The sequence below is a fragment of the Pyrus communis genome, chromosome 5, assembly GCF_041283825.1.
Source record: "Pyrus communis isolate YQ-2024b chromosome 5, ASM4128382v1, whole genome shotgun sequence".
Classification (NCBI taxonomy): domain Eukaryota; kingdom Viridiplantae; phylum Streptophyta; class Magnoliopsida; order Rosales; family Rosaceae; genus Pyrus; species Pyrus communis.
In genome coordinates, this window is record NC_142569.1 from 18,881,174 (window position 1) to 18,942,121 (window position 60,948).

Genomic DNA, 60,948 nt, shown 5'->3' on the forward strand with positions numbered 1-60,948 from the left:
TCACAAAATCTGAAGGGGCGAGTGGACAGTCTGCTGCTCAAGGCCATATGCCTATTACTTTCAGTTTGTAGCCCTTTTCTAGGACAAAAAGGCAAATGCCGAATTCTAACTAATATGAGGTTTGTTTCTCCTTATGCGTGATGTCTCTTTCGCGGGCCGACTATGGAGCTCAGGGTTTGAATCGCACATACTGAACTTCTTTGCCCGTTAACTTGGCTATTACAAAGCTTATCCATTTCCGTTGGTCACCCCACGTAATAGTCTTGGTCGTTCCAGGTAAAGCCCGATAGCAGCCACGAATTTTCTAAAGACAAACAAATCTCAAGGACTAATGTTCAAGGGCTTGAGCTTTGGCCATGCTCCCACCATGTAGGTAATGTTCATCTTTTCACAGAATGGTGGACACAATACCTTGGTGATCTATTCGAAGCTCCTGTTGAAGAAATATCAACTAACAATCTACAAGAATGGTCATTCCAAAAGTCTAGAGATGGTATGTTTGACCAACCTTTATTCTTTTGGTCACTATTCCTGCTATTAACCCCACTCATTAAACTATGATAGGTAATTCACAAAAAAATGCCCAAGCGTCATTCTCCCTTGGCAAGTCAAAGTACTTTGTGTCGAAAAAGGCCCACTAATCCCTCATGTCCTCGCCTCCCCTTGAATGCGTAGACCAAGGAAACAAAAGCAACCTCGTCATTCAGACATCATGAACCAGTACCGGAACGACAAAGGCCATCGGCTCGGCCGGATCAAAACTTGACACTAAATATTTTCGATAAACAAGGCATCTGGCCAAATCGAACTGATCAATAAATTGGCCCGCTATCTAACCCCTTCTCATTCCAAGTAGAGACCATAACTATACCCCATATGATTTCTCAGAGAGATAAACTTTTGTCAAATGAAGCCTTACTAGAGGGTGCCTCGTCGCCAGGGAATAGAGGACACCAATCTCCTTTGTTTGCGCTTTCTGCAATTTACTCTTTCCTTTGGATGTTTGTACTTCTTGCTCGTTCATCTTGGATGGCTAGCACTGCTAAAACGTCACAAGATCCTAATGCTCTAATCATCTTCAAAGAGATAGTAAGCTGCTTAGATAAAGATGCCATCGATGGTGCATATCTCGACCTGGTTGGAAATGCTTGCATGACCTACCAATAAAAAAAGTCTATAAATTAGAAGACATGAAACATCTTCTAGCCTTGCTAGAGAAAACTCAGTTTTTTTCTGAAGCTTCAAAGCTCTGCAGGCTGAAAATGAACATGAACAAGCTTTGAATCAGCATAATGTTGTTTTGTCACTCTTGAGATGACCTCTTTAGGTGAAAAAGTTAGAAACTCTTCACCAACCGAGACTTGAATAGATAACCAAGTAGTGTTGTTCACTTGTCAACGCAGTTCATTTATCCAAACTGAAGGTGTCACTGGTTGCCAATGCAGTGATGTTCACTTATCAAAATTGAAGATGTGTTGAAGGGAAAGTTAGGATAGTTTTTTTCTCTAAGGTGTGAGAAGGGTTTCACGTAGAGCAAGAGTTTTTGCATAGTGTGTTTTGAGTTTTTTGTTGAGTTGAAAGGGGCTTCAATGTTGCAGAGCCAACCTATACTTAATCTCTTCACATTCCTATCTTCACAAGGACTCAGTCGAACTGATCATATTCATAGACTACAAGCCAATTAGCCTAAAGGATACTCATTGGACCGAGAACCGTTGTCCTCATGTCAACCCATCCCAGCCCAAGCTGTTATTTTTAGCCCAAACAACAATGTAGGAGGTAGATTTTCGATATAGAATATGATAGTTTGTAATTTGTAGAAGATAAGTCAGTAAAAATATAGTCTTCAATTTCTAGCCGTCTCGGCAATTCTCATTATTTGTTTTTTGATTACTTAAATAATATTCGTAATTTATATTTGTTCATCCGTTTGATACTCTGATTTTTAACTATCAATTATGAAAATAATTCAAAACACTAGAGCGTAAAATATAGTTAAACCTAAAATACAATAGAATAGAAGTTAGAGCAAGAACCAAATTTAATAAATTTGTAATTGAAAAAACTATAATCATATTTGAGCATTTTGTATAACAAATAACAAATGAAACATATTCAAAGCTAATAAGTACCTAATTAAGTGTATGTGAGGCAGTTAAACAAGTCACGAATTTTTTAGATCGGATTCGAAATGTGCAAATTCATTACAATTCTATCAAATTCTTTTATGAGTATTTTGAATTTCAATATTTTGATTTCGAATTTGAATCGGATGAAATATTTTAAAACTTTTCAGCTCATAGTCGGTTGGAAATCGTATTTTCTAATCCAAATTGCACCCCTTATCCGAGGTTATAAAACTGACAGTTTCAGTTTGTCCTTTGTGGGAGAAGGGCTAGGAGTCCAAATTAGCAAAAGAGGCAATTGGGTGTTAATGGTGGCCGTCACATGATCACATCCTCATGTGCTGGAACTTTAACGTGGGATGTCGTTGACCCGAATAGTCAAACTAAGTCCAACGTCTGCTTCCCAGATGACTCCTATCCTCCCATTAGAAGCTTTGTGCGCACAGTGGCTAGCATGTGGGTGATCTCGAGCCGTAGGATACGACGGGCACAGTTGGTGCATTTGCTTAAATAATAGAGTTCGAAAGAGGAATGATAGGATCAGTCGCGTATGATCGCTTAAGTTAATCACAACCGTTTTTACTTGATCTCACAAACATGAATAACTAAGATCAACTCGTGCGCGTGACATATAATGATGGCATTGGCGAAATAATGAATAAACGAGCAAAATAAGAGGCACGTAGAGAGGGTAGAAAGAATTACCACAAACTACTTGATTAAGTGTAATCAGCAGAACATTACATATATACACACATACATTTCCTTTTGGCCTAAAGGAAAGAAAAGAGTGCTTGTGTACAGCTAATTAGTGAGAGGGAACAGCCCTTTTCTGTATTCTTCAGATACAACGGCACATGAGACGAGATACTTGACGCAGAAGACCACAAACAGGTTCCAAAAATGCCAAATGCCAATGTCGGAAGCCAAAACTAGCTACTTGATCGATCCTTATTACCTCTGCTGCCTCCACCCGGTGGAAAAGGAAAGGTTCGTGTAATATGTTAGCATTAGGAGTGAGTAGTCAAATAAGATCAGCTCTACACACGTGTTGTCAGGCTTCGGATAGTTGGTACACGTTGCAATTGTATTATATGCGTTCTCAAGCTACAATCCTTGACCTGTTACATTGGATAAGAAAGCAATTCAAAAACCGGGAGGATAAATGTCAGAGATTGGAAGGAGAACGAAGATGAAAACGATGGGCAGATTACCTGCATGGCGGATAATGTGGACAAAAAATCTTTGCATTGTTCAAGCACAACCCGTTCTGTTGCAGTAACCTTCATAAGTTCACACAACAAGGAATTCATTTCCTCCACCTGCAAAAGGGAAAGTGCTTCAGAAACTTCCTTAAAACAGTTTCGACTTCTTTGCAGATTGTTAAGCTATTCATAAAGAGGTTACGTAGACACATCTATCTACCAGGAATCAATAGATAACATGCATAGAGGCTAGGTGACATGCCAGAATCAAACCTCACATGCTGTCAAAAAACAAGAGTGATCCGGCTGGGGGTGTGGATTACTATCAGAACAGGAAGCGACTGTTGTAGCTCAATCCAATTGCCTACGTTTTGTAATCTAAAAAACAACATAAATGACCTAGGTGTTGCAATGGAGAAGAGAGACTTTTAATGGCTTTATTTAATAAGAAATTTGGTTTAGGTCAATAATAATTTCATATCTTGGCATAGGTCAATGGTCATTTCATTTTCTAGCATATGTCAACTGCAACAATTTTCCTCTTCAATTAATATTTCGGCATAGGCCTGGTCATTTCATTTTCTAGCATAGGTCAACTGAAACAATTTTCCTCTTCAACTAAGGTACTAAAAAAAAAATTCGCCTCCAACAAAAGGCAATACCACTTGCTAAACTTTTTCATTGACCTAAAAAGCACAAAATGTTGATCGACTCAATCCTAATGCTGAGAAAATTTAGTGACCTCAATCAAATTACCCCTTTATCTAAAAGGATATACCTCAATACCATTTTGTTTCACCAAAATGAAAAACTTGGTTATAACCTGGGCTAATGTTCAGAAACAGTGACTTATTTATTACCATTTTACTTCTAAACTTAGAACTTATAAGCAAATGGTAGGAACAGGATGTTAATGTAATGTTTTTGTGAAATGTTTTAAATGAACAGTGACATCAACCAAGGAAAGTAAGATTCAAGAGAGACAAAAATAGCTTACCTTTGATGAAAGATAGCATATCGAGGATACCATTGTCTGCATCACATCAGCTGCCGAACCCACAGCTTCTTTCAGCTTTTGAAAGTCAACCTAGCACAAAATTAGCATTGTCAGTCTTTTGAACAGTAATGGCTCCTTTAGTCCTTTGATGTGCCCTTGATTAAATTAAGGGTAAAAAGAAGCCACATACCATTGCTTTTCCCACAACTGGAAGACGGAGAGTACTGGCCTGCAAAGCTTCAGTTGCTCCTAGCAAAGAACTAGAGTGATCTTTTTCCAGAAGACCCCATTCTTCCAAACAACTAATCTACATTCACCAACCACAACAAAACTTCAGTCATTATCAAGGACAGGATAAATAACAAAACAAACAGTAGATGCCTAAAAAAAAAGAGGCTGTACGTATTTAATAAAACACTCGCAAAATCATGGTGTGACTATATTATATAGCTATCATAGGTTTACCGAGTGTATTCAGTTGTAATCTTAACAAGAAAATAATTTGGTACGAAAGAAATAGTATTTCATGATAACATACAAACTCAGTAGATAAGCTTTATTTGGAAAGACAATAACTATTATACATGCAGATACGCGCCCACAGGGAACATCCCTGAGGACCTTCGGATGCTCCTTCATCAGCACCTACATTGACAGTAGTGGGTTGACTTATTTTTGTCCATCTTCTGCATTCGATGGACCAGATTTGAGATTGACATTTCAAACTCTGTAGCTCTGGCAAGAACACAAGGTCTAGAGCATATAAGCATCATTTAATGGCAATCAATTGAGGCTAACAGGACCTCAACCAAGGTTAATATTAGTAATTATGCAAGCCCTTGTTATGCCAAAACAGTCTAGTCTCCCTTTCTGATATTTCACATTGCCTTTGCAGACGATATTTGCATGTCTTCCTACAGAAGATTTGAAGATGTAGCACTGTCTTGACAGAAAACATATTATTTCACTAATAACTTTCCCTCTCCTATAGTATGCCCCAACTCCTAAACACCTCTGTTTTTACCGGAAATAAGCTCCTCTTATATGAGAGACCTAATTGACCCTAAGCCCTAAGCTAGCCAGAAGTAAAGTTTATCAACAGGTGTTTTACAATAAAAGGTTTTGAGTAACAAAAAGAATAAGATAACACCCTCTACCATCACCAATGTCAATAAAGAATAACCCATTCCCATTACAATGAGCATACATCCTTAGGAATACTATTATGATTATAAATTTAAAAAAACAAGAGCATTTTTAAGAAATTTTGATCCTCCTTCTTGGTTATCAGAAATCTGGAAGCTAACACATACAAAAAGGTTCCATATAAACACCAAGTTAGCTCTAACCAAACAGCTACTTCATGTAGTAGGACAAAGAAACTTGGACTTGGCGAAAGATTCTTTTCAAAATTATTCCTTTTATTGGATGACTAAATACAAAGCATTGAACTTGAACTAATCAAGGTACAAGTTAGTAAGGATTTATTAGAGGCAATCATATCAACACTGTCTTGGTAGTGCTTTTTGGACATCCGCACAGATTAACGAAAGAAAGAGAGTGGCACTAATCCAGAAGGGGGTAAAGGTAGCAACACTGATGGTATCAGTTCTTCTTTGAATATAGACAGTCAAAAGTTCTAACAAGGAGACAACAAAGTGGACGAAAGGTTTTGGTTGATTGAAAGCCAGCACAAAACTTAGTTACATCTCAGAAACATGAATCTATTAAAGAAATGAGTTTAGCATTAGAAAAAAAATTTGCTACCACCACCATATTATGTACTATTACATTGCGGATGCCAGTCAATGGCATATGTTAGAATGGAGCAGAAAGTAAGTGCTATGAAGATAATTAATCTCTGAAACTTACTTGTCCTCTGAGGATAGAAGTTAACTTCAATTTTTGCCTCAACAAGAGTAACTTGATCTTTTTGAGTGTGACAGAATGTCGGAGCTCTGAAGTTGTTACCCATGCATTCCACATGTTTTTCTGGCACCGAAGAAAATGCAAATTTAGATATAAGATAATTTATGTAAACAGTAACCAACCTGACCATTTTGCAACTAACTTATTTCATCAAAAGACACATGCAAACTGTCAAAAAAAATCAAAACCAGACACAATGTAAATATATGGATGGTTCATATAGAAACAAAGAAATCACCAAATGTAAGTGAAAAAGCATACCGGCTTGTAGAATCTTACATTCAGCCAAGTTCAAACTTTCAGACAAGTTGAAGTAAAAAAAAAGTTACAGAAAAGAAAAATACTTCAACATGTAAGGGTATGAGCAGCATTTTCAAACAAATGTACAAGAAATCATAAAATTGGCAGACAGATAATTAGACGAGGGACCTAATCCAAAAGAGAACCAAAAACAAAATAAAAAATGAAAACGGTAGAAGTTATTCTAATAAATATAATGGGATGAGGGCAAAGGACAGAGATCTAAATTTCCAAAATCAAACCATTTCAAAAATAGATCGCACTTTATTAGTTTCTAAATTGAGTTGAGATGCAATATGACAGATGCTCATTAATTTGATACATTAACTTCACTTTTCTCACATGAATCATACAGTTCTTATCACCCCTCTTTAAATGTATCTGCTTTTTCTACATACATAAACCAACATCAATCACTTCCGAACAAGTTCTCAGCATCAACAAGAACTGATGCATAGGAAACTATTAAAAATAACCCCACAACCTTATTCTTCACTCCTAATATTGAGTCTGTTCAATTCCACAGTGACTTTTACAAGAATGAAGTAATCAAGTGAGACATTCTCCGACAGCAAAATCATTAACGAGACATTGGTTCTGGATTGGTTTGCATGACCACGCCAAGAAGTAAATCTTATAATGTCTTGCATAACAAATCGTCAGGTAAGTGCTTCATTTGACTTCATCCGACAGAATTTTTTTCAAGTTTCACTGTATAAGAAAGCACTTGGGAAACTGATGCCATGAGTTCAGATATTTATTTGATGTGAGTTTAGAATATGAATCAATCTCGTAAAAAGTACTAAAAACACCGATGAAGCCCTAAAACATGACAATACTCCAATTCATGGAGTCTATGAAACTGAAAGAGAAAATAATTCTTCAATGCATGCAAGGCAAAGCCATCCATAGTTTTTATCTCCATTCTAGACAAATTGGTCAATAAAAATCACTTCAAAGACTTGACAGATCACCTTTCGATTTTCACTTTCCTAAACTATTCACTCCACAAGTTCCCAATTGCAGCCGCACAGTTTTTTTTTCTTTTAAGTAATAACCAATGACAGTGACACCCTTCATTTAAGATTTGACCTCCATTCCTTGTATTTCCCAGACTCCATCTGTATTAATATTACATATCCTTTTATTTGTATCTCCCATGCTTAATTAAAGTTCAGAAATGAACTAATATAATGGCATGCTCAAGCTGAACAAAGAGACATCCTCTTCAAGAAGAAAAAGAAAAAATAAAAACCAAAAGGCACCAAAAGGAACCTGCCACAAAATAATTAAGCTGAAAGAGAAGTTAGCCTTCTCATTGTAATTATTAGGGAAACGAAACACTAGTCAGAAGTATATACAATGTTGAGAGTGCAAATACCACATTGGGGAATCAAACCCTTGCCTAACAGTTTAAATGATCTGGGCATTTCCCTCCTAATGCCAATTGGCTTTGGGTTAAATGCTCACATTCTAATCTGGTACCAAACCAGGGTACCATACGTTGAGCCAAACAGCCCACGTCACCTAATATGTGTTGTCCACATCCTAGACTTGAAGACCCCACACTTGCGGGTGTGTGCTTGAGAGTGTGAATTTCACATGGGGGAATTAAAGCCTTGCCTAAAGTTTATTGACTTAAGCCTCTCCCTCCTATTGCCAGTTGGTTTGGGTTGGATGCTTTCACATTCTAATATGGAATACATAGACCACAAACATCAACATACTAAGTAGATAGTTGCCAATTGGTTTTCAATTGGATGCTCACATTCTAATATGGAATACATAGACCACAAACATCAACCGTGCTACTTAGATAGAAATGGATATAAGTTTAGTACATAACGAGGTGAAGTATACATGGATAACAATATATAGGAGTCTTATGACCATCCAAAAAAAAAAAAAACAAATTCATGGACAAACACTACTGAAATAAAAAGATAGAAAGCAATGCAATTTATAGCACTGAGATCATACCTCGGCATTTCGTCTCTGCACCATGAAGGTAGCATCTGATCTTGCATTTACAAACCGCCATTGCAGATAACGGTTATACAGAAGCCTGAGCATGTGTGCATCGACAATCCTATCTTCCCCCATCTTCCCTCTCCGAGTGTCAACAGAAAAACTGAGGATTGAAGGGGCAGGACCAGAATAACTCCTATTCAAGGTACTTTCAACACTACTTCTCCGAGAAGGACTATAACCCCTTGATGGTGACATTGATGAAGAAGTCCAAAGCTTACCCGGCGAAGCAGGCCTAGTTGGTCCCCTAGTGGGGGAAGCCATTGTCCGGGGAGACGATGATAATGGGACATCACCATTAAGCCTTTTCGATTGAGATTGAACGAATTTTGCCCCTGCTCTAGACACAGGGGTTGTTGATAAAGGCGAACCAGGATCCTGCAACCGCCTCAACCGGCTATTAGTCTCCTGCCAAAACCTTGCTGACACTGCAATGCCACGGGGTAAGGTTCGACCCTTTTCGGCACCACCAGCATCCTGCACACCTGAAGTGCTACCAGAAGAAACACTGTCTGTATCAGAAGCAGTGAGATCAGACGGCACGGAGGATTCATGGGCAGAATTAGCATCTGGGTTTTGCCTAGCATCCTTCAGAAGCTCAGCATTCCCCAAATCCAAGCACAATCTACCATCGAAAGACGCTCTTCTGCTCTCATCAATCATGGATTGCTGCAGTGTTCGACCCACAATCCCAGATCCAATCCCACTGAGCTTCCTGTTGTCCGAACTGCAGTCCATGCTCCTGGACAAGTTATTAGTCCCACCCAAGCTCAATTGTCTAGTCCTGGCCGGCCACCGGTGCTGATCAGATGGCTTAGAATTCTCAGCTTGATCTCCTCTCACAGGGGTCGACCGGCGTCTCTCAGGCGTGGCCTTCCTCGCGGCAGTCCCACTAGGCGAGGCTGGAGTCTTAGTCTTGCTAATCGGAAGCGAAAAGGCCTCACCTTGGAACGAAACCGACAAGCTCCGAGTGGAAGTGACCAAAAGCCGAGTTGCAGCAGAGACTTCGGAACCGGCATTGCTCACCCGAGCCTCGGGGAGGCCAGCGGAGGTCCGAGGAGTAATGGGTCGCCGCCGGTCCGCCGATTGAGCCCGTTTCTGAGCCGGAACAGGGGTCGAGTTCGAAGCCAAGTTTATGGACCTTGAGAGCAACGGAGATGGGCATCTTCTGGAAGACGCAGAGGACGAGACCGTAGAAGTCGAGGTCGAGGTCGAAGAAGAAGGCGAAGGAGACATGTATTTCGACGAGACTTGGCGGCCTCTGGGTCGCCTCTGAACGAAGCCATTGTCTTTCTCGGAAGGTAAGAGAGGAGGCCTTGATGGGTTTTGGAGATGGGGCCGTGAGCGGTGGCCCGATGAGGTTTTCGGGTTAGACGGCGGGTCGGTCGGAGCTGCTTCGGAAATGGCAGCCACCATCATAGGGACAGTTCAAATCCTCCTCACATTGCCTCTCAGAGATTGAATTTTTGCGAACCCACCATGCAGCAATGCAGATTTATAAAGTTGCAGGAGAAGGGTAAATTCTGAGAGGAAAAGCAGTGCGCTTTGCTATCTCTGAGTTGTGGGTTGAAAGAGAGAGAGAGAGAGAGAGAGAGAGAGAGAGAGAGAGTAGGTAAAGGGGAGAGGTGAGATTTGGGACTGTACGAGAGAGTATGGTGGAGTGAGTGTGCGTCCGGGAGAAAAAAATGAGAGAGTTGAGGAGGTGGGGCTTTTTCTTTTCCGGGTTTGGGAAATTTTTTACTGAGAAACTTTGGAGGGACGCTAACGCTACGTGCTTATGTTGATTTAATTACGTTTTAGACTTTTTATTTTTTTTATTGATTTTTATGAGTACAATTTCTCCACATGTGAGATTTATGGGATTTTGTTCAAGGCCAAAATTTTCGAAATTGGTATTTTTTTTTTTTATACAACAATATAGGTTGCTCGGAAATTTGTGTGTTATGTTTACTCATTGTTGCTTTAGAACTTGTGGTTTCAATTTTTGTTAGTTTTACTTACGGGGTTTACTTCTACTATTCTAAATCTTCTCTTTGAGAATAAAAATTCTTAATATTTTATTATTCTCTTCGATTGAATTGAAATTCTCGGTAAGATTTTTATTGAGACCCATTATATGCACCCTATCTTTAATAATGTACGTATTCTTTTCGTTTGCAATGAATATTGTACCTTTTTTCAAAAAAAGAAAAAACTCGCATACATGATAAATGGGTGTAAAAGATCCTTCATTTGCACCAGATGCCGGTTGGCTCTAATGTTTTTCTTCTCATCCTTGTATATTGGCCTTTAATTCTACTAAACAAAAGCTCCCATAATTATTCAGGCAACTGCACAAAATAATTAGTTAGTATCTAATTCTACTCTATTTGTGGAGCAAAATAAGTTTCATAATGGTCAATTAATAATAATGTATAATGATTATATAAGCTGCACAATCCTCTATATGAAGTAAATACATACAAATAGGAATGAGCTAGCTAACCTCCATGAAAACAGCATTCAAGCAAAAACCAAAGTGGTTGATGACATCAATTAATGATCCTTAAACAAAGCTAGAGGGTGACCAAATTGCAGTGTGTCATTTTTGCAAGCTAAGTCATTTAACCCATTCTATAGCATTAGTTTTGTACACAGAGAGAGAGAGAGAGAGAGAGAGAGATGCCACATCTTTTTCAGTCACTCTCAGTTTTTATAGTTATGCCTTTGCTTTCAACATATGCCCTCTCTTCTTATAAACCCTAGACTTTTCTGTGGGTAAATATTGATATCCCAAATCACCACTGCATTAGATCTCAGAAGAAATTGGATGGTCCGAAGGAAAATTAGTTAATCACTTGTGGTTAAATTATCCCATCTACCTAATAATTTCCCTTTCAAGTGAAAAAGCAACAAACAAAATATGAACAGTGTAACCAACTTTTCTCTCATCTTCAAGAATTGCTATTTCACATTCGCTTTCTTCTAATTCAGAAGAATTTAGCAATAGTTGATATAATCCTAAAATGATAAAGTGGAATGAAGTTACTCTACCTAAATGATAGAGATTGCAAGATGCAGCTCCACCTCAACCAATTCCAAAAAGAGAACCTAGCCATATAAATCAATACAAAGATGGAGACGTTGAAGCACAATTTTCTACGGATAGGATGGCTAGATTAAGCGTTGGTTTCTTGATTAAACGCTGATTCTTTAAACGCACCAAGACCCCTCTTTTCAAACAAATTCATTTAGAAGGCAAACAACAAGGTCAAACTCTTATGAGCAAGATCATGAGGGAGTTGTTCTTGAAGGTCTTAGGTAAACTCGTGCAGAAGTTCAAATCCCGTTATATAAGGTAGAATCCTTAGAAAGTATTGCTCCATTAAGAAACCCCCCTTAACCAGAACCATCATGGTCAGATGTTAAATCTAAAGTCTGTGCCGTACCTAAGTTTGAAATTGATAAAAAAAATTCATGAATTAGATTATAGTGTGAAGAACACTAAAAAGAGAAGGGTTTAAGAAAACTTATAGTTGTGGAAAACACGCATTCCTTCATAAAAGCTCATTTTCAATTTATGAAAGAAATGAAGTTTAATGCAAGGTTCTTTACTTGGCATGAGTGGTGTGCTAAGAAATGGAAGTTCCTTGAATATGCGTATGCGTTGTTGAAAATGCCTTAAAGACTTATATCACTAAGGAGGGAAAAGAAGAAGAGGCAATCCACCAACCAGAAAAGACTATTCAAGTGAATAAAAAAGGAACCACTCCATATAAAGAAGTACCTAATGTGCAACAGGATAGTCAAACAACTACCACTTCTTTAAATGATGGAGTTTCTGCTCTTATACAACAAAATAATTACACCAACAATTTTCTCCAATCCTTTGGAAGGCAAACATCTAGAATTTGATAATTCTGAAATGGGAGCCTAGGGAACCAAGGTGGATGGGTTCGACTTCTAGTTCCATTGATAACAAGAAGAAAAAAAAAGAAGATAAACCCAGCCAAGCCCTGTTTAAACCATCATATCTTCCTAACTTGAAAGATTCGGTCATCATTGAAAGTTTGAAACCCAACTCCAAATTTAGACGAGCAATCTACTGAGACAGTGCCTAAACCGGGACTATAGGATAATATTTGGTAGAAAAGTTCTTATCTAAGGCCATCACCAATATATTTATAATTTGAAGAAAATGACATGGATGATAAAGTCTAGTATGATGGAAAATCAATTGTTGAATGGAACATGATGGACAAACTGAATATCAAATAGTCAATACCATGAGGCATATGATGAAGCTCTCATATGCGAGTAAGTTGAACGGAAATTGTGATAAAGGAATTGCTCAGGCCATAGTTGTAGGATTTATAGGTCAACTTTGTGGACAGTGAGATTTCCATCTAGCGATCAAGCAAAAGAACAAATCTTTGCAGCTACAAGTGTAGTAGGAGACAGGAGACAGTAATGGTGAACCAATATACCACGTAATAACATTTCTAAAATTAAATAAAGCATGGCATGATAGGCATAAATCAATACGAAAGCACATGAGGAAACTATAAAACATTATATATATATATATATAAACAAATGCCCACTCACTGATGCATCGATGGGTCGTAGCCTCCTAGCTTTGTTAGTCCTCGTACCTCCTCAGGGTAAGTCTCACCTATATGTGAAATAACTTTACTAATTAATTAATTAGGACCTATACAAAAAGGCTAGGAAAATCCCCCATAGTTTGCTCAAATAAAGGGTTTAATGTACGAAAACGTTCTACACGAAGTCACGGACTCGTACACGTCAGTCGGAGGTCGGACACACCCTCACGTGCCGCCTAGCCCACGACCACACGCACGCCCACGCGTGGGCCACATGCTGACAGACCTAGAGAATATTCTGTCAGACTTGACGAAATATTCCGCTAACGGTAACGGCGTCAGTTAATGGCGTTACCTAACGGCGTCAGAATATTTCGTCAACTTTGACGGAATATTCTCCTTCTTCTCTGATGGTCCTCCACCATCCGCCGCCACCGGCGTCGCTTTCTGGTTCGCCAGTTTCTGGAAAAAAGTTCAAAATCTCATATTTTCTTCATTTCTTCAACCATTTTTTATGCACTTTATATGGAAATGAAGCTCATGAGGAGTAGAACAAGTCTATACCTTTCAAAGGTCCAAAAAGTGGATGGAAATTATCTGGAAATTGTTTGAAGTTATGGGGTCAAATTCCAACTCCTTGAAACCGTGTGTTTTGACGTCGACTTGACTTCAAGCTTGTACTAGGGGCCTCGAGGGGTTATGTGGGAGTTCCTAAGCTCCCCAAAACCTTGTAACTCAGTCAGATATTCGTCGGGTGAAAACTCACAGAGTTGGAGCTTCCAAGCTGAACGTTCAAAACTCAACCATTTTTTAATCAGCTTGTACGGATGAGTTCGTGAGGATGCAAATAATCTGATTGTGGTGGTTTGAAGTTCGATCTAAGAGCTTGGGTGTGTGTTCTTGGTGGTCGTAGAGAAGAGAGAGTTTCGGAGAGAGAGAGAGAGAGAGAGAGAGAGAAAGAAAGAGACAGTTTCTGATTGGGTGAGACAGGTGAGGAAAATGATTGATTGGTTAAGGGAAAAGAGGGAAAGTGAGTGATTGGTGGTGAGGGAGACATGGGACAGATTTAAAGAAAGAAAGAGGATAAGATTTCAGATTTTTGTGCAATATAAAATGTACATAAAATCTGGTTCACCTTATCAAAAACAGTAATTTCCCACATTGAAAAATTTACGCACACGTGTACAACTTTACCCGTTGTTAACGCACTTTAATTAAATGTAACTTTTCGTTACAAGTCCGTTTCGGGTTTAACTCGCGCTCACGTGTTCGTAACGAGTACTACTTAATTACAATAATGAGAAAAGTAATTTAAAGCCGAATAACTAAGTCCACGTCAGGTTCCACTTTGCCAAAAAGGGCATAAACGTCAATTTATACACTCGGGGAGAAAATTACATGGAAAATTAGGGACGAGTCGTCACAACCTACCTCCCTTAAGAAAATTTTGTCCCCGAAATTTCAACACTACTAAAGATCAGTCAAAGAACAAACGTTGATAAAGATCTTGCATACGCTCCTCTGTCTCCCAAGTAGCTTCCTCAACAGAGTGGTTTCTCCATAAGACTTTCACCATGCGAACAGTTTTGTTCCTGAGAACTTTGTCTTTCCAGTCAAGAATCGTCACTGGAACCTCATCATATGTCAAATATGGGTTAATCCTTAACGGCTAAGGAGGAATCACATGTGACAAATCAGGGACATATCTCCGTAGCATAGACACGTGGAACACATTATGCACTCTTGGCAATTCTGGAGGTAGATCAAGTCGGTAAGCAACTTCACCAACTCGTTCAATAATCTGATATGGTCCTATGTAACGAGGACTTAGCTTCCCTTTCTTCCCGAAACATACAACGCATTTCCATGGTGACAACTTTAAAAATACCCAATCTCCAACCTTATATACTTTGTCGGTCGAATGTCTGTCAACTATACTCTTTTGTCAATCATGTGCTGCTTTCAGGTTAGCTTTTATTACTTGAATATTCTGTGTCGTCTCATCTACGATTTTAGGACCCACTAGAACTCTTTCGCCGACCTCGAATCGACATAGTGGTGTACGACATGGTTTCCCATAAAGCACTTCAAATGGTGACATACCAATGCTGGAGTGGAAGCTGTTGTTGTAGGTGAATTATATCAAAGGTAAGCACTTATGCCATGCATCTTCGAACTGCAAGACTGAAGATCTCAGCATGTCTTCCAACGTTTGAATAATTCTCTCTGACTGCCCATCGGTCTGAGGATGATAGGCGATGTTGTAGACTAATTTCAAACCTAAAGCTTCTTGAAAAGCTACCCAAAATTTTGAAGTAAATCTAGGGTCTCGATTAGAAATGATACTAACTGGAATACCATGATACTTGACAATTTCAGAGATGAAAAGTTCAGCCAACCGACTCAATGGGTAGTTTTCACGAACAGGTAGAAAAAACACTGACTTGGTAAGCCGATCTACAATCACCTAGATACTGTCATAGGCATTTTGCGTACGAGGCAGCTTATACACGAAATCCATTGTGATATCTTCCCATTTCTAATGGGGTATGGGAAGTGGCTATAACAACTCGAAGTGTTTCTTTCTTTCTGCTTTGACATGCTGACAGACCAAACAACTACCCACATACTCCGTAATTTTTCTTTTCATTCCTGGTCAATAGTAGAAAGGTCGGATAGTATGATACATTTTAGTACTCCTGGGATGCATCGCATAAGCTAAGATATGCGCTTCATTGAGTATTTCTTTTTTCAGTTCTTCCACATTCGGTACATACATTCGATCGCTCTACATAAGCATACCATCAGGCCTTTGAATCTTAAGATATCCCATATTGCTGTTCAACACTGCTTGCTTTAACTCCTGGGATTCTGAGTCATTCATCTGAGCCTCGAGAACATGATCTAATAAAACTAGTCTGATATGAAAGTTGGCAAGTAGGGCTCCTGGTGATCCACTTCCAAAACTGCTCCTGTAGATCTTAGGTCGGTAAGAAGAGGAACACGACATGCATAAAGAGCATTAAGTTGACGGTGAGATTTCCTATTGAGAGCATATGCTACGGTATTCACACAACTAAGGTGATATTCAATAGTATAGTCATAATCGCTGATCAATTCCATCCATCTACGCTGTCGGAGATTAAGTTCTTTCTAAGTAAAGATATATTTGAGGCTTTTATGGTCCTTGAAGATTCAACACGTTTTCCCCATAAAGATAGTGCCACCAAATTTTCAAAGCGAAAACAATAGCTGCCAATTCAAGATCATGAGTAGGGTAATTCATTTCATGGGGTTCTAACTGTTGTGAAGCATACGCAATCACCTTTCCATGTTGCATTAATACACAGCCAAAGATGCGTCACTATAGATCTCGAAATTCCCACTGTCATCGGGAAGTGCCAAAACAGGCGCATGAGTGAGACAGTTCTTCAACTGTTGAAAACTCTGCTCATAATTATCACTCCATTCAAAGTTAACTCATTTCATGGTCAACCTTGTCAGAGGCAGTGTTATGCCCGAGAAGTCTTTCACAAAGCGTCGATAGTAGCCAGCAAGACCAAGAAAACTCCATACTTCAATGACAATCTAAAGTTGCTCCTAATTTTCCACTGCTGCTACTTTCTGAGGAACCACAGGAATCCCCTGAGCTGATATCACATGTCCTAAGAATGACACCTGATCCAACCAAAACTAGCATTTACTAAATTTAGCTTACGATTGATTCTCCATTACTTCTTCAAAACCAGACGTAAATGTCTAGCATGGTCAACCTCACTCTTAGAATACACAAGAATGTCATCGATGAAGACAATTACGAACCTGTCAAGATACAGGCGGAATACCCTATTCATCAAGTTCATAAAAGCTGCTAGAGTATTAGTTAACCGAATGGCATCACAAGAAACTCATAATGACCATATCGAGTTCAAAATGCCATTTTCAGAACATCATCACGTCTGATCTTCACTTGATAATAGCCAGACCTTAGATCGATTTTTGAGAAAACACAAGCACCACGAAGCTGATAAAAAAGATCATCGATACGAGGAAACAGATAACGGTTTTTAATCGTCACCCGATTCAACTATTTGTAATCGATACATAGCCTCAAAGTTTCGTCTTTCTCCTCACAAACAAGACTAGAGCTCCCCAATGAGAAGTGCTCGGCTAAATAAACCCCTTATCAACAAGTTCTTGTAGCTGGGTTTTTAATTCCCTCAACTTCGCATGAGCCATACGATAAGGAGAAATAGGGTCGGTACCTGGAATTAGGTCAATGGTGAACTCCACTTCACGATCCGATGGGAGGCCAGGTAAATCTTCGGGGAAAAAAATCAGGAAAGTGTTTGACTACCTAAACGTATTCTACCCATGCAGGAGTCTGCTCAGTCATCACTACATGAGCCAAGTAGCCTTGACAACTTTTCCTCAACATCTGCTTCACCCTCATGGTAGAGATAACTCCGTGTTTCATACCACTACGTTTACTGATAAAAGTTACCATCGGCATGCCTGGTCAATGGAAGGTAACAATTTTCTGATGACAATTCAACATGGCACAATTGTAATCTAACCAATCCATGCCCAAGATAACATCGAAATTAATGATGTCCAACGGAATAAGATTAGCTGGCATTACGACATCCTCGATGAGAACGGGACATCCTTGGTACTCCCAACTAACATAGCAAATCCCTAGGCATCGAGAACTCAAACTCATAACCGAGGAGAGTGGGGTGAGGTTAAGTCTTTTGAGCAAACAATGGGAAATAACAGAATAAGTAGCACCCAAGTCAATTAATATTCTAGCAAAATGGCCAAGAACATTCAACATACCCATGATTAAATCGAGGTTACTTTGAGCATCCTGGAAGGTGATGTTGTTGACGCGACCCTGCATTTACTGTCTGCCTCTATGACCCCTGTTTGCTTGATTGTTACGTCTCTGATTACCTCGACCCTGGTTGGTTTGATTAGGCTACCTGGCCAAGCCACCGCTGCTAGAAGCTACATCAAGATTCTAGTACTGCCCTCCAACATACCACTGTGATCCGTCGCCCTAATACGAAGTATAACCTCCCTGGTACTGCGGATATCCGCCCTGGTAATAAGGATCAGGTAGGTACTAATATGCTCCTCCCGAGCACTGGGATATGTCTCCATGGTAGTGAAAAGCACCACTATAACCTGTTAGCATGTATGTACCAGGTCTTGGAATCTGATGTCGAGGAACTGCAAATGGTAATGTAAAAGGTTAAGTTTTCTAATTCTGAAAGCATTGATTAGCTTTGTGCCCTATCTGACCGCATGTATAGCATCCATTACTTCCCCTCTTACATTTACCACAGTGGCGACTATTGCATCTACGACAAAGCTGAGCGCCAGAATTGATGAAGTTCCCTTAACTCTGAAAGCTTGAACTGCCCATGGACTTGCCGCCCCTTCCCCTTCGAGGCGTATTAGAACTTGAACCACCGCTCGAAGATCCAGAATGAAGAAAAAATTTGTGAAAACAAGTTCATTTGAGCAACATCTATGCATGCAATTAACAATTAAAGGCGGAATCATGCTTGTATGCATTGAAAACCAAAACTTTACCCATGAAATTCAAGGCCTAATAGTTGTGGTGAACCAAGACTCAACTCAAATCTTAAAGAAAAGAGTTGAGAAACTTTTATACTTTTGAAGTACCTCTTTGCATAAGCAAAGGCTAATCACCAAATAGAAAGAGCCTTCATTCCTTACTTCTTAGCTCCATGGATTTTTGGAGGAGGATGGTTGAATGGATTCTCCAAGTTCCCAAGAAAGGGAACCTCTAAGTTTCCACACCAAAGAGGGACTTGAAGAAAAGATGAGTGACCTTGGAGGAGGATTGATACTGGTAAATCCCCTCCAAGGGGGTCGGCCTTCTAGAGAGAAAAAGAGAATTTCCTCAAGAAAGAACCCTAATGAATTTTGGCTATAAAGTCCTTTATATAGTCACTTCACTTAAGTGACAAAAAGAACCAAAACTTTCATTCATGATATGGCAGGCCTTCTAAAGGCTTTGGACTGTTTAGGCCATTTTGAGTCTTGAGTCATTAAGTTGTCATACAACTTAAGTTAATGGGCTTGACGTTTCTAATTCCAATGGGCCTTAAGGTCCACTAATTACTTAAAAGCTAAAACGAACTTATTTGTTTGATTAATTAACATATTAATTAATCCTAGCCATAAATAATTAAACCATTTGATTATCCTTACTCATCTCCGCTGTTTCTTCAATCTCTACCTTACACGGTGTACGATCCATTAGTTTCCTTTTAGCGAGGTAGTGGGCGATTAGAACTCTTCAAATCGATTGCGAATTGAAACTTACTTTCAATTCTCCCTTTAGCAATTATACACTTTTAGGGCTTCCACAAACCATATGTGACACCTAGGAATATGTCATGGCTACCCAAGCTAATCATAAGAGGTGGAGAACCTATTCAGTTTAGGACTACAATGCAATACAATTTTTCTCTAATACAGTACTCTTGACCACATTGTTTGATTTGATAGTTTATTTATGTCTACTATCCAATGTGATTATCTTACTTATATGATTACCTTGATGTGATTTGGAACGAATTCCTAAATCTCATTCATACTCTGGCCAGAGATTCTTAATCATATCATAGAGTATTTTCCCTCAAACAGTTTGAAGGTTAGAGATCCCTTGTTGTGCATTCACTTGCCTCCATGGCTAAGTGGCTTAACCCCAACTATGTTGTGGACACCCTTTGACAGAGTGATTTTTTGACATAGTCAAAGATCAAAGACCTAACTATAAGACAACTATGATGCCTCAGGTCAAATGATTACTTTGCATTATCCTAACCATGAGTTTTCATGTGACATGAGTATGAGAACTCCTTGTTGATCTCGTTCAGTTGACTCATTCTCTATTGAGCGTGCTTGTCTTGGTGTCAGTCACACCAATGACTCGAGACCAGTCACTCTCTCTAAGAGAATACATAACACGTACTGATCTTAATGGACTGTCAATGCCCAATTGGCAATCCTATGATCAAGAACGTTTAGGATATATATACGAAAGAGAATGGTCTCTTGAATCTAACTTCTTTAGATCACATTCTCCCAATTATATATTCCTTGGACTTATCGTTTAACCATATAACATTTATCTAAGATGGCTTTAAACAATAATCTTTGCCCTTTATATTAAACTAGATTAAGTTAACATGTGAAATGTTCGTAAAGTATGATCATATGATTGGCTTTAGGGCATATTTCCAACACAAAACTATTATCGCTTCTCTTGAAATTCTGAGACTTTCGAGGGCCAAAGGATGACTGCCCCCTGTTATCATTCTACTGGTTATTATTGTTATCATTTTCATCATCGTCATCATCATGAGCATTCTCGGAATCTTCGACACGAAGCAGAACCTCAAAGAATTCTTGGTAGGTAAAGCATGAAGTAGGAGTCGCCAAAGAATGCAATCGCTTACAAGTCCTTTTCTTAAAATAACAGAGCATCTCTCTGGGATTCCCAGCGATCTCGGGACAATAACGAGATAAGTCAATGAACTTTTGGTGGTACTTTGTGACTGACATTTTACCTTGCTTCAACTCCGTGAATTCATTTTTCATCTGATCCTTGTATTCTGGAGTGTGAATCTAGCCTCAAATAGGCACCTAAAAATATCCCAATTCATGGCTTAAGCAGACAACGGGAGTGATTCCTGAGCCCACCATGATTCTGCTCCCAGATAAATGAACTAAGTCACTGACTCGACCCATCCCTCCGCTGGAAGATTCCCTTATCGCTGCATAACGCGAAAGGCCTTCTCAACATGGTCGATCCAAACCTTAGATTTCTCGAGCCCCTCATTGCTAAAGAGATTATTTATCTGAAGATGGGATACAGTCTTTAAGGTAGTCCTTTGGAGAGGATGAAGTGTTGATTGAATGATGTTGGAGATAGCCTCACCGAGTTGCCCAAAATGGACGGGTAGCGCTCTACATGGTGGCATGATTCTGACATAAGGGATAAAAAATTATTAGGACCTATAACATATACGAGGAATGCAGGACTGCCAAACTTATGCTCTGATACCAAACTAACACACCCCGACCGGAGTCGAGGCATGCTGGCCATCACCCGAAGGTGACGTAACCAAAAAGGGAAGTGAAGCATAGAAATATGGATAAATTTAAACCAAAACTAACATTTATTTAATGGCGAGTGCATAGTAGTGGGAAGAACCCATAAAACATTAGTGTTCAAAGCATAGATAACCTAAAAGTGTGCAGTCAAAACTAGATAAAGTACTTAATACACAACCAGAAAAAGTCCCCTACATTAATTTATGGATATGTCGGAACCGCTAGAGATTCCTCATATGCCACAGAGTAACAGCTAACTAGGACCTGGAGGGGCGAAAAACATAAGGGTGAGTGGGCAAAAACAAAGGTTTATAAAACACATTTATTTTCTGAACATACGAACCCCTCGCCATAAAACATGTATAGTTTCCAGAAAATTATACTACGTATAAATATGAAATCAAATGCAAACCAACAGTAAATCTAGAAATACGCCAATCATAATATCTCAACAATAGTATAAGTAAAATCAAGTGCTCATCAATCTATGCTAACACACGAGTTCATGCAGAGGGAATCTGACATGAACATGACTGGGTGTAATCATAAGATACGCTCTAGTGCTACGATCACGCGAAGATTGGAGCTATTCACAGTCATATACGAGTCGGAGGTGCCTATTGTAACATGTACGACAGGATTGGCACCTACTGGGATCCAAGGCGAGCGTGTGGGGCGAATGTGAACATACACGTGAAAGACTAGCCATGGCCCTAGGTGAGCACTAACACCGGGTGAAGCAATGTATAATGAGCAAATAAAATGTATATGAACATGCCATTATAGTATATAAATCTCAACTACGTAATAACATTTCTAAAATTAAATAAAACATGGCATGATAAGCATAAATCAATACGAAAGCACATGTGGAAACTATAAAACTATATATATATATATATATATATATATAAATAAACAAATGCCCACTCCCTGTTACGTCGATTGGTTGTAGCCTCCTAGCCTTGTTAGTCCTTGTACCTCCTCGGGATATGTCTCACTTACATGTGAAATAACTTTACTAATTAATTAATTAGGACCTACACAAAAAGGCTAGGAAAATCCCTCATAATTTGCTCAAACGAAGGGTTTAAATATACGAAAACGTTCTACACGAAGTCACAAAGCCATACACGTCGACCAGAAGCCGGACGCGCCTTCATGGGCCGCCTAGCCCACGGCCACACACACGCCCACTCACAGGCCACATGTTGCCAAACCTAGGGAATATCCATTCAGACTTGACGAAATATTCCACTAACGGTAACAACGTTACCTAACTGTGTTAGAATATTTTGTCAACTTTGATGGAATATTCTCCTTCTTTTCCGATGGTCATCCACCCGAGAACTTCAAGCAATTTCCAGATAATATTCCGTCTGGTTCGCCGGTTTCTAGAAAAAAAATCAAAATATCATATCTTCTTCATTTCTCAACCATTTTTTATGCACTTTATATGGAAATGAAGCTCATGAGGAGTAGAATAAGTCTATACCTTTCAAAAGTCTAAAAAATGGACAGAAATTATCTAGAAATTGCTTGAAGTTCTGGGGTCAAATTCCAACTCCTTGAAACCATGTGTTTTGATATCGGCTTGGCTTCAAGCTTGTACTAGGGGCCTCGAGGAGTTGTGTGGGAGTTCCTAAACTCCCCAAAACATTGTAACTCGATTAGACATTCATCGGGTGAAAACTCACCGAGTCGGAGCTTTCGAGTTGGACGTTCAAAACTTAACCATTTTCCAATCGGCTCGTACGGTTAAGTTTGTGAGGATGAGAGGAGTGTGATGGTGGTGGTTTGAAGTTCGATCTAATAGCTTTGGTGTGTGTTCTTGGTGGTCGCAGAGAACAGAGAGTTTCGGTAAAAAAGAGAGAAGGAGATAGTTTCTGATTGGGTGAGACAGGTGAGGAGAGTGACTAATTGCTTGAGGGAAAAGAGGGAAAGTGAGTGATTGGTGGTGAGGGAGACATGGGACAAATTTAAGAAGAGAAAGAGGATAAGATTTCAAATTTTTGTACAATATAAAATGTACATAAAATCCGGCTCACCTTATCAAAAATAGTAATTTCCCACACTGAAAAATTTACGCATACAAATTTACCCGTTGATAACACACTTTAATTAAACGTAACTTTTCGTTACAAGTCCGTTTCGGGTCTAACTTGCGCTCACGTGTTTGTAATAACGAGTACTATTTAATTATGATAATGAGAAAATTAATTTAAAGCCGAATAACTACGTTTACGTCAGGTTCCACTTTGCCAAAAATGGCATAAACATCAATTTACACACTTACGAAGAAAATTACATGAAAAATTAGAAACGGGTCATCACATTTAGCCTTTTGAAAACCATTCCAAAACAAATCGTAGTTTTACTCCATTGTTACCTTCTATGAACACCTCCCATTTCTTTCATATATATATATATATATTTATTTAGAAAATGTAGCACGTATGTAATATTATTTTTGAAAACTTTCATGAAAAGGGTTTGGGCTCAATTTATTTTAATAAAAAAAATCAAACAATAACTTTATTTAATTAAAAACACTTAAATTTTAATGAAAAACTCTTAAATTTTAATAAAAATGAAAAAAGAACTTAAATGTTAATGAAAAAGACATAATTTTAATATTAAAAAAAAAATTTGACACGCGGACCCACGCGTCCTCACACAAACTATTTATGAAACTTTCTACACTGTTTATGAAACTTAACAGTACTACTACATTATTTATGAAACTTACGACACTGTTTATGAAACTTAATACATTGTTTATGAAAACTTACGACATTGTTTATTAAACTTACTATACTATTTATAATATTTAACGGTACTACACTATTTATGAAATTTAACGGTGCTACACTATTTATGAAATTTTACGGTACTACACTATTTATGAAATTTAACGGTACTACATCCTTCTCTCTCCTTGAATTTTCTTGGCACAATCTCACCTTCCAAACACATTTTCTTCTTCTAATTTTCTTTAATACTCACCAAATTTTCTTTGTATCTCTTCAATTTATTAACTTTCTACACCAATTACATAATTTTATTCTATTATCTGCCCATCTGCAGCTTCCTCTTCTTCTCCACCTACAATCTTAACTTTCTACACCACGTGTTATTATGTAACTGGTAGGAAATTTTATTTTTTAACACAAGAATTTCACCACTTGTATAGAAACGTGGTGTATCACTCCGTGTTCCGGGCGCATTGAAAAATCTCTTGTCATCTTGATTACTATTGGGAAACAACACCATAAAAATAAAATTGGGAAAAATGTAATTCAATTTGAAGTCTTTCGCTTATTCTAAGCAAAAAAAATAAAAAACAAAAAAATAAAATAATAATAATAATAATAATAATAATAATAATAATAATAATGTCTTAATGATAGCTGACGATGAGGAGAAAACAGTATGTAAATGGAGGGTGGGGTGGGGTGTATGCGCGCCAGAGCATGTGGTGTTTTTTATATTTTTTTTATATTTATTTATTATTTTATCCCTTATCATTAATAAAGTTAGTAGATGATTTTTTATTAAAATGCAAAAATTTGAAATCTTTTTCATTAGTTTTCCTATTATTTTTTTATTCCAAGCATGAACTTCGTCATCTACTCAATAAAAAGACAATACCATCCGCGACCAAATACAAATCTTACTGAAACTCATTAATCCGTCTGCATAATAATTAAGATTTTATTATGATTTTCTAATGCTATCTAAGAAGCCCTAAACTAAACCATGTGGTGTTTGTTGTGTAAGTACAACCAAGTTTATTAATTTAATTATCAAATTAATTTGCTTTTCATTAAGCAAACATAATACTTTCTCTCTCACTATCCCACATCAGACGAGATTTATCACCCCAAGCTCAATCAAGGCGAAAAGGATCCTCTCCGAATCCCTTTCATCTAATCCTTCTCATCAAATGATCCGGGTCCTTGAAATTTAATACAACAGCTAAAAACAGGGGCCCACTTTAAAAGTTATAATAACTTTAGCTGTTGGATTAAATTTTAAGGGTCCGGATTGTTTAATGAGAAGGATTAGATGGAAGGGATCCTGCAAGGATCCCTTTCCAATCAAGGCCTTATTGGTACTATCCCACATCAGATGAGATTTATCACCCCAAGCTCATGTGTAGAAGGCATTTTTTGAATCACAACGTACTACGCGTGACTTATACGTTTTAAATGTAGTTATATGCGTAAATTGACAAAAGGAAAGTCAAATAATGAATAATCTTAGATCATGTTAGAAGAAACTCCTTATAAACCAATTAAAGCAAGTAAATCCACATAATAAAATCGGTCTGTGTTGAATTTATATTAAGAATAGACAAAATAATATTTAATAAACAACTAATTGAATCATATTATTGCTAGCTTATTGTGAGGCTAAGCTCATCCCCCTCCCCTTTAGTGTAGATAATATCGTTTGTTAAAAAAAAAAAAAAACAATCATTTGACAACTAATTTAATCACATTATTATTCACATGCAAAAGACCTTTTTTATAATCGGTTTACACTCCTCTTAAGATGTTTTGAACATGTATAAAAATAGAGAAAATAATATTTAATGAACAACGGATTGAATCACATTATTGCTAGCCTATTAAGAGGTACTAATTATTAAAAAAACACTATTAAAATGATGAAAATACTACAACCATATTTGATGCATTATTTTGGATTGCTTTTGAAGTTTTTTGTTTGAGGGGTATTTTTGTCCAATTATTTTTTTTGAAGCTTGTGACACCAAAAAACATTGTTCATTGGGCCATTGGCTTTATATATAAAGATATTACACTTAGAGGGGTTTGTAAGTTTAGCATACTGAATTTTTTTATATTTGAATACACACGATATTGGAAAGAGAATCGAACACATAATTTCGAGTGCGTGAATAAACACTCTTAACTACTTGAGCTACAAGTCTTATAATACAAATCTATTAAGAACCCCTTATCACCCTAGATTATGGATTCACCAATTATGAAATGACATCTTTTGGTTTTAGTTAAGGCTAATATATGTCCTGAAATGATGATAGCTTTGGATTTTTTTTGCAGCCATGTGACTTAAGGTACACTCCAGTTGAATAATTAGTTTAAAAGTAACACACCCACTAGATGGTTGTTTAATTGTGTATTAGTTAGTTTGTTTTGAAAGTGATTATAAACTAGAAGAATGATTTTGTCTGCACCATCCCCCATAGATTTCCAATAACATTGCTTCTCCTTTCCTCTCCAACCCCACAATGAAACGAGTGCGACCATTTCTTTTCCAAATAAAAAAAAATGTGACTAATTTTACCCTAAAATGCGGATGTGATGAGTACGAGCTGTGCAAGTCGTTAAGTTAGAGATAATATCAGTGTTGGAGTAGTTAGTAGTGGGACGTCGTTGGGCGACCTATATGCAATCTTAACATTCTGTAGTTTTATAATCCAAGGTGGAGGGGAAATTTGATGTTGATTGGAACATTTTTCACCATTAAGAAGAGATGTACCATTAGACCAAGTGCGGTTAAGGTGCATGGCATTTGGATTGGCAATTGTGAGTATTAATGAGATTGAGAAATCGAATGACTTGCAGAAGCTTTTACCTGAATGATAGCTCGAGAATTGATTGATGTTGAAAGAAGGCATCTGGAAAAGAGGATTTGGAAAATAACTTGGAGAAGAAGAAATTTTAGTCAAGTAGGTTGGTGAAGTAGATTATTATGCAGGTACTTACTTTTGCGCTTTTTTAGTTTAGGTGATCTTCTCAATCGTTGAAGATGTTGTAATGCACAACGTAGTTCAGGAATTGGGATACAAAATATGATGCTAATACAAGGATCAAAATACAAGTTATGAATTGGCAAATTATAGTTCTAGTGGTTGATCATTGTTTTCCAGAGTCCCCACCGATTACGATCACAATGTAAAACAGAAGCATGAGGAATAGAGACATGCAAGTCTGATAACAACTGAAGAATCCACACAACTTCAAGAGTGGTAGTTGTCATAGCCCCATACCCGCCTCTGTGGAGGACCATGAGACGGTATGTTGTTTTTTGGACCGAGAAGAATAACAAAACCAGAAATTGATCTCCTATCTCAAATCTAAAGTACCAGTTTGAAAATGAACACCAAAATCGATGGTGCCCCTTCGATATCTAAGAATCCTTTTATGTCATGCTCCGGGTCCAGGTCGTAAGAAATCCTAAGTCTGGAGCGCGAGTTAAAATTAAACAAATAAAAGAAACTCAATTGTGTGAAAATAATTCCTCTTATAAAATTAACCAAAAATTCTTTACAAGGTTACAAAGAAATAATAAAACTCTTATTTCTTACAATGAAACAAGAACAGCTCAAGCCTCCTATCTAATTTCATCTCATCTTGCCTACCCTTTTGGATTGCCTAGTTCATAAACCTCCAAAATATAGTTAGGATGAGCTTGAAAAGCTCAGTAGGGACTTATACCTTCACATATATAATTAACAAAATTCAATTACCAATGAATACTTAAAAACACATGTAAAATGATATGCATGAATGCCATGCAAAACATCTTCTCAATTCTTGTTAATCTGTACAATTGAAAAAGCAGAAATGCATGTTCTATATCATACATTTTACCACTATAGTTGTGATCTGTAATGCTCAACTTTACAAACTAAACCCCTTCCCAAAACATCTCAACCCCTTTTTTTTGTTAGTCCTCCTGTCTAACTTTTTGTTGTCAATTCCGAATTACCCGATAAATAACACATACACTTTGAGCTGACCTGAGACCTAATACATCTAAGACTCCAGCTCAACTACACAAAAGATCTTAACCACTACCATAATTCCATAATTTCATCAACAACAACTTAGCACATTCTCGTATCATGTGTAGTTCACAAAATCAAGTACAAGCAGTGCGTCGTTATTCCGTAAGTGATATCCCTATACAATGCATCATAAACAATAATTATATACATACATATAATAATAAGGTTTCCAAAACCCCCACCTTGTATCCAACTAGAACGTAACTCCAAGTCATTGCCACATTCATCAAGTACTTTGATCCAGCTCGTATGTGACATTGTGATAAGACTCATAAAAATTAGTTTGTCAATTAAACTGTGATATGTTCCTCGATCTACAAGTAGGACGGGTTTCTATGGTCCAAGTTCATCAAATAAGCTAGCTAGTCGTATAAACAATATGGTTCATCAATCCCCTCCCCTAAGCTTGAAATGATATTTAATATCCTCAAAGTTCTTTAAGAGTAGCTACCACTGGAAGGGACATTGGATGGATGTTGTAACACAAGCAACACCAAAAATCGTAAATCTCCCGATTATTAATGCTATTGTTCAAAATTTAAACTCAAATTCTAGTTTGTTTAGTCTTCCATCACTACTTTACATCCATTCTCAACCATCTTGGTCAGAATGCTAACCTAGTGCATCTTTCGGGTCAAGGACGTATTTACACGGTGACTCAAAGAGGACAAATTTTTTATTGTGCTCAGAAACATGAGTTATACAACACGTGTTATTATATAAGTGGTGGAAAATTTTATTTATTTTGTTAATTTTTTATTACAAGTATCTCACCACTCGTATAGTGTATCATCCCATGTTTCGAGCATACTAAAAAATCTCTCATCAAGGAGGTCAAAGGTTAATAGTATTTCCATATAAGCATTTCCAAGATGACAATAAAAATTGGAGTGTAGTTGAACTTCCAAGGGGTAAAAAGGTTGTGGCAATAGATGGATTTACAAGACCAAGTTTCACTCAAATGGGTCAACTGAAAGACACAAGGTTAGATTGGTGGCTTGAGGGTTTACTTAAACTTTTGGAGTTGATTACTAGGAGACATTTGATCCAAATGCCAAAGTGAACACCGTAAGGGTTCTCTTGTCAGTGCCTGTCAAACCATGAGTGGCCATTGTATCAAATGGATGAAAAAAAAATTCCTTTTTACATTGAGATCTTGAAGAAAATAGGAAATTGTAGCAATGGTCCATGAACTTTAACTCAACTGGAGTAATGGTCCCTCAACTAAAAATATGTGGTCATTGGTCCTCTAACTCGTCAAAATGTGTAGCTATGGTCTTTTTTGTCAACTTCGTTACAACTTCCTTCAAAATGAGTCATGTGTCATGCACGAGAGGCTGAATGAAGAGGTAAATATGAAAAACCAAATGAGAAAAATTGTTACACTAGTCCCTCAACTTTAACCCAATTGGAGAAATGGTCTCTCAACTTTAACCCAATCGGAGCAATGATCTCTCAACTTTAACCCAATTGTAGCAATAGTCCTTCCAATATGACTCGTTTTGATGGAGTTGATGAAAATGAGGATAGCAACACGTTTTGATGAGTTAAGGGACCAATGGTCATGAATTTTTAGTTGAAGGACCATTGCTCCAATAGGATTTAAGTTGACAAATCATTGCTATAATTTTCTCTAAAGAAAAAGTATACATGAATTACCTCCTGGTCATCAACATAGTATAGTAAGTAAATCATCCGGGAAAGCTTTTCATCTTGCATTACCTAACTAATATGGAACTTAAAGTTGATAATTTACCCCTACAGTGTTCCAAGATCCCAAATAATTAAGTCTAAGAAATGAACCACAATACACAACGATCAAATGACTGTTAAGAGCTGCTAACGTCTTAGAGTTGTTTTTCATACCCAACAATAATCCTCAATAAATCTTCGAACATGTAACAAAATCATATCATCGTCTATACCTGTATTCTAGTCCTTATTCCATACCAATATTTAGACCATAGATTAGTAGCACAGTTGAGCTAACCATTTCATTTGGTGACCTGTTTGTTTCGCTTCATATCCTAGATTATATAAAATTCGAGACAATTTCTTGCGGTTGAAGAGATTTAAGTTTTGAAAGAGTTGATGCCAAACTCAAGTGGGCCGTTATATAAAATCAAACTGGTTAAAAAGGCTTCACTAACTATTCCAATCTCTTCCTATCGTGGAGATTTTCTCGTGCAACCAATGTTGAAAAAGTGTCCCAACTGTATATTAGATGATGAACACATGAATTAGTGATATGAAAGAATCTCTCTCGTATCTTAAAAATAAAAAATAAAAAAATAACATGTGCTAAGAGCAAGTCTACCCCACTGGGGTAGGCCGGCTCAAAGCACAAAAAACAGCCTGGTACCCCCCAAAACTCCTCCAGCCCAGCCTAAGCCAGCTTCTAGGCTAGCCCAATATGTGATGAGCCAAGGCTCGGCCTATATGATGTCACGCTGTCGTCAGCATGATGTCACAGGCCAGTTTGAGTTTTTTTTTTTTTTTTTTGCTCCAGACATGTGGGAAACACACACGAGTGGCCGCACGTTCTCGACAAGAAAAAGGGGGCAGGGCCCGAATGTGCAGGCATAACAGATGGAATTGACGGGATGGCACGTGGCTCAGTATGGGCCGTTGGATTTCCAACGGCTAGGTTTCTGGACCATTGGATTTCCAATGGTCAAAAAAATTTGAAAATCAAATCCAATGGGTAATGACGTGGCGCGTTCTAGGCCGTCCGATTTCCAGATTAACGGTCCATGATTTTCACCCAAAAATGCACAACAGTTAGAATTATGATCGTTGGTCACGTGTCAACATCTAGGATGTTGCATTTGAATCTTTTTCAAATCCAACGGTCCAGATTAATTAACTTAATAAAAACTAACATTTGCCTACACACTTTGTGTGTATGAACACATTTTTTTAGAAAACAAGGAGAGAGAGAGAACGTGGGGGGAGTAGTAGGTTTTTGTTTTGAGTTTTTCTTTTTTATTTTAATAATGGATGTATTTTAACATCACCTATAGGTGAGACTTCAATAAAAAAAAAAGTAAAATTTGGACCTATTAAATTACATTATTGCCCATCATTTTTTTTTTTTTTTGTTATAGAAAACTAAGTTGCCTTTTCACCATCTTTTGATTAACAAAGAAGATTTCATTAATTAGTAGAGATTAATAAAAAATTGTTTAAAAATACAGAAAAAATTAAAAAATTAATTATTATTTTTTTCTATAAATACCTTTTCAATATTTTCAACACTTTCAACCAAAGCTTTCATATACTTTTTTGTGGAAAAAATGGCTACGTGGAAGCTCATCGAAGATGTTACGTTGACTGAATACTGGGTTCAATTTACTCATGACCCACTTACGGATAATTAGATGGAGTTGTGAGAAATGTGAGGATGTAAGGTTTATATGAACCAAAAAAAGAAAATACGAGGTTCTGGACAATGTCACATGGCACTACGTGATTGGTTGAAAATATTATCGAAATCTTAGCTAAATTATTGTAAACAGATAGTGAAATGTGACGAGTCAGGATTGGTTGAAAATCTAATCGGAAATCTATCCACAAAATAGTACGTTTGGATAATAACACGTGGCATGACAAGATTGGTTGAAAATCTGATCGAAATCTTGGCTAAATTATTGTAAACAGATACTAACACGTAGCGCATCAGGATTTGTTGAAAATCTTATCAGAAATCTATCCACAAAATAGTACTTTCGGATAATGACATGTGACGTAACAATATTGGTTAAAAATCCTATCTGAAATTAAAACTATTTTTTTTTATTATTTTGTAAAAAAATTAATAATATTTTAAATAAGCTGAGTGCCAACGCATTTTGTAGGAGTAGAGTTCATTTGTGCCAACGCATTTTTTAGAAGTGAAGATGCGTTTAGACAATTATTGTTCATTGGGGTCTACCATTGTTCATTAAATGGATTAAATGAGTTGGATGCCAGCATATTTTCTTAGGGATGAAGTTGCTCTAATGATCCAATTCATCATCACCTCTTTTATTCTGGGAAAAAAGAAAAGCAACACTTGAATAGTTGCTAACTCCCTTTGGAAATGGTTACATTCTGCCATCAATATCTACCCACCCAATTAAACGCATCACCTACTTCAACTCATGAAAAAAAAAAAGAGAGGAAATTAATGAAAAAATACATGACCTTCCTAAATCAAATATGTACATGTACGTATCAAACAATTCATACCCTTGAGAGTTAATCTGCATCCATTTCCTCCTGCTCGTCCAAAAGTCCAAATTATACACTTTCTTGTCAAGTTTTGATAGCGTGTGTCATTTCCATCTACATCTATTGAAGATACGCGACTTGTGGTCAAAAAACTTGCAGGGCTTCTTAGAAATAACAACAGAGCAACGACAAACACTCATAACAATTTTGCGCCGCTGTCTGCAAACTTTTGCATCTGCCACAATTTCTCGATCTTCTTCACTCACATATCTCTTCTTAGTTTTGTCTGCATGAAAAATGACAACCCTTTTCGAAGTCCAATTTGGCCTCAACCACTTCATTGAGTCCACCAAGTCGGATTCAAGTGAAGAAGTCGAACTCAAGTCGTTTTCCAATTTCGAAGCGGTTGAGGCCAGATTGGACCCTTGTCATTTTTCACTCAAATGAAACTAAGAAGAGATATGTGAGGGAAGAAGAATGAGAAATTGTGGCGGATGCAAAAATTTGCAGACGGTGGGACAAAAATGTTATAAGTGTTTATCGTTGCCCTGATGTTATTTCTGAGAAACCCTGCAAGTTTTTTGACCACAAGTCACGCATCTTCAATAGATTTACATGGAAATGGCACAAGCTATCAAAACTTGACAAGAATATCAAAAATATCTTCTTAAACTAACAAAGATAAAATCGCAATAAACTAACAAAGAAATAGAAAAATTAGTCACCAAGTGCAGGATCCAGGGCCGTAGTTCTTAGGGTGAGAGTTCCAGACGTTTGAGGCCATCTCCAACCGAGGGCTAGCCAGAGGGCTTGTTTTAGCCCTCTGGCCCTCCATGATTCTCCAAGATATGAATATTTTAATGAACAGTACAAAGTCATATTTGCCTCCGTCTCCAACCGAGGGCCAGAGAGCCAGAGGGCTCATTTCAGCCCTGCCACAAAAAGCTATCTCCAATCGAGGGCCAAAGGGCCAAACATAATTTATTATTTAAATTTAAAAACTACAACAACTCAAATTTAAAAAACTACAACTTATATTTAAAAATTACAACTAAAATTTAAAAACGACAAATTAAATTTAAAAACTACAAATTAAATTTAAAAACTACAAATTAAATTCGAAAACAAGGTCCAAAAAAACCCTAAAAGAGGCCCAAAAAACCCTAAAAAAAAAAAAAATTGAATCCAACGGTAACTGGCGCCAGCTAGCCGTTGGATTCAAAATTCTTTTTAAAAATTCTTGTCGGTTATAACCGACAGGAATACATTTATATTAAATAATATAAACGTATTCATGTTGGTTATAACCGACAAGAAAACTGAATTTTCTGGCCAGCCCTCCAGCCCTCTAGCCCTCTCCGATTCTGTGGGGCCCTCTCAAATTCTACAACCCTTTGGCCTAGCTCTTGGTTGGAGAGGGTTTTCGGGCTATTTTCGGCCCTTTGGCCCTCTAGACCCTTCGGTTGGAGATGGCATGAGTGCCCATGATTTAGTCGGTGGAAGCAGAAGCTATGGCGGTAGCAACTGATTCACTTGGGGGCCGCTTAGGAGGAGAAGGAATTTTGCTTTGCAGTCGATATATATAGTAGGGAGAGAGTCAATACCCTAGCCTTCAGATTGCTCCGGGGATTTCTGGGCAGGTCAGAGCTTGGGCAACCCAAATTTAAACAATCCGAACCGACCCTGTAGTTGTAGACAAAACGGTATAGTTACAAATTTTCACTTTGGTCCTTAAAACATATTTGGCTTTTTATTCAAAATAGTCTTTGAGATTTGCATAATTTTTCATTTTGGTCCATGAGATTTGAAATCGATAAAATTGGTCCATCAGTTTGTCCACAATCAATCATTTTGGTCATTTCGTGAAAAAATTTTCATTAGATAAGGATAAATGACAAAAATACCCTTAATTTATGTCGAATTATTTTGCCTTATTATTTATTAAATTGAAGATAGTTTTATCATTTAAATCTTTATTTAACATAACTATTCACGAAATGATCAAAATGATTGATAATAGAAAATCGTAAAGATCAAAGTGAGAAGTTATACAAATCTCAAGAACCATTTTGGCTAAAAAACCAACATATTTTATCCAAAATTGATCAATTAAACTCTTGAAGCCTCGTTTGGCAACTCCAACCGTACCTACTACTTTCAATTGGATATGATAAATAGTCATCGGATAGTATTAATTAAATTAGACAGGTGTTTGATGCAATATCGGACTAAAGATCACTAAATTAATAATGCATTTGGTACTGTACAAGATAAATCGTACTGTTATTATACTTGTGGAAAAAAACAATTTCCATATTAGTTTTAAGTAAAATAAAAAATTTAATAAAATGATAAAAAGGAAAAAAATTGATAGAATAATCCACATAGGAGGTCATTTTGATATTTGCTTGTGCAGATTTCTCCTTCTTGCCTGCCTCGGAGAGCTTGTACAAGACCCTGACCTTGATCAGTTTCCCATTAGCTTGTACAAACTCTTTAACATGTCTAAAGAAAAAGCCCCATTTCACAATGGAATTTTTTTAACAACCCACGATCGACCGGGTTCGCTAGTTAATCAAACATTTATTGGGCAAATCAGCCCATGAAATCTGAACTTCACTTAAATCAAAGTAAGTCTATAGATCCACATACCGTTTTCTCAATTTCAGTTCTCATAGCATTCATTTATCGACCACTACAAATCTTGACACAATCTAAAAAATATTTCAAATTTCAAACAAATAATCTGGCAAGAAAATGTTCAATCATCTTAACACCGTTGACAGATTACTAATTGTGGTAGAGGCAATCATAGAAGCTATGAATTCTGATCCATACCGACAACACAACAAAAACCGATGACATGAACAAACAAACACTTAAAATTTATCTGCAAGTGAAGCAAGTGCAAGGAGTGATCCCCTGGCAAATCCTCATATGTCGCCTCAAGCTTCCGATCTGGTACAACAACTTTAGTATGCATCATAACTAACATAGCGAGAACATGGTACATCGGCTTCAAAACAAACACTACAGATAGATAGTGGATGACACACTGCCAGCCCGTTTCAAGTTCACTTTTTCTGTTCGACATTAGATTGATTGTTAAGCGAAAACTTATTCGGACCCAAGGAATGCTTAAGCAAGAATGAGATGTATACATGTCACTCGAGGACAAGAGAAACATCAAACAGCCACAAGAAATAGAACATAAATCAAACTTTAATTCATTAATAACACAACAATCTTAGTCTGACAACCAATTCAAGGTCAACAGCAGATAAACTAAAACAAAAATATCTTCTTAAAAGTTCATGAGAAGTCAGAAACCAATACTACTCTTCTTGGGCCAAAACATGAGTCCTGGAATGTTGAATATCTGCCATTTAACGGTACTGCAACCATAGAGTTTGAAAAATGAAACCAGATTACATAGTGGAAATGGTGTAAGCTCAGCTCCGTAAATGGAATCATAAAATGATCGGTAGCTAAGGGTTCTCGAAGGCTTTACCTTAATGAAGCCGATCTCCTTGGCATTGCTGCGGAAACACTGCCTGCAGCACATGAGGCCGTACTTCCTGATCAAACCATGAGGGTTTCCACACACGCGACTGTACAAAGGAACCAAAGCAAGCGTACTCAATAACAATACAAAACAAGCATCAAATCAGAGCACAAATATGCACGAACACCCGAATACGAAAAAATGCATCGAATCGGAACTCAATCCCAAATGTAGATACACAAAAAACGTTCAAAGCAGAAAAACACAATCTTTTCAGAAACTGAAAAGGTAGCAGTAACACAGATAAATCGCAATAAACTAACAAAGAAATAGAAAAATGAGTCACCAGGTGCGGGATCCAGGGCCGTAGTTCTTAGGGTGCGAGTTCCAGACGTTTGAGTGCCCCATGATTTAGTCGGCGGTAGCAGACGCTCTGGCGGTAGCAGCTGATTCACTCGGGGGCCGTTTAGGAGGAGGAATAATTTTGCTTTGCAGTTGGTATATATAGTAGGGAGAGAGTCAAAACCCTAGCCTTCAGAATGCTCCGGGGTTATCTGGGCGGGTCAGAGAGCTTGGGCAACCCAAATTTAAACAATCCGAACCGGCCCTTGTAGTTGTAGAGAAATGGTCTACTTACAGGTTTTAGCACGAAACTGAGGGATTTTTTTCACTTGGTCCTTAAAATATATTTGGCTTTTTATTCAAAATGGTCTCTAAAATTTACATAACTCTTCATTTTGATCCTTGATATTTGAAATCGATAAAATTGGTTCTTGAGTTTGTCCACAATCAATCATTTTGCTCCTTTCGTGAAAAATCTTCATTAAATAAGAATAAAATGATAAAAATATCATTAATCTTCGTCAAATCATATTGGCCTATTGTTTATTAAATTGAGGATAGTTTTGTCATTTAAATATTTATTTAACATAACTATTTATGGAATGACCAAAATGATTGATGGTAGACAATTTCAGAGACCACTTGTATTGATTTCAAATCTCAAAGACCAAAGTGAGAAGTTATACAAATTTCAAAGATCATTTTGACTTAAAAGCCAACATATTTTATTCGAAATTGGTCAATTAAACTCTTGAAATGAGGCCAATTAAAGACTTTCATTACAAAAGTGGACATAAAGTTTAGGTCCTTAAAAATTGAAAACCTGTCCAATTCAAACCTATTGGGCTGGGTTTTTCTTCCTTCTCAAATCTACGTTTGCTTGAGAAGAGTTGAGAACCGATTAATATAGTTTATTATTGATTGCAATAATTGATAAGTTGCTTAAATTACAACTAATCCAATGGGGTTTCCTAAATCACTCTATCTCTCTTTCTTCCTTGACATATAACTAATGCATTTACATTGTTAACTAGGGGTGGGCAAACGGGTCCTGGACCCGCCAATTGGGGCGGATCTTTGCGGCTTGGGGCGGGTACGGGGTGGGTCCAAAAATTACAAATACAAAACAGGGCGGGACGGGCCGGTTCTAAATATTGGGAAAAACGGGCCCCGACCCGGACCGTTTATTCCCTACAGTGATTACCCTCTATTGTCTATTAGACTATTACCCTCTATCCATTATTCTCAGACCTACTTCGACCCTTACCTTCATTCTTTCCGCTATCTCGATCTCTTTCCGCTCTCTCGATCTCCTCCCTCTCTCTCTCCCATCTCACCTCCAGCTCACTCGCCGTAAACAATATACTCCACAAGCGGCCATCCACAAAGCATCACCAGCTACGCCATAAGCCGCCGTCCACGCCCTTCTCTCTTTCCTCCAATCTCGCGCTTGAGCTGCCGTAACTCTCACTTTCTCCGGACGCCTCTATCTCTGATCTGTGCAGCTCCGAGGGGAGCTCAATCGAGAGGTTTCAGATGCGGTGGAACATGCGGAGATCTAGGTCGGGTCAGGCTTGGCCGACACGATATCTTGCAACGATTTGAGTTTGTGTGGGGGACGAAGCTCGACAAGCGAGTTGAATCGTTTGGAAACGGCAGCGGATGAGGGTCGGAGATCGAGTAGAAGATACGGAGTATGAGCACCTCCGGGAGGCGACCAGAACCAGAAAGAAAAAAAAAATGACCCGTGGACCCATTCCGAACCGGCTCGTTTCCCTTTTAAGCAAGTCCGGTCCAGTCCCTTCAAATTTGGGCCCCGCCCGTCCCGTGCCTACCCCTATTGTCGACTATTGATTGTCTGTCTTAAAAATCCTCCAACAAATAGTCTCATGAAATGTGCAGCTTTACCATAACCCCTAGCCAAGTTATACAATGGCAATAATGTTGAATATATCACTGCCAACTCATCTTTGCCAGCTCATCAAAACAGTTGTATAGGATTGGATGATGTAATAGTTAGTTGAAAGAGTTAGTCCTCTAGTTAGCTATATATAGCTATTGTAAATAGATAGTAAAGTTAGTTCATTGAGTTTAATACAAAAGCTTCATTCATTTCGTTCTCACATTTATCTTCTCTCTGTGAACCTTCATTTCTTGATTTGATAATTGTTCATCTCTGCTACTTCTCCAATGTAGTTAACACGGTATCAGAGCCACCAGGCTCACGCCTTCCACTTCCGATTATTTTTCATTTGTTTCTAGCTTAAATCTTTCCAAATTTCCATTAGATGTTCAGATAAATTTCCGAGTGCTCCCGCGATCGTTGTTTTATTTCTGGGTTGATTTTTTCTGGACTATGATCAGAGATTTCTCTACTGAATGTGATTGATTTTCACCGATCTTTACTTCTCATCGATTTTGGGGATCGATTTTTCCATCTTCGTTCTTCCACCGCATAGTTTGTTGTTGCTCTGTTTGTGTGGGACGATTTGCTATTCTTGGTGAAGGTTCTTGGTGCTCGAATCTAGGTATTTCAACAGGGAAAAGATATGTGCACTCCAACTGTTTGATAGGTTGTCTCAGACGATCCTTGGTGCCATCGTCTTCCGATGAAGGTTACAAACTGGTGATCTTGTTGGGAAGCTTCAATTTGAGTTTCTTCATCTGGGTTTGGATTCGTTCCTCTAGTGTCCAATTTACGATCACCCAACAATGTCGTTATCACATCTAGGTCACCAATTTATGATGATGGACTCTACATCAAATTCGACATCAAGAACTTCTTTTAATGTCATCCTTAATTGGCAAGTGCATTCTTGCACATTATCTGTTTGACGAAATGTCAAAGAGTGATTTTGTTGGTTTCTTGTTGTAAGATTGTGCAAGATTATTGGTCTATTTCTTTCTTTTTAGTGTTGTTTGCAAATCAGCTCTATGAGTTTTATATTTGCCACTGCTTCGTGTTCCCTTCTCTGGTGTGGAGAGATTTTGCAGATTTGGGATGTTGTCAATTTCTTGATTTGTGTCTGCCTTGTGATATGGGATTTTCTCAGGTGATATCTGCTCTACATTCTTGGTGGGTTTTCTGGTAGCTGGTGATTTGCTGAAGTTTCTTTGATAGGGTTTTCCGATCACGAGCTTAAGTCTCAGGTTTTGCTACTAAATTCTGCACTCTATCTGTTTGCTTAAATGCCGTAGTGAAAATTTGTTTTCTTCGATAAGGTTTCTTGTATGTAAGTTTATCTATTAAGGCCGATAGCCATTTTCTGCGAGATTGTTGAAGGAATACAAAGGCCGATAGCCATTCTTTTTTGTTGCGTGATTAGTTCTTGGCTGTTTGAGATTTGTGCACTCTATAAGGCCGATTGCCAAGAGTGTGTTGAATGCAATTTGTTTCCTCCATAAGGCCGATAGCCGGAGTGAAAAGTTCTATCTCAATTGTGTGTTACTCCTTAAAGGCCGATAACCGGAGTAACGTTCTTGACAAGTTTTGTTTGTTGTTATTGTGTTCAACTCCATTAAGGCCGATTGCTGAAGAAGGTTGTGTTTCTTGATTTCTGTGATTGTAAAGCTTGTTGTTGGAATCTGTGAAAATTGAAGGTCTTTTAGGAATGTTGATTGTGAAATATTGGAAACCTTATCGCAAAGAAAACAGTAGCTACAAAGTATGGATTTAAGTTCTGAATACCTGTCAGTTTGAGGAAGGTGCAGATCATGTAGTTGAATGTGATTTGACTGTTACATAAACCCATGAGAGAGTTGAGAAGAATTGGGTTTTTTGGTGCACTTATGGTGAAGAAAAATGAAATTTAGAATTTGATATTGCTGTTGAGAATTTGAGAGGTGCAATGGCGCCGCATGAAGACTGTTGAAATTATACCACTCTCCACTCACTTTCCGGATACCAAACCAATGGTTCTGCAAGTGACAGCTAAATGCATTTTCAAGCTCAGGATCAATCTGCAGTGCGTCCATTTGTCCATATTTTAGTATTTGCTATTTGAGACACCTTTAAACACCAAGAACATATGATTAATTGATGATGGTAGCAGGGCTAAGAGTACATGGACAAGAAGCACTTCATAGTTCTGCATTTGTCAAAGCACTCATTCAATCTCAAACTGGGAAACCCAGTTGAGATTGAAGGGGGATGTTGAATATTTCACTGCCAACTCATCTTTGCCAGCTCATCAAAACAGTTGTAAAGGATTGGATGATGTAATAGTTAGTTGAAAGAGTTAGTTAGTCCTCTAGTCAGCTATATATATATCTATTGTAAACAGATAGTAAAGTTAGTTCATTGATTTTAATACAAAAGCTTCATTCATTTCGTTCTCACATTTATCTTCTCTCTATGAACCTTTATTTCTTGATTTGATAATTGTTCATCTCTGCTACTTCTCCAATGTAGTTAACACATAAGAGTTAGGCATGTGATGGGGGAGAAATTATGTGGTCTAGCAATTGGACCACGTTTCTGTGCGACTCTAGACACAAAAATCACTCACGTACTCCACTCCATAATTTGTTATGCTCACTCTAACCCACTTTTGATCCCACCCTGCTTTCTCAACCCTCCTAAGTCCTAATCTGACTCCGTTATGGAAGACCTTCTCATGATCAAGCGTATCAACTTTTGTAGCAAACACCATTATTGCCTCATTAAAAACACTTCTAAAAAGCTTAAGGACAAACTTGAGCAAAAAAAAGATATATAAGGACCAAATATCAAGACCGAAAGTTATTCTAAAACTTCAAGGTGCAAATTTGTAATAAATGTTGTTATTCCCATCTCATTGTCTTATCTTCCCGCTCAATGTTTAATGAAATTTTTTAATTACAAGTTCTCCTATTTGTAAAATGACTAATAAAGACCTTTCAAGATATATAATAAAAATAGGCTAGGCGCAATTCCAACTCCCGCCATCTTTTTGCTTTATCTTTTAAAAAAAAATGAAAAGGTTGGGTGCAATTATTTGTTAATAAACAGGTTGGGTAAGATTCTAACTCCCGCCCTCTATTCAGAAACGATTTATCTTCTCTTAAACCCTAACTCATCTTTCTATCTCCTTTCATTTAGAGAAAGCAAAAAGAAAATGAACTTAGAACATGACGGTTTCATTAAGAGGTAGAAGATGACGTTTCCATGAAAGAGGTAGAAGATAATGTTTCCATTGAAGAGATGGAAAATGACGTTTTCATTGAATAGTTAGAAGACAACGTTAACAATGAAAGAGGTAGAAAACAATGTTTCTATTGAAGAGGTAGAATATGTCGTTGTCATTGAAGATGTAAGAAAAACATTTTCAAATCTCACACACACACACACACACACACACACACACATATATATATATATATCAACTTTTTCATGTCTACTCATGCATGTTCATGATATTTATCTCGAAAAAAAAAAAATTAGTACAATCTTATTCGCACAGATTTTATTTACCTTTCCATTGAAGTTGGTAATTGTTGACCCTAAAAACTACCAAGCCTACATGGCACACATGCCGAGTAATTAATAAGCTAACTACGTCCTTCGATTGTGTGCGAGGCATGCCAACTCGTTGGCCGAGCTCGGCCGGGGAGTAAAATGTGTTGATGTCACGTTAGGCACTGCTGACTTCTTAATCTTGTGACTGCAGCCGAGGAAGGAACACGTCTCAACCTTCGGGTTTTAGAGCCTAAAGACAAGGTTGCTAGTCTTGCAAAGTTCATAGATCGTTAGAGCTGGGTTCGGTCACAGTGATTATATCGTAAGAGTATAAGCATGCCAAACTGGCACCAAACTATACGGACACAAGTACTCAAAAGAGATGTATGTCTAATGGTAAATATGGTTCGACAGTCAGAATGCCAAACTCTAAAACTTACTTATGAATATCCAATCATAAAACAACTCGGCGTTCAATGCGTCGAGCCCAATAATCTGTAACACCTCACTTCGCTGAGAAGGCTAATGCGATGACCTCTGCCAACAAGAACTTGAAAATCCTTCTTGACCAAGAATTGGATAGATAACCAGTCGACCTCGACACAGTGCTGTTTATCCAAACTGAAGGTGCTCCACGATCAGTTGATTCTACGACAACAGTGTTATTTATCCAAACTGAAGATGCCACTGATTGCCTTCATAGTGCTGTTTATCCAAACTGAAGATGTGTTGGCGGAAAAAGAAAATAAAAATCTCAAGGTTGTTAAGAGGTTTTGTGTAAAGCGAGAGTTTGCACAGGGTAGTTTGTGTGTTGAATTGGAGAGAGCTTCACTTGTTGCAACGCACCTTGTATTTATAGCATTCATATCTTCTACTAGGCACGACCAGATAATTTTGTAGAGTTCAACTACAACTCTAACTTGCGGAACTGAAACTGATCCGTGTCAAATGCCAAGGCATAGCCTTCATATTTCATGACTTTTCAAACAAAATAAAGCCTATCCAGGCTTTATCACATCACATCAGAAACCTAGCCCACCTAGGCTTCTTATCTCATCAAAAACCTTCTTCAGAAGCCTTTAAAACTCACGATAACTTCCATCACCATGCAAAAAGGCCTAGCCTACCTAGGTTTTTTATCTCATCATTATCCAAGACCATCAAATCCTAGGCTTATCACATCATCGTAATTCCATCACCCTTAAACCCATCCATGCATGCATCCTAATCAAATGAATTTCAAATTCATTTTTAGCTTCCAAGTGCCGTCAGACATCCCAAATCAATTCGAACTGTACTGCTTGCTTGGGATATAATTCGCATCCTATTTATCTGGTTTAAGAAGATGCAGATAATTCATATTAAAAGATAATTATTATGATAAAAACCATAATATTATCCTTTAACAATAACAAAATTATTTTTACTTTTCCATCCGACGGTTAGGAGCTATGCTTACTCAATGGCCTTGATTGCATGGGCCGATGGTGTAAATTTGGGTCCAAACAATAATCAATTGAAATTTGATTACAAAATTGATTAGATAATTCAATTGAATGAAGACTTCACCGTATGAAAAAAAAAAAAAAAAAACAAAGATAATTAGGAAATTAGTCTCATTTCAACTAGGACTCATCAACAAAGTTGTAGTTCTTATTCCTTTTTTCATTCTTTTTTATTTTTATGTATTCCTATTATTACATTTTTTTTCCTTGCAGGTAAATGAATCTGGCAATAATTTAGCATCTACATATATAGTGGACTCTACTAGTGAATTTACCACAAATGAGGTAGGATATAATAAGCCTTGGTCTTTAGAATGGACTACCTTGTACATTGCTCGTATACTATAGTTCATATCCATTCTAGGGTTTACTGTCATAACTAGAGAGACTGTGAAGCTTGACGAAAATTGAAGTCAGTGCGGTGCTTGTCCACAATTTATAATTATCTCTGTGTTGATTGACCTATTGTAAGACTTGTTTGCAATTTAAGCTTCAAGACATTTTCTTTAATTTGTATCAGGTCTCTGGAAAAAAGGTACGTGATGTAAAACTTTTTTCTTAATATGAAACAATCATGTATTTTTCTTATGTTATTATGAAACAATTATGTAATTTTTTTTTATGTTTGATGAAACAGATGAAATTCTCATGATCATGTCCTTTATTTTAATTTTATATATTATTTGTTATACTCTTTTTCCTATAAGACAAGTTTATAACTTTAGATTTATATTAGAGATTATTTGAGGAATAATTGTGAGCAGGAAAAAATCATTTCAATATTTTAGCCTTTATAGCGAGGGAGATTATAATATGGATGAAAAAATAGGATGAAAATTTTGTAATTAACCCCAGATATGGGGTGGGATTATAATATAGCGTGAGTCCAGCAGCTCCCTTGTAATTAACCCAAGGTAATACATAAACCGCGGCTTAAGAGCAAAGATTTTGCAGGAGTCCGCAACTTTGTCCAGAGTGAGACTCTCTCGGTGTTCATCCATGGCAGCCCAAGCTGGTTCTTCTTCTGCGCAGGTAAAATCGATCACTTTACGCCTTGGCTGAACCCGAAATCTTGATTATTTTGAAATTTAAAACAAAGGGTTCTTGTCAATTATGTGAATCAGGAGGACCAATTTCTAGAAAACGAGGAAGATTTATTTTATGGAGCTGAATCGGGTTGGGTCGAGGCCCGAACATCTTGCGATCACCTTGCTTCCCTGTCCTCTGATCTCGCTCACATTCCCACTCCTGATACTGCCTGCAACAGGTTCCTATTCAATTCTTCTTCTTCTTTTTTTGGTCAATTCATTCAAATCTTTTTTAATTGTGTGTTGTTTGATTCGTGCCAATCTTACCCAGTTCTTGATTCGGCTTTTGATCGCTGAATATTTGTACTTAGCATATGAATAACCTATCTCCTTAAGGTTGAGGGTTTGCTTTCTCAATTTGTATGCTGTTTCTGAAACATATGGATGAATGCTACTATTGATTGTCATAAGATTTGCAATAATAAGATAAAAGTTATAAAATTCTTACCCACAAGGAATCTTACATTCTTTTTTTTTTTCCGGTTAGCGGAGGGAATTGCATCGTTATTCTTAGCTAATTGTTTCGGTTGGCTGAGGGAACTGCATAGCTAATTGTTGGAAGTGTGCTGATCGAGGTGCCTCATCTACAGCACGACTATCTGCTAGTTTAAATCAACTGTATTTTGTGTACATCATACAAGACCGTGGTTGCTTAGTTGTGATAGGAATAGAAAGCAATCATTCTTTATGCTCCTGTTTATTCTGAGTGCCATTGATTAAAAGAGAACTTCAAACGAAAGAGCATTTTAAGTTTTCTCATTGAATAGAATCTTCAAGTTGTTGAATGACAAAGATCTGTAGCATGCTTCTGCTGATTCTTTATACTTTACATTGTCCGAGTGCCTGATTCCTGAATCATGCCTAACATCTTTAATCTGCGGATCAATTCTCGTATTATACTAGATGCCAGCACCCCAATGAGAACTGGTTATGTTTGTGCTGTAAGGACGTCCTCTGCAGCCGCTTTGTGAACAAGCACATGCTCCAGCATTACCAGCAGTCAAATCATTGTCTTGCTCTCAGCTATAGGTTCAATTACCAATCCTTTCTACCATGGCATCCTCAACTTTTTTTCTTTACTTCTTTAGTCTCATTTCTTACAAATTCCTCTTCTGTCTTGGTTTACACTTCGTGCAGTGACCTATCTGTCTGGTGTTTCTCCTGTGACGCATATTTAGATGCGCAACTGATCCCGCAACTGCGGCCTGTATATGAAACTGCCTACATTCTGAAATTCGGCGAGGCGCCACCATTGCGTACGGTTTAATAGCAGACATGGGACATAATCTAACTGAGTTTTATCTGGCGGGCATATCACAGTACTCTTCCCAGACTAAATCTTCACTTTGTTTATGTTTTCTTTTTTGAAAGAGAAGATGGTATCAGATGATCTTCATTACACAAAGCTTGTAATTTTGACCCTTAAGTCGCTCGTATCTGAACGTGTAAAGTTATCAAGCTCGACGAATATCGCTTTGTCTGACTCTTTCCGCATCACGGCTTGATAATAGCAGGATGGAGTTTGCTTATGAATATCAATATAAAAATTATCTGCATCTCATGAAATTCTTTATATGAAAGTTGATTACAATCAATGATTTCAGCAAGATTACCATCAACCACAATCATTCAAATCTAATCCAGTAAGTGCTTAATATTTATTGTCACCAAAACTTCCGGTAATTCCGAACAGATCGCTGTTCGCACTCTAACTTGCCCCACCGAGCATCAACTCGTTCACAGGGGAAAATCGGTTTGTTAATGCTGTATCAATATCTCCACATTAGATATCAACGAATATAATTTACTAAAATGTAAACATTATCAGGCTTCTCAGATTACAGAACCAGAACAGTGGAAGATTTCTGCTGAACGAACCATCTGTTAACCGTAATATGCACATGACATAGCCATTGGGATAACTCAGCGTATGATCCGGACTGTACAGGATTTGATCTGCCAAACATGCACCGAATATATGTCTAAAGTTCAAAAGTATACTAAAGGAGCATCTGGAGATTGTACGAGTGCGGCATTTGAATCTCGCATTTAGATATTTGATAGGAACTGACCCTATGACGTAGTTGTGAACTACGGGACACTAGAATAAAACGAAGGTGATGAGCAAAGTTGAAAATGAAGACGAAATTGTGAACCTCAGAATTTCTTGAAAGTGATCTGCACATTCCTTGCAGGGGTACATTCGTGATAATATCGACATCTGCATAGTAAATGCAACCAACATGAGTTGCTCAGACTACCTACTCCTGTTCTTGCACATTGTGTAATATCAGTTTCACCGGTAAACAATAATTATCTCAAGGCTCCTTGTGATATTCCAACGTAGAAAGAAGAACATGCTCATGTATTACAAATGAAAACTGAAAAACTTAATTGCAAAACGAGAAGCATTTTTCGGTCTACATCATCCTACTTTGAATTCTGATGAGACTCCATCCAAAAGAAATAAGGATTGAGTGTGCATATATTTTACAAGATCTTCAGTCTGGAATGCCAGAAGCTAATTGAGAGGGAGAGAGAGAGAGAGAGAGAGAGAGAGAGAGAGAGATTAGAGAGTAACATACCAATTCCTTTACATCCTTCTTCTGTTGCCTAGTCGGTTTATCTGGATACTAAAATTTTTGAAAAAGTCTTACCGAAGTTAATCCACATTAAACAACTTAATTACATGAAGCATAATATATCGTTGTGAACAAGTGCAGAAGAAGCAGTTACACAAAAGTTATTTTCTGCCAAACAGTTTTTTTTTTGCAAGTAATGTGGCAATTATACTTCGTCAAACATTGCAAAACAATTACTAATACAAACTGTTTCATTTACCTGAGCAGCAAGAGTGTGAAGAAAAGTCCAAGTAGATCTTCCAAGCTCTTCTTTCGTCAAAGGAGCAGCAGATTTACCTGAACATAAGAAATTGATTCAAATTTAAGAACAATGCACTTTCGTGTTCGAATTCTAAGTAGGTTTTGACAGAAAAAATGGAATGAAAATATCATGGAGGCTAACTGTGATATTGGTCCACAAACAAACCCAAACTGCATGCATTCTCCGAAAAAACCACATCTTTCGCTTAACCTATACAACTAATGATGATAATAACAATAAAAGAACACTTCCAATTTAAAGGGCTACAAGTTAAACAGCTTGTTAAAAAGCCACTTAATACTATGGTCTGGTGATACATTTTTTCACTTGTAAGTGAGAGGTCTTAGTTTCAATTCTTACCAAAGGCGAATTTGAACAACATTATTGCTAGTTCATTGTGAGACTAAGCCCAACCACCCCCCTTTTAGTGTAGATAATATCACTTGTAAAAAAAAAAAACGGCAGGTCAAACCACATTACCCATGGCAGCAAATGAGCCGATCCTACGTTGCTGCAAAGCAAACACCAAACCTCACCAGAACCCTAAATATCCACACACAATCCACCGAATGATACTCCAACAAAAATATACTTGAATGGGGTTTCACTCTTTAGACTCTCTTTCAGGACTTTTATCAAACAGTTTGCGAACTACCCATCTCTAACAAAGATCACGAACGACGAAACCCAATAAAGGCAGCGTCTTTAAGAATCAAAACGCTGCAAAATCAGTGAGCGTACCGAATACCAACGACCAAGATTAACTTTTTCGTGCTGAGGATGTCTTTGGGTTCGGGATGATCGGCGGAGCCATTGTCTGACGAGGCTACCACTCTGTAGGAGGAGGAGGAAGAGGTGGAGAGAACGCTTTTTTTTGGGCGGTGGGTGATGGCTTGTGAGGTTGGGCTATGAGATTCGAGAGTTGGGTTTGAATCGAATTGGAGACTTCTGCAAAAGTTTTATAACAGGGCATGGAATGGATGCTCCGACATCTTCACAGACATCGAAGGGGGCAACGTTTGGCGGGAAATAAGGTTGGTCTTATTGTTTATAGGGTTTTTCTTTCAACTCTTTTTAGATGAGTTCCTTTTTTGTTTGCCAACCTTAATTTTCTTCTAAATACAACGATATTGGAGTTGCGCATTTATAAAAACCATATGGTCAGTTTTGTGTTTTCCCATTAATCGGTGTAAAAACTTAACTCACGCGCTTAGTAGTGCTACATATGAGAAAATGACTAAACGAATTGACAACAATATTTTGTTCAACTATATTATTAGTTTGAGTGCTAAATCAACTCAAATTGTATAGCTATTAGTATTTCTTTCTTGAACAATGAAAGTTTCAAAATAATGAGCGTATGTGTGTCAATATTGTTGCAATATAAGATGTTTGTGTATTTTGTTGACCGCGAATATAAAAGTTATGATATTGTAAATAAGGTTTTAAAAGACGCTAGACGCTAGTCAGGCAGTGGACTGGGGCCTAGACGGGTGCCTAGACGAATTTAAGTAAATCTATTATATTTCATGTAAATAAGTGTCTATTTATACTTGAAATATATATAATTTCATCATACACTACAAAATAGAATGCCATATATATTATGAAGTATTGGAACATAATGAAAATATGGGGAACAAGCATAAAATGTGTGTTCATTTAAGCATTCAACAAGTGTCTTACAATTTATTGAAAAAAATAAAATGAAAAATGAAAGTTATCTGTTTTCTGTCTAAGTGAGTCGCAACCTAGGCGGGCCTGAGCGGGCTAGGTAGTCTAGGAGGGCACCTCAACAAGTCTAGGCGTCCTTTTTTAATTTTCAAACACCTAGGCATTAATTCGGGCGGTTTTTAGAACAGTGGTTTTAGGCGGCGGTTTTTAGCACCTAGGTGGGGGCCTAGGCGGCACTAGGCGGAGATTTTTAGAACAATGGCTGTAAAAGAATCAAACCGCATAGGTTAGTTAATTTGTATCAAATATCGAACTCAATTCAAATGTTAAATCATCATGAATCAAATATAAAACTTCTACTCACAAGTGAAGATGAAATTAAAACGTAGTGCTAATTGATGAAGGTGGTAATGAAATTGACACATTCACATTCTATTATATGCTATTTTGTTAAAATTAACTTATATTATACGAATATACCGTTATATTATGTGATATTTTTATAAATAAAAAATATATATATATATTTATATTATTAACATGAAACGCTACCAGTTTTAGGAGGCCCAAGAAAACATCAACATAACTCACCACAGTGCTGGGACCATTTTGCCCATCACGCACCGTATCTTCCCTCCCTTGCCATATTCTGTACGCAATCCCGGACAATGGCGTTTGGAGCCCGGGACCTTCCCTACAGCTCTCGTACCGCATGCAACTTATCCAAAGTCAAACATTGACTTGGTACAAATCAAGAGCCCATATTTTCATCATGACTCCAATCTGCCATGGTTGATTTCCCAGAAGCAGAACAGAAGAGGATTTACGGATCCGAAACCTCTCCTGTGAAAAGCATGCAAAACCCAGATTGGAAAATCCTTCAATAGAGGTACTTTTTCCTGAGAAAAATCAAATCCAACTTCTTTATCTGATTGTTTTTAGTCATGGATTTTGGTAGAATTGTAATCAGATCCAAATTGTAGGCAAAACCCAGCTCGTTGAATCAATTAAAGTGGTTTGAGATTGGGTGAGTTCAAGTATTTCCCTCTGCTATATGTGGATGGCTGAAGAGGGAATAATGGTTAGTGAATCCAAGAACGCACCTGCAAAAACAAGCCCTAAGCTGACACTGTTGCCTCTCATAGCTTTAATTTTCTATGAGGTTTCTGGCGGTCCTTTTGGAGTGGAGGATTCCGTCAGGGCCGGTGGCGGCCCTCTTCTTTCTCTGCTTGGTTTCTTAGTGTTTCCTTTGATTTGGAGCATCCCAGAAGCTTTAGTGACGGCTGAGCTCGCCACAAGCTTCCCGGAAAATGGCGGATATGTGCTTTGGATATCAGCAGCTTTTGGGCCTTTCTGGGGTTTCCAGGAGGGTTTCTGGAAATGGTTTAGTGGGGTTATGGACAATGCTCTTTACCCTGTCCTGTTCCTCGATTACTTGAAGCATTCGTTTCCTATTTTTAACCGGATGGTTGCTCGAATTCCAGCTCTTTTAGGGATAACTTTCTCATTGACTTACTTGAATTATCGCGGATTGCATATTGTCGGGTTCTCTGCTGTTTCCCTTGCAGTTTTCTCCCTTTGCCCATTTGTTGTAATGGCGATTATCTCGATTCCTAGAATAAGGGTTAAGCAGTGGCTAGTTGTAGATTTTAAGAAAGTGGAATGGAGAGGATACTTCAATAGCATGTTTTGGAATCTGAATTATTGGGATAAGGCAAGTACACTTGCAGGGGAGGTTGAAAATCCAAGTAAGACTTTTCCGAAGGCGCTTCTTGGGGCTGTAGTTGTGGTTGTTTCTTCGTATTTGATTCCGCTTCTTGCTGGAACTGGAGCTTTAAACTCTGCATCTAGTGAGTGGACTGATGGGTATTTTGCACAAGTTGGGATGTTGATAGGTGGCGTCTGGCTTAAGTGGTGGATTCAAGCCGCTGCCGCAATGTCTAACATGGGGTTGTTTGAAGCAGAAATGAGTAGTGATGCTTTTCAACTTCTTGGGATGAGTGAGATGGGAATGCTTCCTGCGATATTTGCTTCAAGGTTTGCATTTTCGTACACTTGCGCTCCCTTTACCGGTTCAGTTTTAGCCAATCCGCTGTTTTCGAACTTCACAATTGCAACCTTCTGTTTTGAAGGATCCTTCTGTAAAGAAAACGACCTTTTACTTACAAATTTAGTTGGATGCACAGTGGATGAGCGCTGAGCTGATTGTTTTCTTTAACTCTTATCTTGTAGGTCAAAGTATGGAACACCTACCATTAGCATTTTGTGCTCTGCTACCGGAGTTATCTTCTTGTCGTGGATGAGCTTTCAAGAAATCTTGGAATTTCTTAATTTCTTATACGCTATAGGAATGCTTCTGGAGTTCGCAGCTTTTATTAAACTGAGAGTGAAGAAGCCAGACCTTCATAGACCGTACAAAGTTCCCTTCGAAACATTCGGAGCAACAATGCTTTGCCTGCCCCCTGCATTGTTACTTGTTCTTGTTATGTGCTTGGCTTCTCTGAAGACTTTCTTTGTAAGTGGTGCTGTAATTATCTTTGGGGTTTTGTTGTACCTTGTTTTAGTTCAAGCAAAGGATAGAAAGTGGGTGCGTTTTGATGGAGAACAACCTGCTGAGACTCCCATTCACTGTCCGGATGGCCATTCCGCGGTTTCACACTTGCATGAAGAAGGTGCAGACGAGGCTGCAGTCGGCCTGCTCACAGACTTGTCATCGGTTGATACAGAACAACAGTCCTCCAAGTTAAGGTCCGAAGAAGAAGCCTTGAAGTTAGAGTAGCTGTAAATCTCTATATTTTTTGAAGCTTTACGATTGCATGAGTCAAAGCACGATGCGTTAACCAATATAATGTGTATTTAATTAGTGCAATCGGTGTGTAATACAATGAAAAAAACAATGTGTCAAGTTGCATATTGTATTGTTTAGACTTTAAGAGAAGCTAATAACATTTTCTAGAGAAACTGAATTTGAGTTTGAACTTTATATTAATGTTGGCATTCCGGGATGCAAAATATAAAAACCAGTCGTGGAAAATTGTTAGTCAAATTAGTGTAAGCAATATATAGAAACAACTTTTTACGCCGACTGCGATAAAATATCATAATCTGAACTTTAAAATTTTCCTTTTGATGTGAAGATTAATAAGTGGTAATACAGAAGAAACCCTTCTTGAATCAAGACGATGGTTCACGTACGTAGCATGGTTTTTTCTTGAAGGACAAGAAACTTGACATCAATCCACAAAACTCTTTAATCAATGTGACTTCCAGGATATATATGTCATTGCCTCCGTTGGTGGAAATTTGATCCTGGTTATAGGTTGAAGGAATGGATTTTGATGTAGAACTTAAAGAGTTGTCCACAATCACTGAAGCTACTATTGCCCATACACGTCATCAGAATAACGAAGTTGCTCACCATCTCTTGCTCGCTATGGTCTTTCTAGTTCTAGCAACTATTTGTGGTTCGAGGAACCACCTGACATTATCACTGATGTTCTGTTTGCTGAGTGTAATGTCTAAGTTTTTGTTGCTGTTTTGGATCATCATTTTGTATTGAACCTTTTACCAATGAACTAATATCGTCGCTTTCAACAAACAAAAACAAAAATAAATAAATAAACACTTGCTTCTCTTTAAATTCGAGTTAGTTGCTTCTTGCTATGAAATTGATCATCTGTGTACCAGCAGACCTATATATTGGCAGATTAGCATACTGGGACATAAGTATTAAGGGTTACGCTCGGATAAAATCAATGTTTATATCAAAACTTCAATGTTTTGATGATTTTTTTTTTTTTAAACAAGCAATATTATCTACACTAAAGAAGAGGAGTTGAGCTTAGCCTCACAATGAGCTAACGATAATGTGGTTCAAATTCACCTTTGACGAGAATCGAATCTAAGACCTCTCACGTATAAGTGAGGAGGAATACCACTAAATTGTAGTACCAAGTGGCCTAAGACCTCTTATTGACAAATGAAGATAAATACTACTAGATCATAATACTAAGTGGCATGTGCTGATAATTAAATAGAAGTATTTGAGGGTTCTCTACGATTTATCGGTAAGAAAGCAGCTCATGATGAGTTTAACCTAAGCGAAAATTTTCAGTTTTATGACAGATACAGACTTATTACCATATAAAAAAAAATGAGCGCAAACAAACAGCCCCTAACCAAGTCTTCACATCCGAGTTCCCAAACTCAGAAAAACGCACGTTGTTTTTCAGATAAGAAGGTTCGGAAAGCACACAAAGCCCTTTACTTTTAGTCCCTGTTTGGTCTGTCCTTGTTATAACAAGAACAGAAATATCTCCCAAATTGAAAACACAAACCAAAAGCACCAAAAAACACACTACAACTCTCACAGGGTCCATCCAACCTCGCCCACCTTCGACTCAGGTGCTCTCTCTCTCTCTCTCTCTCTCTCTCTCTCTCTCTCTCTCTCTCTCTCTCATCCTTCTTTGGTCAATTTGCTTGTTGGGTTTTCAATTCACACCAAAATCTCAACTGGGATTCTTTCATTTATGTAAATTGTTGTTCAAATCTGTTAAATTTGTTTACGTTTTTGCTTCTGCTAATATTTCTTGCTACATTTTGAATTTCAGGAAGATATTGTGATCTATATAATGTTTTTTTTTTTTTTTTTTTTTTTTGTGAGCTCTTGAATGGTCAACGTTTAGTTCCCAATGATTTCTTTCTTTCTAATTTTAGTAATTTGAGCAAAATTTTATATCCCGTATTCAATTTGATTTAGAAATTGGGAAATTTGCTTCTGATGCTGTAATTCTGGTGAATATACAGGTGAAAGCATTGTCTGAAAATTAGGGTTTTAGGTTTTCGTTTGAAGATCATGTGTTCTGTGATCTGGGTTTTGCTGGAGAATTCGAGGGTTCGATGAGGATCTGGTTTTGGTGAATTCTGGGAAGTGGAGTGGGGGAAAAATGGTGCCCAATCAGAGCTATTCTCGTATCGACACTTTGGAGCTGAAAGCTCTAATTATCCAAAAGATTGGGCATCAGAGAGCTGACAAATACTTTGATCTGATGAGAAGATTGTTTAGTTCGAAGATTAGTAAGTGCGAATTCGACAAGTTTTGCAATCGGATTATTGGGAGGGACAATGCCTATCTTCATAACCTGCTTATTAAATCAATCCTCAAGAATGCCTGCCTTGCGAAAGTTCCGCCCTTGACCAGTGTTCGGAAAAGGGGAAGTACCCTTAATGTTAAAGTAGCAAATGGTTATCAGAAGGATGGTCTTCACTCGATTAATGCAGATGCATTTTCCCCATCCCCTCACAAGATCCTGTCTCCAGTTAATCGAGAACGCAAGTTTCAGGACCGCCCAAGGTCTTTGAGGCCGAATGGAAAGTCCCAACATTTTTCCAAAACACAAGAGCAGCAAAGTGCTACTGAATTGCTTTCTCTTGGAAGCAGGCCGCCTGTTGAAGTTGCCTCTGTAGAAGATGGAGAAGAGGTCGAACAGGATGCAGGAAGCCCAGCTATTCAAAGTAGAAGCCCTGTAACAGCTCCTCTCGGAATATATTTGGGTGGATCACGTAAAGCTCTTCCTAATGTATCAATATGTAGCACTTACCACCCTTTGACCTGTCAAAACAGTGGTGAGCTACCTGATGCCAGATCATTAAGAAGTCGTTTGGAGCGGAAGCTGGAGAAGGAGGGTATTAGTGTCGCTGTAGACTGTGCTGACCTCTTGAATAATGGATTGGATGCTTATCTGAAGAGGTTAATGGAACCTTGTATTCGGCTAGCTGGGACAAGGCATGGCAATGATCACTTAAAACAACTAAGTGGTCCATATCCGTACAACAATGGATCAAATGGGATGTCGCTTGGGAGATATATGCAAAGAGAAACAAAATCTACTTATGCAACCATGTCAGATTTTTCTTCATCAGTGGAGCTAAATCCCCAAATGCTTGGTGTAGATTGGCCCATACAGCTCGAGAAGATTGTCTTGCGTGCATCTGAAGAGTGAGAAAAACCTTATACACAATCAGCAATTGATGAGATCGCGGGCCATGAAATTGTACCCTCATTTAGTCACAGTTCAGTGTTTAGAGTCAATTCTTTAACCTTATCGACTTTTAGCCTTTGCCTGTTTACGGAGTTTTGAAGCATTGGAATAGGGAATAAGTTGTAGATTATGTGAGAAATTTTGGGTTTAGGTTGCGTTTAGATGTAGGCTTGATGATTGTTGGGGCATGTTAATACGGTAGTATGTAAACTTTTCGATACAAGCAGGACATCAAAGGTGAAGAATTTTTTGCACAATTCTTCAATGGAAATTGTTTCTGCTCCCTTGTTTATTATTACCATGTTATGAGAAAAATGAGTTATTCAGCGTTCAAATTATTGCGGTTGGAAAAATAACATACTACATAATTTACTTTTCTTGCTTACGTTATTTTAACTTGTGTTTTTTATTTGTCTCAACTTGAGTTTGTATCGCATTGATCTCAACCAGGTTGAATTAATCCAACCATGTAGGTTACATAGTTCTTACTTCTATATCCATTGCTGCTTGGTCAAACTTGTATCTTTGCTCCTCTCAGCTTTTCAGCAAGGCTCTTCATCGGCATTGCTTTCGTTGAGGGATTGCTTCAATTTCTTCTTCTCGAGGACACTCATCAAAAAGCAATTGCAAGCTCGTTGTGTTTTGTAACAGGTGAGGTTTTGAATATCAAGCATATTAAATTGTTCAAAGTAAGCTGTAACATCACTGGGAGCTCATTATTCGTTGCCTTATATATAAATCATGCATCTCTTTGAATGTGTTGCTTAGAAACCATGTTTCCCAACTCAGATTACGGGACCTTTCCCTTCGAAGGCCCTTCTTAATTCTTAGGAATGAATATCTGCTATCTATGATGATTAATCTGATCTATGCAAATATCTTCTGGTTATCTGTTTGTTTGTTATGCAGAAGACCTTTTCGACAACAAAATCAGGTAAGCATCCATCTGCTGTCTGAATCTTATGTCCTGTGTATAGGCACTCAACTGTTTCAATGGCCGTCGAAAATCAGTTCAAATTTGAAGAAAGCGCTAATTAACCAGTATTGCTGGAAAGATTTAGAAGGGTGCAATTTCGTTGCTGGTGTTTTACTCCAGCAAATCTGCTGAGGACCGTATTCAGGTTTTGGGTTTCTTTTAGCTCCAGTTGTATGAAGAATCAGAAACTCACCAAAGACCAACCAGAAAAACGCCTTTCGTTATGTCTGTCGGCCTGTTCTGAAAACCTTTAATTGCTTGCCCTAGATCCTTGTCATGCATAACTATCAGCAAACAGAGCGGAAAGAAGGTCCCTTCCACAACTGAAGAAAAACAAATGTAATGTCCAACCGAAGTTCTGAATCCTGCAGTCATTTGTTTCAGACCAAACTAACTGGTAATTGATACTTCCACTGTCTTCAACAACCTACTGCTTTATACAAAACCCTCAAAGTTTCCCAACATAAATACATAATGTCTGAATGTTTTACACGTATGGTGAAAACACGATCTAAATGTAATTACCAATGAATCTAATTCATAAATAGTGTAGCTCATTCTAGAATTCATAAAGAGAGCGAGATTCATGGCCTGCGCTTCAACCATGGTTCGGCTGTGGATGTCATGCGAGCGTTTCTGCAAAGGCATCCAGAAGGTTCACCGTGTAAGGCATCACGAGCAACTTCCAAGCAGGGTTTGTTGAGACATGTCTAAATCTTGAAGACGAGACTAGTAAAAAGAATAGGCGCCTACAGTCAATCAGCTAGGACGCTGTGCCTGCTTTCTCCAGGCCTGCCATGTACGTGATGTAAATGGTCCACAGATACGAAAATCCATTGCTCACTAATGGCTGTTCAATATGCGAGCATCAAAAACAAAGTTCACAAGTTAGTTTCCAGACGTGTTTTGTAGGAATAGAACTCAGCAGCCCAGCCATTCTCAATTTCACGTAAATCCAAAATCCAAAAAAAAAATTTGATAAAGGCCAAGGCAAAAGAAAGACATCCACGTACCTGTAAATGGACAGGAATGAATCTGAAAGTGATAAAATCACATATTGGCCAGTACATAACGCCATTTAACAATGTAGGGAACAAGTCTCGCCGTAGGCGGGCAACAATTTCTCCACCATTTTCACCTGGAATTGGCAATCATGGTAACAACTTAGACCATATGACATTACTATGAAGCACCATATAGTATCACGCATCTCTCCGCAGACACAATTTCACTCTATTTTTCAAACTTCACACAGGTAAAGGTTTTCTTTGAAGAATCAATTAACATAGAGAGGTGTTTATGCACATTCATTATGCATCAAAGTCAGTACATCTAGACCATTTTTATAGTCAACTATAACTTTCAGTTTCAGCGTCCTATGATGAACTCTTGATCAATGTGATACTCAGGTATATGAACCGGAGAGCCAATTACCAAAGGAAATTGCTACTATGAAGTGTAGCAGGCTCAATCACGATTTTGTCATCGAATAAAATCTAAGAGGACCTAGTTCACAATCATTGACAAATTAGTCTAATTTCCACCTAATTCAACCCCGGAAGCTTCAACTCTCCTAAACAAAATTATACCCAAAATTTAACACACCACGCACCATTCATCATACAATATTTCGACAAAATCAAACATACAAAGCATCATTCATCATAAAAATTGTGTCATTAAGAGAGAAGCTTTATGCATACCTTGTAGACATGCATTCAAGGAGAAGAAAGCAAACGTCATTGTAGGTCCAAAAAGCACCTGCCCCATTGCCATTTTCTTCAATGTCGAAAACATATCCCGTTTCGGGTAAGATTTCGACATGAAATTGAACCAGAAATGCAACGACGGACCCAAAACCAGCATCCCATATCCAGCCATGCGCGCAGTCCTTACAAGATCATAAGATTCTGAAAAGGATGATTTTGCTAATGTCTGATAAAGATCATTACTTCATTAGATACAAGAGCCAAATGACGAAATGGGTAACCACAAAATTCCCAAAAGCGAAGATATAACTACAGTAGGACCCACCTGGGAGGACAAATCGGCGGCGGTGTAAATAAGCGCCGCGGTGACACTCTTGGTCAAAACGGGGCGGGACTGGATCATACCCAGGTACCATCCCACGAACCCAAGCTTGGAGACCGACGGAGCTTCGACGGAGGACTTGGCGGAGGAGAAGGCGGAGGAGAAGACAGAGGGGGACAGGTCGTAGTCTCTGGCTTTGCGGAAGACTTGAGGGAAGCGGAGGTAGGCTTTGGAGTGGGTTTGGGTTTGGGTTTGGAGCAGCTTCGGGGCTCCGAACGGGTCGGTGATGGAGTTCTTCTGTAACAGGCGGGTGAGGTTGGTGCTCCAGCGTAAAGCGGCCGTCATGGTGGCGGTTGGTGGTTTTTTTGGCCGCGGAGCCTGTGAAGCTGTGACGTGGGGGTTTTAGGGGGAGAGGGGGTTTTAACAAAAAGGGAAGAGAGACGTGTGGGGGGGTTGTATAGGGAGAGTGACGTTTTGTTAAACTTGTTGGCAAGTTTGGGGAGTTTGTTTTAAATATTAGAAATTATTTGGGTTCAAATTTCAATTCTGTTTGCTCGACTCTATAAATCAAGTTTGTACTCGCCTTCCTGACCTAGAGTTTTATTTTTATTATTTTTTTTGTATTTTTATGAACATTGTGCAATATTACGTTGATGTACATTGTGTATCTCTTTGTGATTCTCGCTCATTTTCAAACTTCTTCCACTCTTTTAGTGATTGGAGAAACTGCTTGAGAATATGTAAATGTTTATGAGATTTGAGAGTGGATATGAGTAGACTTGTTCTTTCATTGGGGCGAGCTAAACTTTTTAAGTAATACGTATAGTGATTGAATTAAGCTGACTATGAAAAACAATTTTAATTTACGATGGATTAGAAATATTTTTGTCAACCTTGATTCGATGTTTTGAATATGAGATATAGTTACAATATTTATTATGAATAAATATAAAAACACTTCTAAATTAAATTATTACTTTTTTAGTATCGAAACCCCTGCAAGACAAAATATAATTTTCACATCATGTAAATTTTAAGTCAATGATAAATCATATAGGTAAATGTTCAAATTATCTGCACCCAAAAAATATTATGGCCTCTCTTTGGTCACTCATGAAACATAACAGTTGTTCACCCACTTATCCACCTTAAATGGGGCTAACTCCTCGTTATCTCCTCAATTTAAATTTAAAAAAAAAAAAAAAAAAAAAAAAACACCAAGCATGCATTCTTCTTGCGAACTCCCTCCTAGCTCTGGCTTCCAAAATTCCCAATTAGTTATTTGTATATCAATGATCTGATACCTCCAATGGGTGGAGGTGGTGGACATGGACATGGAGGACGAGAGGGAGGAAGCTTTTGATGAGGCGGTGGGAATTCTTGAAGCGAAGCGAGTAATAAGGGAGTTGGGCAAGATGTTTAGTCAACAAAGAATGACAGAGAGAGACGATAATGAAGAAGTTAATTCAATTAAAATGAATAAGTGAATGAACAAGTATCATGTTTTTAAGATAACTACATAAAGATTACAATATTTTTGAAGTACATAAGATTTGAGTAGGCCGCCTCAAGTGTTGTCATGTGCATAATTGAATTTTGACAACAACAAAAAAAGTGTCTTACTTTCCCAAGATGGAATGGAAAAGTCCCCCAAAAAAATGAAAAGGAAAAGAAACTTGAGAGCGGATATACACATGGAGCAGCGTTACAGCGAGTTTGTCATTTTACCAGAAACGCAGCAAGTGGGTAAAGAAAGTCACATACATCATGCATGCCCGGATCCGGATATCCGGGTCCAAATTATAAAGATCTCAAGAATCCTTACATCTTAATTATTTATCGTGTATCGTACGATAAAAAATTATTTAATTTTTTTATTTAAAATTAAATATAAATAATACCTAACAAAAAATAACAGTAAAATATTTTACGATTAACAATTAAAATGTGAAAATCTTTAAGATCCCTATAAAGTAGATCCGGAGAAGATTCCCTACCTGCATGGCCGACCTTGTTGAAGGTCGCTGTTTCCTTTCTAACACCCAAATGTTGTTGGATCAATTTCCAGAAAGTTAGGCGCTCCACTGGCACACCGACACATGTCTTCCTGTACCAATTTGCTCATGCCACGTGTGTGGCAATTCTACACGTTGCCTTTGCATTAGCAGTGATGCCCTTGGACATTGCTTATTTTTGTTTCAGTTACTTAGGTCATCTCCAACCGAAAGGTCCAGAAGGCCAGAGAGTAAAAAATAGTCAGAAAACCATATCCAACCGAGAGCTAGGTCAGAGGGCTCTGGAATCTGAGAGAGCTAGAAGGCTAGAAGGCTAGAGGGCTGGCTGGCTGGCTAGAAAATTCAGTTTTCCTATCGGTTATAACCGACAGGAATACATTTATATTATTTAATATAAATGTATTCCTGTCGGTTATAACCGAAAGGAATGCTTAAGAAAAAAATTCAAATGCAACGGCTAGCTGACGTCAGCTAGCCGTTGCATTTGAATTTTTTTTTTATAGTTTTATTATTATTTTTTATTTACAAAATTTTTCCTATAACTTCTATTTTTAATAATTTTTTTTAAATTCTATTTTTTCCTATAACTTTTATTTTACAAAATTTGTTTCATTTTTTTTTAAATTCCATTTTTTCCTATAACTTCTATTTCACATAGTTGCTTTATTTTATTTTAAATTGTATTTTTATCCTATAACTTCTATTTCAAAAAAATTGTTTCATATTTTTTTTAAATTATATTTTTTTTCCTATAACTTCCTAAGCCATTATACAACATTAAATTAAGTAACATGAAACAACATTAAACAATATGAAATAACATTAAATAGCATTAACCAACATACAAATTATACAACATTAAAAAAAAAACATTTAACAACATGAAACTTAAACAACATTTTAAAAAACATTTAATAACATAAAACTTAAACGTCTACTCCATGCTTCTTTTAGCCTAAAGATGTGCAACAAGATCATGTTGTAGGTACTTGTTTGTGGCACGAGAACGTATCATTCTATAACGCCTCATGTACTCATTTATAGAAATACTACCAGTTCTTGGATTGAAA

General features: G+C 37.7%; 7 protein-coding genes across 13 annotated transcripts; 3 read left to right on the forward strand and 4 right to left on the reverse strand.

The window, feature by feature from the left end:
• Nucleotides 1-2,818: 2,818 nt before the first annotated feature.
• Nucleotides 2,819-11,605, reverse strand: LOC137725797 (QWRF motif-containing protein 2). Its single transcript, XM_068464591.2, has 6 exons — nt 8,538-11,605; nt 6,201-6,320; nt 4,519-4,635; nt 4,329-4,418; nt 3,341-3,448; nt 2,819-3,247 (listed from the first exon to the last, which is right to left on the reverse strand). The coding sequence occupies exons 1-6, from the start codon at nt 10,002-10,004 to the stop codon at nt 3,167-3,169; spliced, it is 1,983 nt and encodes a 660-aa protein (XP_068320692.2). The 5' UTR covers nt 10,005-11,605; the 3' UTR covers nt 2,819-3,166.
• Nucleotides 11,606-35,585: 23,980 nt separating this feature from the next.
• On the reverse strand, nt 35,586-36,393 carry LOC137725901 (small ribosomal subunit protein uS14z/uS14y/uS14x). The gene is made up of 3 exons (XM_068464739.2): nt 36,233-36,393; nt 35,893-35,992; nt 35,586-35,776 (listed from the first exon to the last, which is right to left on the reverse strand). The coding sequence occupies exons 1-3, from the start codon at nt 36,292-36,294 to the stop codon at nt 35,768-35,770; spliced, it is 171 nt and encodes a 56-aa protein (XP_068320840.1). The 5' UTR covers nt 36,295-36,393; the 3' UTR covers nt 35,586-35,767.
• Nucleotides 36,394-44,053: 7,660 nt separating this feature from the next.
• On the forward strand, nt 44,054-45,814 carry LOC137726513 (uncharacterized). The gene is made up of 4 exons (XM_068465447.2): nt 44,054-44,202; nt 44,295-44,437; nt 45,162-45,287; nt 45,396-45,814. Exons 1-4 carry the CDS (start codon nt 44,170-44,172, stop codon nt 45,523-45,525), a joined length of 432 nt encoding a protein of 143 aa, XP_068321548.2. The 5' UTR covers nt 44,054-44,169; the 3' UTR covers nt 45,526-45,814.
• Nucleotides 44,995-48,315, reverse strand: LOC137724922 (FAD-linked sulfhydryl oxidase ERV1-like). Of its 6 annotated transcripts, XM_088694683.1 has the most exons (5): nt 47,622-47,864; nt 47,100-47,176; nt 46,844-46,891; nt 46,415-46,479; nt 44,995-46,214 (listed from the first exon to the last, which is right to left on the reverse strand). In XM_088694683.1, the coding sequence occupies exons 1-5, from the start codon at nt 47,623-47,625 to the stop codon at nt 46,097-46,099; spliced, it is 312 nt and encodes a 103-aa protein (XP_088550809.1). In that variant the 5' UTR covers nt 47,626-47,864; the 3' UTR covers nt 44,995-46,096. The 6 variants fall into 6 exon arrangements, 2 of the variants coding, with proteins under 2 accessions (XP_088550809.1, XP_088550810.1); XR_015962905.1 differs by lacking the exon at nt 47,622-47,864 and adding an exon at nt 47,883-48,315 and having other exon boundaries at nt 44,995-46,479; XM_088694684.1 differs by lacking the exon at nt 46,844-46,891 and having other exon boundaries at nt 47,622-47,867.
• Nucleotides 48,316-49,369: 1,054 nt separating this feature from the next.
• On the forward strand, nt 49,370-51,781 carry PUT5 (Amino acid permease family protein). 2 transcript variants are annotated; one of them, XM_068464347.2, is made up of 3 exons: nt 49,370-49,704; nt 49,799-50,852; nt 51,048-51,781. In XM_068464347.2, the coding sequence occupies exons 2-3, from the start codon at nt 49,870-49,872 to the stop codon at nt 51,592-51,594; spliced, it is 1,530 nt and encodes a 509-aa protein (XP_068320448.2). In that variant the 5' UTR covers nt 49,370-49,704; nt 49,799-49,869; the 3' UTR covers nt 51,595-51,781. The 2 variants fall into 2 exon arrangements, with proteins under 2 accessions (XP_068320448.2, XP_088550808.1); XM_088694682.1 differs by having other exon boundaries at nt 49,429-49,704; nt 49,786-50,852.
• Nucleotides 51,782-52,993: 1,212 nt separating this feature from the next.
• Nucleotides 52,994-55,191, forward strand: LOC137726546 (uncharacterized). Its single transcript, XM_068465478.2, has 2 exons — nt 52,994-53,219; nt 53,622-55,191. Exon 2 carries the CDS (start codon nt 53,762-53,764, stop codon nt 54,815-54,817), a length of 1,056 nt encoding a protein of 351 aa, XP_068321579.2. The 5' UTR covers nt 52,994-53,219; nt 53,622-53,761; the 3' UTR covers nt 54,818-55,191.
• Nucleotides 55,192-56,250: 1,059 nt separating this feature from the next.
• On the reverse strand, nt 56,251-58,314 carry LOC137726770 (protein SYM1). Its single transcript, XM_068465733.2, has 4 exons — nt 57,867-58,314; nt 57,536-57,767; nt 56,846-56,970; nt 56,251-56,682 (listed from the first exon to the last, which is right to left on the reverse strand). The coding sequence occupies exons 1-4, from the start codon at nt 58,206-58,208 to the stop codon at nt 56,596-56,598; spliced, it is 786 nt and encodes a 261-aa protein (XP_068321834.2). The 5' UTR covers nt 58,209-58,314; the 3' UTR covers nt 56,251-56,595.
• Between the last annotated feature and the right edge of the window lie 2,634 nt (nt 58,315-60,948).

Bases quoted from the DNA above. Each gene is read 5' to 3' on its own strand.
- LOC137725797 (XM_068464591.2), bottom strand. From the start codon at position 10,004: ATGATGGTGGCTGCCATTTCCGAAGCAGCTCCGACCGACCCGCCGTCT. The intron at 4,636-6,200 runs GTAAGTTTCAGA...TGGTGAATGTAG, and splicing joins CTTCTATCCTCAGAGGACAA to ATTAGTTGTTTGGAAGAATG. The intron at 3,248-3,340 runs GTAATCTGCCCA...CCAATGTAACAG, and splicing joins CCACATTATCCGCCATGCAG to GTCAAGGATTGTAGCTTGAG.
- LOC137726513 (XM_068465447.2), top strand. From the start codon at position 44,170: ATGGCAGCCCAAGCTGGTTCTTCTTCTGCGCAG. The intron at 44,203-44,294 runs GTAAAATCGATC...TATGTGAATCAG, and splicing joins CTGGTTCTTCTTCTGCGCAG to GAGGACCAATTTCTAGAAAA. The intron at 44,438-45,161 runs GTTCCTATTCAA...GTATTATACTAG, and splicing joins CCTGATACTGCCTGCAACAG to ATGCCAGCACCCCAATGAGA.
- LOC137724922 (XM_088694683.1), bottom strand. The intron at 46,480-46,843 runs GTATGTTACTCT...TTTACTATGCAG, and splicing joins AGAAGGATGTAAAGGAATTG to ATGTCGATATTATCACGAAT. The intron at 46,215-46,414 runs GTTCACAATTTC...CATGTTTGGCAG, and splicing joins CACTTTCAAGAAATTCTGAG to ATCAAATCCTGTACAGTCCG.
- LOC137725901 (XM_068464739.2), bottom strand. From the start codon at position 36,294: ATGGGGCACTCAAACGTCTGGAACTCGCACCCTAAGAACTACGGCCCT. The intron at 35,993-36,232 runs GTGACTCATTTT...TCCTTTGTACAG, and splicing joins GGCCCTGGATCCCGCACCTG to TCGCGTGTGTGGAAACCCTC.
- LOC137726770 (XM_068465733.2), bottom strand. From the start codon at position 58,208: ATGACGGCCGCTTTACGCTGGAGCACCAACCTCACCCGCCTGTTACAG. The intron at 57,768-57,866 runs GTGGGTCCTACT...GATCTTTATCAG, and splicing joins CCGCCGATTTGTCCTCCCAG to ACATTAGCAAAATCATCCTT. The intron at 56,683-56,845 runs GTACGTGGATGT...CATATTGAACAG, and splicing joins TCATTCCTGTCCATTTACAG to CCATTAGTGAGCAATGGATT.
- LOC137726546 (XM_068465478.2), top strand. From the start codon at position 53,762: ATGGTGCCCAATCAGAGCTATTCTCGTATCGACACTTTGGAGCTGAAA.
- PUT5 (XM_068464347.2), top strand. From the start codon at position 49,870: ATGTGGATGGCTGAAGAGGGAATAATGGTTAGTGAATCCAAGAACGCA. The intron at 50,853-51,047 runs GTTTGCATTTTC...CTTATCTTGTAG, and splicing joins CCTGCGATATTTGCTTCAAG to GTCAAAGTATGGAACACCTA.